The following is a 72,089-nucleotide window of genomic DNA, read 5'->3' as shown; positions in this document are numbered from 1 at the left end:
AAATGATCAATTAGGTCTATAAGATCACAAAAACGAGTGGTGTGAAAATTTTTGACCATTTTGCTGGTCCTCATGTGACGTCATCACTTTTGCTGGGGCTTGAAAATGAAAGTAAAAATTAGAAGCTCAAATATGGCTCAAATGAAAGATATTTAACCAAGGATTCCAAAAATTATCACAACATATACCTGAAAATCAATATTTTAGAAGCTATAAAGGAAAATAGCGTGTAAAATGACGTCATCGATGACGTCATCGAAAATAAAAAAATCGTCTAAATCAAAAATTTTTTGTTTCGTTTGAAAGAGGACCATCTAGTGAACAAAAAATATTACTACAAAAAAATCTGAATTTCTCCTTATAAGCCTCTTTCAGCAAATTTGTAATTCATTAAATTTGCCTGCGAAAGGTTAGCTTCGGGCACGCCCAGGAATCTTTAAAAAGCTTGACAGTCAAGTCAAACGCATTTCACAGAAAAATTTCCTATCAAGTGTAATTCAAGGTTTTCCGTAGTAATATTTTTTGTTCCCAAGCAGGTCCTCTTTCAAATGACACAAAAAATTTTCGATTTTGACAATTTTTTAATTGCCGATGACGTCATCGATGACGTCATTTTTTAGCTATTTTCCTTTATAGCTTCTCAAATATTGATTTTTAGGTATATGTTGTGATAATTTTTGGAATCCTTGGATTAATATCTTTCATTTGGGCCATATTTGAGCTTCTAATTTTCACTTTCATTTTCAAGCTCCAGCAAAAGTGATGACGTCACATGAGGACCAGCAAAATGGTCAAAAATTTTCACACCACTCGTTTTTGTGATCTTATAGACCTAATTGATCGTTTAAAAAAGTTAGTTTGCTTTTAACAAGTCTGTGCACACGAAGAACATTGTAGCTCTCACTAAGAGTTTTAGAAAATATAAAATCGTTCTGTAAATTACACAATACTATTATGCATTATGCAATATGCATTATGTTTTATGCATTTTGTACCTGCCGTAATATTATTAGATATTTTTTCTTGTCATATCTTGTTTTTAGATATTTTCACAATAGAGATGTTTCTTGATTTAAGTTGTTGTATATATGGGAATTACCCAATTGACATATTGTAAAGACAGAAATGGGTACCGACAGAAATGCGTGATTTTCAATAAAATTGAGTCTGCATAATTTGAACCAAAAGGCTGGTGTTTCATCTTTTCTCCGTGATTAAAATGCCGCAAAAATCTCAAGTTCGACAGACCAACAATACATCCATGGACGAATTTGAGATTTTTGGATCCTCAATAAAATCATCAACATCAAATAAATCATCAACAAAAATAAAGTAGGCCTGTTGAAAGCCTTTCATACATACATCTTTAAGAGTAATAACAATTAACGAAAATATTAACATGTATACACCTTTATTTATCTGTACGCAAAAATTCCATTCAAAAACAATTCCAAGTTAAAATCCTTAGTGTATGCGAGACTTTGCTCGATGAAGGGATGGTTAAATTTAAGGTACAATAGAACTACAAAAAAGAAACCCAATTATATAGTCATTCGATTGCACTGAAAAAAAGTTTGAAAAGTACGAAAACGAACTGTATAAATTATTAACAAAAATAAGCTCTACAAAAGTTCTAAAAAACTCGATAGTAGTTATAAAAATAAACCACAAAATGAAATACACCCCTGTCTCACAGCCCCGGTGGAACTCTTTTCCTCATTGGGGATAAAAATTTCAGTGCGAATAGTTTATTTCGAATAGGGAAGGAATCAAAGTTCATTTCCCAGCAGTGGGACTGAAATTTCAGGTTTTTTTCCTACCGGGACGAAATTTTTGTCAAATTTTTCAGTTGGGCGGGGGTCTCTGCGGCTCTGTGAAATAGAGGTGTCGAAATCGCTGGGTAGAAATTCGGAAGTCTTTTACTGCATTATTAAAGCTTTCGTAATGAGAATCTTTACAACAAGTGTCTTTGAAGACGATCCGGTGCTAGATTGTCATGCATGTAGGTGATCAGCTCTGTCTGTTGGATAGTATTCGTGGAGCAAGTAAAAAAAACCATTAAACATAAGAAACCGAGTGGGGACGCGGCTCCACCGTCAAAATCTTGCTACCGTACACGATAAACGATTTTCATGTCTTAGCTTCTACCATTAGTCTTGCATCTCAGGTAAACAGTTCTTTCTTTTCTTGCGTTTGGTTGATCAGTCTCCTGTAGAAAGGAAATTAGAATATATTAGACTTCACAAGCCACATAGCTCAAAGATAAGTAAGTGCTTCTTTCCACCTACGTTTGCTAAATGACTCTGAAGAGATTTTGTACTTGGGAGTGATGAAGACGCAAATATTGAAGGTGCTGGGTAAACAATTCAGAAATTTTCTTACCTTTTGAAGACGACTTGTAGAGATGTAGACAAGTAGATGACGTTTTCCTTCCGGGTTTGCACTTCACTTTTCCTGAAGAAAAAAATACAAAGAGCTTTGATTTCAATATAAATGGCTTGTACCAGAAAAAAGTCCAAAATAGTATTCAAGATTTTTACGCAGAAGCAAACGGGCTACTCCATGAAGGTAGCCCGGTAGTCTGCACAATTTAGGTAGCAGACATGATTACAAATTGTTTCCACACTGACTTGCCAATGTTACTGTTATCTTTCTAAGGTTTTGTAGAAACAAACGGGCCGCTCCGTTAAGGTAGCACAATTTAGGTAGCACATGACTACAAATTGTTTCTGCACTGACTTGACAATGGTACTGTTATCTTTCTAAGGTTTTGTAGAAACAAACAGGCCGCTCCGTTAAGGTAGCGCTGCACAATTTAGGTAGCACATGACTACAAATTGTTTCTGCACTGACTTGCCAATGTTACTGTTATCTTTCTAAGGTTTTGTAGAAACAAATGGGCCGCTCTGTTAAGGTAGCCCGGTAGTCTGCACAATTTAGGTAGCACATGACTACAAATTGTTTCTGCACTAACTTGCCAATGTTACTGTTATCTTTCTAAGGTTTTGTAGAAACAAACAGGCCGCTCCGTTAAGGTAGCCCGGTAGTCTGTACAATTTAGGTAGCACATGACTACAAATTGTTTCTGCACTGACTCGCCAATGTTACTGTTATCTTTCTAAGGTTTTGTAGAAACAAACGGGCCGCTCTGTTAAGGTAGCCCGGTAGTCTGCACAATTTAGGTAGCACATGACTACAAATTGTTTCTGCACTAACTTGCCAATGTTACTGTTATCTTTCTAAGGTTTTGTAGAAACAAACGGGCCGCTCCGTTAAGGTAGCCCGGTAGTCTGTACAATTTAGGTCATATGACTACAAATTGTTTCTGCACTGACTCGCCAATGTTACTGTTATCTTTCTAAGGTTTTGTAGAAACAAACGGGCCGCTCCGTTAAGGTAGCCCGGTGTCTGCACATTTAGGTAGCACATGACTAAAATTGTTTCTGCACTAACTTGCCAATGTTACTGTTATCTTTCTAAGGTTTTGTAGAAACAAACGGGCCGCTCCGTTAAGGTAGCCCGGTAGTCTGCACAATTTAGGTAGCACATGACTACAAATTGTTTCTGCACTGACTTGCCAATGTTACTGTTATCTTTCTAAGGTTTTGTAGAAACAAACGGGCCGCTCCGTTAAGGTAGCCCGGTAGTCGCACATTTAGGTAGCACATGCACTACAAATGTTTCTGCACTGATTGCCAATGTTACTGTTATCTTTCTAAGGTTTTGTAGAAACAAACGGGCCGCTCCGTTAAGGTAGCCCGGTAGTCTGCACAATTTAGGTAGCACATGACTACAAATTGTTTCTGCACTGACTTGCTAATGTTACTGTTATGTTTCTAAGGTTTTGTAGAAACAAACGGGCCGCTCCGTTAAGGAAGGCCGGTAGTCTGCACAATTTAGGTAGCACATGACTACAAATTGTTTCTGCACTAACTTGCCAATGTTACTGTTATCTTTCTAAGGTTTTGTAGAAACAAACAGGCCGCTCCGTTAAGGTAGCCCGGTAGTCTGCACAATTTAGGTAGTACATGACTACAAATTGTAATTGTTGCCACGCATTTATGCTTGCCTATACGAAGTGTCTTATTCAAGAATATTGATATCGTTACGAATCTTGCTAGAATATATCCCTTATGCTCTTGTGATCATTAAGTGAAACAGGCTCAAACCATATTTGTAAGATTGTAGGTAGGTAGGTAGGTAGGTTCAGTAAAGTTAACATATAAAAAAAATACTTATCTTATAATCGCGTCTTGTCTTTGCTCTTCTCCCCTCAAAAAGAATCTCTTCAATATACATACAAAACTTCTCACAAAAAAAAACTTCAAAAAAATGTTAAAACCTTCTTAGTGAAATTTTTCATTCAATAAATTATTCTTTTGATTAAAAACAAAAGAAGTTTTCATGCTTTAGTAATCCTTTTATTTCGCTTTGCGCACTTTCTCTATAGCTCTAGATATTTTATCTGACCGCCCTAGAATATAAGAAATTTTATCTAATTTTAGGATAACGTACACTTATTTCAAAACTCGAAAATCTTAATCTTAATTTAAGAAATGAGATCTTAAAATCAGTTAAGTTTTCTTAATTTAAGATGACTATCTAGCTTGAGAAAATTATTTTTTACAGTGTGCAAGTGAACAATGCACCGTATCTCTTTGCTGCACAAGTGGTTCTTAGGTGATAATGGGTATGTACAGGGTTGTTTTTTTTTCACCTTTGAAAGTCTCTCTAAGAGTCGGAAAAATCATAAAAATTTAAATTAGTCTCTCTAAGGGTCGGAAAATTCAGGATTTTTAGGACGTTTTTTGATTTCCAGCTTTAACGGTGTGACTTTTTTCAAAAATCGAAAAAAAAAAATTCAAAAAGTCTCTCTAAGGGTCGGTTTTTGGAGGTCCCGTCCGCACATACCCCTCATTCGCCAACCCTAGTACCCCCCGGGTGTGATTAGCATTAGACCAAAGTAGTCCACTCCGACTTTCTGGAATGCGGGACATCTGGAATCAACTCTTTCAAGTGGTAAGTCAGCCATTAGTGAATGTTTCGTCTTGACGCTCTCCTTTTTGCAGAAGAAGCATTTCGTTAAAGGGGAAGTTTAAAGTAATTTCTAGGGTACCCATTTTTTGCTGTTATCATCATTATATGACAATATCATGTGCCCCAGGTTACTTTTTATTCGTTCGAAACACTTTTTTCTACGACATATAGCTCCCTCTTTTTTTGCAATAAAAGTGAGTTTTTAAAGAGAACGCGTTTTTTAAAGAGGAATGGAAGGAGCATCTGTTCTGACGTAATTTGCTCCAAAAGACGAGCAGAAATTTTTCTTTTAAACAAAATCTGTACTGATAAAACAGTGTTTTGTAAAGAGATTCTGCTAGACCTGGCTAGACATTTATTCGTTTTTTTCAAGATTTCTTCATGTTTCTTCGATCCTATACTTTCTCATTCTTCCTAGCTACAAGATTAGTAAGTCCTTGACCTTTTGTGATAATTTTAGTTTGATGAAGCAACCATAAATGCTAGATTTGTAGATGCGGAAAAAGCTTCGGCTCTCCAGAGGAAAATGTGTCCACGAATAGTCCTCATCCCGATGGGGGTAATCGCTAATTCCACTTGAATTTTGTGGCTGAAAAATGATTCCATCGAGAAAAAAAAAGACTAACATATTTGACTTTGACTTTACTGTGCGAGATTCAAAGTTCCCCAGAAGATTCTCCTTCCTTTACTTCTCCTAGAATTTAGAAAAATATACATTTAACCCAGTTGCTTTCAGACTTCAATTTCCCACTGGATTAGCTAGCTTTTAGAAAAACCTACTGGTAAAAACAAAGTTCTAGACTTTAGAATAGCTATAGGGCGCACAACGTACGTTAGCATTAACTCACTAGCGTTGACTTGTCATGAAATAGGAATTATTTAACAACATTTTTCTCCTTAAAGAGCGAGGAATGGTCTAAATACAATTTTTATATCTCTTGTCTTTCGTGTTTCATAACTATAACTTTACTTACGGCCTCTTCACATGGAAAGAAGTCCAAAACTTACTAAGCTTACTGGACCTTTCTGAAAACACAAAGATTCTTTCACATACCTAGATATTGTGGCTACCATTGAATTTCCATTAAAAAAAACAAGGTTTTTGGATTCTAGTATGGTTAGACCGTATAAAACATCAAGTAACGAAATATTGAAAAAATCAGGGGTTGAAAAAAGTTTTCATCAGTTATGATACAGCTCTTTTCTACTACAAAGTCGTTTAAAAAAGATTCTTTCTGGAGCAAATGACGTCACACAAAAGAGAGATTAGAAGAAATTTTAAACAAAAAGGGGGTCTTTTAAACACCGGTTTTTGCGTCTAAAAGAGTATGTGTTTATGAAAGATATATTGATGTTTAGACATTGAAGTTGAGATTTTCTAGAATTCTATGATGTTAGGATTGGTTTTCATTGGAAAAACATATACCTTAAAAATCACTTAACTTCCCCCTTAATATCTGTCTCACCTTTGATTTTGTGGCTGTGATTCGAAATTCCCCTCTCAGGATGGACAATGTTGCGTTTCTTCCGATGTGATGATGTTCCCCATGTGTATGTCGGATGATGAATGTGCTGATCGGATGTTCTTTGGACAAGATGATTTCATGCTTTTTCATGCTGATCGGATGTTCTTTGGACAAGATGATTTCATGCTTCGCTTGGGTAGGTAACAGTGCGTTTGAATGTCTGCCTCCTACGCACATAAGTCCTTCCCTCTTTGTTGGCCGAAGATTCGTCAGTCTTTGTGCGGACAAACTTGCTCTAGATTCTTCTTGGGAAATGTTCTGCATAGTTCTCGGCTGGCTCGTTGAAGAATATTGGCGTTCAAAATTGACATACTTGTCTCCGAGTTACCATGTCGTTTGAATTCTACCCATCTCCTTTTCAGTTTCGTGATCCATGCGTGAGCTCGTTCGATTTTGTCCCATTCGGAAAACTCCTCCCATCTGATGACATCTGTCATTTGATCTTCTAATCTTTGGATGCTAGCTGTCGATGCCTCTATCGTGATTTCTTCTGGTAGTGAGACAACTTTTGCCTCCTCTTCGAATCTGATTAGATCAGGATGTCTCAGAAAATCAGGACCATTGACCCACTTGTCGATTGGCTTGTCTTCTGGTTTTTCTGTTATTGGTGTCCCAAGATCCGCAGGATTGAACTTGCCAGGTACGAAATTCCAGTCTTGAACATTTATTTTTTTCTCGGATCTCATTTGTCCTGTTCATCACGTAGGTTGAGAACCTCTTCTCTTCATTCCGTATGTATGACCACAAGAATGATTTGTCGATTGGTAATCTCATCTCATTGTTGATACAGTGTTTTATCCTTGACGCAAGGACTACAGCTTGAAGTTCTAGTCTTGGAATGGTGTTTCCTTTGATTGGCGAGAGTGAACATGTAAAATCTTTGTCCTTGACCACTCTGAAGTAAGCACAAGAGCTGAATGCCTTCAACGATGCATCTGCAAAAACATGAAGTTCCACATCATCCCTTTTAATTGGAAAACCAAACCATCTTGGTACCTTGATATTTCCAAATTCAGGCAATGTAGACAACCATTCTGTATAGGTATCTAGCAAGCTCTCTGGAATAGGGACCCATCCCAACCAACTTTTTCCTTCCACATTGATTGGAGGGTGATCTTTGGTGCAATCAGTAATAGAGCTAGGAATCCTAAAGGGTCGTAAATTGAGCTAAGAAAACTCAAGAGACGTCGTTTTGTTTTTTGATGTTCCTTCATCTTGACTTGAAAAAGAATTCGTCCTTGTATGAATCCCACCATATTCCAAGACTTCTTTCATGAGGTAAATGTTCCAATTCTCAACTGGTGATCTCCGTAGGCATAGCTTCCAGAAATTTTGGTTCATTTGATAGCCATTTTGTCAACCTAAATCAGTTGTGTTAGTTTTTATAAGATGCTTACATAATTGGTTATTCAAAACAATAGAGATGACGTGTTCTTTAGAAAAATATAATAAAAGTTTTTGTTTGAACAGTTAATGACCAATCCAATGAAAAAAATTATTGTAAAATGTTCATCTTGACTCACCTAAACTTCCTTCCTTTCACAACTTCTGAGACAATAAAACAAGTCTCTACTGCATCTTCGGTGTTGTCAAACGAGCTAAGGAAATCGTCCATGTAAAATTCCTCCGTCACTGCTTCGGTTACTCTATTTTTATTCTCCTCTGAAAAAATATCTCTCCACTTTAGGCCGTAGGTTGAGGCATTTTAAGCTTCGGTTCATTGACAGGTCAACACCCTTAGAGGCGGTAAATAATGCTGTCGCAAAAGAACTACAAGGCCCTGGCAAGCTATTGGGATATCGTGCTCTTAACAACAAGTTGAGAGTGCATCATAACGTTCAAGTACCAAGAAATTTAGTTGCAGATGTCGTCTATGACCTTGACCCTGAGGGGGTTGCTGCACGGAATGTCAAGAAGAAGCAGAAGAAACCCAAAATGCCTTTTGTATCAGATGGTCCATGCTGGATATTTTCGTTGGATGGTCATGATATATTAATGGGTTTTCAGAATTCTACCTTTCCCTTCGCCATTTATGGTCTTGACTGTTTCTCTAGGAAATTAATGTTTATTAAGGTGTGGGACTCTAATTCAAGTCCATTAATCATTGCCAAGTTCTACATGTAATATCTTCAGGACACCAAAGTGATACCTAGATTTTTAAGAATTGACTGTGGTCCAGAAACTGGTGACATGGGAACCATTCAAACCTAACTAATGGGCGAACATGGTAATTTTGCTGACCCAGCTGATTCTGTAGTCTTTGGGCCCTCAACCAGCAATCAAATCGAGCGTTAGTGGAACAACTTGGATGTGAAAAGTATTTTGTTGACGCATCAGAAGATTCCCTTATCGAAGTTGGTCGATTGGCAAAACTCGACTTAGCCCCTGTTGATTACCTCTCTGCTGAAAAAAGGAAACTTTTCACCACTAAAAGGATAGGATAAGGATTTCTCTTTATGTTATGCCATAATAATAAGGGGATTGAGGGGGTTCACATTATGTATTATAATTTGCTTTTGGGTTCCGCATGTTTTGGGCTAACTCTGCCTTATGTGCGTGGATTTACAAACTTTTTTATCTTTGAATGTGGAAATACATTTTATAGTGTGAATGCCTGAAGCCTGTTTCTTTCTCTTATATAACACGTAAATCTGACTTTGCCCTGAATCTTTTGGTTGTTCCTGCGAATTCCAAAAAGTTTAGTTTTGCTAGTTTGGGTGTTAAGATTAAGTTAAAGGTTAAAAGAAAAGTAGTATAAAGTTGACTAATCCTCATTGGCATCTTGAAGTTTGAGTTTTAGAAAAGGACCAAAATCTTCTTACTACTTTGCGTACCATATATAATAATTCCTAGAATTATTAATCAATTTTCTTATATTTTAGTGTAAAAATCAGATAAGAAAAATGAGTAGTGAAGAAAAGTGGAAAGGCTATCGCAGACATATTTCTAACAAGCTCACCGGAGGAGGAGACAACAAAAATGTCAAGAAAGTGTCCACACTAATGGTTCAAAAAATGAACCCTGTTCCTGCTGGAAAATTAAAGAAGTATGAACCTGAGAGACCTAGAGATTTCATTGACTTTTCTGCATATTCAAAATTAACTTTAAAGAATGTAAAAGATGCATGTGGAAAATTTTATAATGAACTAGCAGGCTCTTGTGACGTTTTGTATGATATTACAGGACCTTCATGCACTAATGATGAGCAAGTTTCTGGAATGAAAGTATTACGTGTGCGTTTTGTGAATCCTACCAATAATGATCATTTGCTTGAGCCTTCTTCTTCAAAAGCTATTAACCAGTCATCTTCTTCTTCAAAGAGAGTGAATGATAGCACAGATAGCAACAATTCTATTCATGTGAAAAGCAAGAGGAAAAGGGTTTCATCGATTCTGGTCCCAAAAAACCGCATTTACAAGAAAATATGGGGTTGGTGTAATTTAAGATGCACGATATAACGATTTACGATCCATGCATAAAGTATGTTGATTATTCCTAATAATTATCATAAAACTTAAATTATATAACATAATTCTAAAACAATAAAACAATGGCATAATCTTGTCTCGCTTTTGTTTACCACGGTAAATTTATGCAACAAAAAAGAAATAAGTAAGCAATGGAACTACGAATAATTACGACCGTAAAATTATGAAAAAAACTAACTTACATATAATGTTGATAATGGAACCCGGGGGGGGGGTACTTAGGCAAAATGGGTGCCGGGTATGTGCGAGCCATAAGGGTACCTTTTCTCATTCCTCAAAAGTCTCTCAAAGGGGTACAAATTCAAAAATTAGTCTCTGAAAGGGTCCCAAAATCACGAAAATCAAAATTTTCTCTCTCAAAGGGTCACGATTTCCAAAAATTTTGGTGACAATCAAACCAAAATTTAGGAAAAAGTCTCTCAAAGGGTCGATTTTCGATTTTCGGCTCGAACATACCCGTCACCTCGCAAACTTAGTACCCCCCGGGTAATGGAAGCTACCTTGTGAACATAATCTTACAATAGACAGACAGGGAAAGTAGACAATGCACAAGAAATATTTCCTCTCTCAGTTTCAATCAAAATACAATCATAATCGACTATGGGAATTTCCGGCTAGTTCGAAACGCAGGATCAGGTTTCAGGTTACAGGTTAAAATGGAATAATTGCCAGACCAGATATATCATTTCGACTTGAAGTTTGCAGACCAGATAAAAGAAATTCTTATTTATTTTTCTCTTTTATTCTGTGTATGTTAAAAGTTTTTTTTTCTAACATGTATATAGTTTTCTTCTGTATATATTTCTGGTATACCTCTTGTGGGTGAGAAAAATTGACCAGCTAAAAACGCCGTACGGCCCGGCAATCGTTCGTACGGGGACGTCCTGCAGCGTACCTTGCGCGGCCCGTAGCCCGGCGACCGGCGACGGTGGAGTGATGAAAGTTGGCATGCTTCCCCCCTTCGATATGCTTGACGTCTCCAGAAAGTTTCAAGTCGTGAGACTTACCCAGTCCGTAGCTTGGGGAGGGGGTCATTTACTGTCCCGTACGGGTCCTTTACGGTCCCGTAGCGCCCTTCCGTCAACTTTTCAGGACTTGGGACCTATTTTCTCGGAATCTACAACCAAAAAAACATGAAATATCAAAACCTGGATAAAAATTTTAAAGCTGACCTTAACCTGATACGATCCGAGGACCCTTAGAGCGTGAGCCCAACACCTTGTACCACTGGGCTATCTTCACGCCGTGCGATGATGTTAATTCTCAACGATGTCATTCCTTCGCTAGCTTGGCTTGGCCCAGAGCTCAATAGGGACCCCTCAGGGTAATTTTTAGACTTGGCTGAAAGTGTACGTCAGTACCAAGTGGTTCACGAGTTGTAAAAACGTCTCACTGCTATCCATCCCACCGGGGACTTCAAGCTGGTCTGGTACGAGTTCTGACCCCCTCTGTAGAACCTTCCCATGAACTTTAGGATTACGAACTACTTTTTTTGGAATATACACCCAAAAAAACATAAAATATCAAAACCTGGTCAAAACTTGGGACCTTTATCTGAACCGGATCGGATTCGATCAGGGGATCCACAGTGCGTGAACTTCGGATTAGAAACACCGGTCTGTAAAATGAATGCGTTTCAAAATAAAAACAGACATTTTACTTTGTCTGATAATTCAATGACTACTAATAATTTATAGAATAATTTATATATTGTCGAAACAGCAAAGCTCCACTCTACACGTTGAGATATTTTATTTTTGAAATTTCCATCAAAAAGATTTAACCTGTAACCTGAAACCTGAAACTTGAACCTGCGTTTTGAACTAGCCGTGGAATTTCTTTCTTTGAAAAAGCCAATAAAAGAATATATTGCAAAAAATGGGTGCCCTATTATGGGAAAAGATTTTCTTTCGGTAAACAATTCCCCTTATATTAATTCAAGTTATGAAAAGGAGAGAGTACAGAAGGTGAATGCACGTGGCTTTCACTTTTTTTAAATCTATGACTGAATTTAAATTGAAAAGAGAAAATATAATTTGTGTAATCTCACATAAATGATGTTTTAAAAATAATTGAGTGTCAGCGAATGAAAGTTTGTAAATTACAAAAATATTTTATCATGATTAGTATAATTACGCAAGAATTAACATATTTTATGCACGGATCGCGAATCGTGCATCGTTAGATCGTGTATCTTAAATTACACCAACCCGAAAATATGCCAGTATCAATTTCTATTGGAGGCATTTTACAAGCAGGAAAATTAGTTACTCCAACATTGGATAATGAGGTATCTTTGACACTAGAGTCATTCAACATCAAACATAAAATTTGGCTAAAAGGTGAAACTAGCAAATTTCGCATATAAACAGAAAAATTTACAGAGGGAGGTTTTAGAAATGCCTTCAAAGCATACACAACGACAAAAATTTGGGTCATAAAAAGTTCAAAGAGTCAACTTGGAACGTATGCGGCCCACTGTATAATATGATCCTTGAAGAACACAGAAGAAAGCAGGTACAAATGCACACTTCAGCAAAAGCAATAACAGCAAAGTGTATGAAAAAGCCAGGCTTTAGGGAAAATTGGTTTCAGTATCAAACTATCCAATTTGCTCTTCTTAATGGTGAGCGAATTACTGTTGAGCCCTATGTTGAAGGAGACTTTATCAAATACATTAACAATAATGGAGTTTCATGCAAGCGCAAAAGTGGTCAAGAGACATTTTATGATAAAGCTGAAGTCCTTGTGCATTTCTCTTATCAAGAAAGTGATGAAAAACTTTTGTTGGTAGATTTACAAGGAAGTGGTTATAATCTATACTATCCGGAAATCGCCACATCAGCCGACCTTGATAAAGATGACCAATATGAGAGATTTTTCTGTGCTGGTAATTTAAACGAGGTTGCTTTCACCTGTTTTTCTGAGTCACACAAATATAACTTGTTCTGTAGGCTTCTTTGGATTGAAGGAAGTGGAGATTGTGGACGGATCAACGCTTTAGATTATTGAAAGAATGTCATTTGTTGAAATTTATTTTGCTTTATTTGGTCGAAAACTAATTGTATTGAATCTGTTATAAACTTAGTTGCAAACAAAGTTCTTAGAAAACAGGCTCGCCTTTGACGAGTACTGGATCGTCAGATAAAAACTTAACGTGTATTCAAGTTTATTTTTGTTACTTTTTTATTTTATTTTAAAAAAGAAATTTTTATTTGTTATTTATATGCACGCTTTTTTTATAAGAATCGGCTGAGGGTCAAGTATTCTTAAAAGAAATGGCCGAAGTTGAGGGTGAAATAATATTCTTACAATGTATTCTTACTTTTTCAAACTTGACCTTTATACAAGCATAAGACATGACCTATATGATTTGAGAGTTTCTTGTTATTTAGCCAGATTTAGCGCACATTTGAAGCTAAAATTGTATTTCTACCTTAAATAAAGTTTCAATTTAAGTCGAGCAAAAAACCCATTCATTTTTGTTAACAAATAGAAAATGACTATATTATTATTAAAATCTGTGAAACTCACCCTGGAGGTACTCTTAGGGTATTCTTAAGAATTGGCCAATTTTCACCCTGATATTCTTATAGAAGGTATTCTTATAAAAAGTTAAGCGTTTATGTTTTTTAGCTTGTATATAAATGTACCTTTCGGTGTGATAAGCGAGAAATATTTTATTATTTATTTATTTTATTTATTAAAAGAATTACAGTCCAGGCACTAGCCTGGATATCCAGGCTGTAAACTATTTCACAGTCTAGTTTTTGATATTTTATGTTCTGGTTTACAGCCTGGTCTCCCTAGAGCGATTTGCATTCTCTTTAAGAGAATGCAGTCCGCTTGCTTGCGCTCACTTCGCTAAAACCGTAAGGGCCAATCTACACGGCGTTGAGCAATTCTAAAGCAAAAATAGGATAATCCTCCAGTTGCTAGTGAAGATAGGGCTTTCTGTTACATGAAAACATGAAAAAGAAGAAAACAGAGGCAAGTTCATTTTCCAAGAAAACATGGTTGTGATGATAATGCATGCAAACTTTTTTATGGACTTTGGTGTAATCTTTGGATGTTTTAAATAGTTTTAGATCTTGTAAGACTGCTTTTTATTAATTTATGTTTTGCTGCCCCTGGGTTGGCTAGGAAACATGGGTTTTCACTTTCATTCTCTAGGGAGACCAAGCTCTATAATTTAAGAACTTTGTATGTTGAGGTAAATTTTGTTTTTTCTTAAATTTTCAGATATCCAGGCTATCCAGGCACACGAGGGCCTCTTAACCGATCTTGTACAAAAAAATTTTTTAGGTACAGTTTATCATGAGGACTTCCCCGCACCCTCCAATTAAAATCTTCATTCGACTTGGCTTGATTTGCTCTCTCTCCATTTTCGTTAAATCGTCGGTGATGCTCAATTTTACGTACTTCTCGTGCTGTCTTAGTTCAGTCAACTTCTTCATGAAGCGGTACTTTATATAGCTGTCTTTGAATGCGACTTTGATTGGACGCACACCATTTGATTGTTTTCCAACTCGAGAGACGAAGGTTGGTTGAGTTTATTCAAAATGAAATCATTGTGTGTATTGGGGAAATCATTTTGGAGACAATTCTTAATAGGGTAAAAGAAGCAAAGTTCTTTTCTGTTCATGCTGATGAAGCAATGGACGCTTCCAAAAAGGTAATGACATTGCAGATAGGGTCAGCCAGATTCGGTCTCTATTAAAAAAAAAGTGGAAGCTTACAGAAGGACTCCTAAAATTGATGAATTTCATGATGAATGTTAATCCAAGGCTCTTTTGTTGGTTGAGAAATTGGAAATTATTGAGAAGGCTCCCCGTGTTTGTAGAAAACAAAGAAAACGTTCAAATCCTCCCCATTCATCTCCCTCTGATTATTAAAAAAATAACAATCACCATCCCACTCCTCGATCACTTGAATAGTGAATTAAAAACAAAGTTTTCTGAAGATTCCTACATTGCCTACAAAGGACTTTATGTCATTTCTTCCAAAATAGTTTCTCTTGTCAGTAAGAGGGGAAGAAAGGACCTTATTCGCAGCAATCTAAAATCTTACAAAAACGAAGTTTTTCAATTTTGTCAGTGGGTCCAATTGACCCTAAAGTGACTCTAAATGGGTCCAGGGCACTCAGTTGTGACTCTCGAGTCCAACCCTGACCCTAACTGGTAGTGACCCAATAAGCGACAAATACGTCACTAAAGAACGTCACAATACGTCTGTCATGTGAACACTTGAATACAGAAAGTGTTCCTACAAAAAAAATATAAAACTTAAAAATCAATTAAAAATTTCATTTGTTTGTTTAATTTTACTGTCAATTAATTTATATGTCATTCACACTTTAGTTTTATTTTCTTTTGTTTTATAATTACTCTAGATACTTTTTCTCACTTTAATGACTTTATAATTAGGGAGCAATTTTCTCCTCAGTTTTTTCTCATTTATTGCATTCAATTTTCATTCAATGTTGAGAGCTTTTACAGTAAGGTTGTGAAGAGAACTTTCATATATCAATTTTACTATTTTGCATGTTGGTTGAGTGTTGAGATTTCACTCAGACTTTTCAGTCATTTTCATGTGTTTAACCCAGTTGGTTATACACAAAATCATAAAAATGGATTTGGCCGTCCACAACCCCGACCAAAAAAGTGAGTCCACCCCTGCTGGATTATTTGACTTGGTTCTAGCCATTAAATATCCACTACCAGTTGAAAATTACGTATGCGCAGTATTATGAAATAGAATTGCGAGAAAGGTCCTTACTCCCTGTGGCAAAGGAGAGACTTGGCAAGACAAGTTTCGTCCTTTTTTGATTTTTTATGAGGATGACCTTCCTAGTCCTTAACCATTGATGCCGAACTTCAAAATTGAGAAGATTTTTGGGTAATGAATTCAGAAACATGTCCAAGTAATGTTCAATCTGCGCTTCTTTCTTGTCACTCAAACCCTCCCACAAACTCCTATTCGGCCCTTTCAACAGTCTCTTTTCCTGGCTTTAAAAACGTAAAATGCTGTCTTAAAATCTTGGCCTCACTTGCAATCACTTCTTGTGAATGCGAGCGCTCTTTTTCAGCAATGAGAAGACTTAAGACCCTTACTAGAACAACTATGGGCCGAGATTGCTTTCGTGGAATTCCATCCTTCCATCATTCCAGATTCTCAGGCTATCATCAATAGGTTTTTTGGTAAAGAAGAAACGCAGAATGTATAAAACCAACAATTGATTTTTACCATAGGTGCAGCTTTTCAACCTCTTGCTTTCCAGAAGTGTTTTGATTTGGTTTCAACTGATGTACATAGATTTGAAAAACGAAAAAATAAATAATAAAAAAAACTAGTATTTTTATATATTTTTGTATGGTTTTGTTTTATTATATTTTAGAGGGTCAACTTGATGTTTGATTGTAAATTTTAGTAAAAAAATAGGGGGTTTTCTGTAGTTTTGTATATATAAAATGTATATAGCTATATAATGTTTTCTGTACGCAAATGGTGAATGTTTGTTGTGCTTCTCTTTTTGCGATGTGTTGTATTGTGCTGTCCCACCTGGTCTTTCTATTTCTTTCTTTCTTCTCTCTTCTTGCTCGAGAATCTACAAAAGCAAAATTAAATTTCTTAACTCTTGACTTTCGATATGATATGATATAAACTTTCCTGAGCAATTCAGTGCATCCCAATAAAAGGTAAATCCAGAAGACACATGGTAGGTTAAATGTTTCTCCTAAAACAACTAAGGCTTTATTTTTGGAGAAATCTTTAAGCTACCAATTAGATTTTGTCTGGGAAATTTTTCGTGTCACGCTAGGTTAACGTTTCTTCCGTCTTTTAACTTTATCGTCTGTCTATGTCCGGACTAAGTCCTAGGCATACTGATGAGCCCTGACTATTGGGCAAAACAGACATTTTCCTTTATTTTTATTTTCAGATTAAAAAATAAAGAAGTACATAAAAAATATCAACTAACCAATAAATGTTAATACATCCTTATCGATAAAGTGTAGGGTGGAATAATCCTGGCAAATTCCTGAAAGATACCTACGACTGTAAGTTCTTTCTCTTTTTTTTACTATTTATTGCATTCCTGATGCACAGAATAAGGCACTTGGAGTCTCTTACAGAGGAATCACATTACAAAAAAGGAGACTGTTTTAGGCGTTCTAGAGGGGTCAAAAACCGAAAATTTTCTCGGCCCTCCTTAGACACTATATACAGCAGCTTAGGTTTTGCATGGTACCTTTAAAATCCTAAATCTGCCCCTGGTAAGGTATATCTGAACCACACTCCAGACCAAAAATCTCCACCGCTTATCTCCTTGGCGCATCAAAATATTTTCTTGAAACTTTCTTTAGGAATGTGACAAAGTTCTTGTAACGATTTTGTTTAGTAGTCAGTTAGTCAGTCAAATTATATACATGTCAAAAATGTATAAGCTATAACCAAAGTCTGAGCCAAAATTTTAGTCAAAATAGACCAAATAGGGTAAAATGGCACAAAATAGCATAGAAAAATATGTACAAGATAGAAATATACTTACAAAATATTGTCGGCAAACTATTCCAAAAACAAATAGAAGACTTGACTTGATTGATAACTAGTCAGACGCTATCAAACTTGAAGTTTTGTCAAAGTCAGACATGACATTTTCTTTTACTACTAAAAAGTAATTTTCTCTCTCACAGCTTTCTTGTGTCTTGTCAAAGAGAGAATGTGTCAAAAAAAGGCTTTCAAAATTTTCTATATAAAAAAGGCAATAAAAAACACTAATTACTCCGGCAGGAGAGCCATCATACCAAACAACTCTGACGGAGAGCCAATTCAAAGGCGTTATGCACTTGGGATTTTAACCAAAACAGGTACAGTTTCAGCCCTAGAAACTCCTTATTTGGTTAAGAATCTTCTTAATAGAGCCTGGAAAATCTGCTCTAATGAAAGTCTTTAGCAGATAGTTTTGTTAAGAAGATGAACTCTGTACAAAATCAGACTGTTCCCCTACGAATGTGAATTTTATTTGAATTGTACAATTCAAATGTATTTCAAAGATTATTACTTTGCTTCTCTCATACCATCATGATTTAACTTTTGTTCATTCTCTGAGAAATGAGAATTTATGTCTGAAATTTGTAAAAAATGGTTTAACTGTGATGAATGATTCATGAAAATCCCTAAAAAATAATAGAAATTCGAGTTTTGTCTTCATTTTTTCACTCTTTTCAAATTTCAGTAGTACAATATGTTGTATATTTGTTTTTATTATATTCTTTAGGCAAACTAAAACCTTATCTTAAGTAATACAATAATTCTGTTATTCTTCAATTCTACAACACGATGCAAACAGTGCAATATTCTCGGAAGCTAAAGCATAGTATGCAAATAGCCTCTATGTGCTACATACAGCACAATATTGTCCGGAAGCAAAAGCATAGTATGCAAATAATCTCGACATGTTTTCAACTTGTATCATACGAGTACAATATTATCAGGAGCAAAAACTACAAACGGTAAGTGCACAAAAAAGGAAAGTGGGAACGAAAGTCCCATCATCTCTTACAGACGGAGACAGTAGTAAATATCGGGTTACAGATTTTTGGTAGCACTTGTTGGTACTTGTTGTAAACACTTGAAGAGACAAAATGTTGAATACGCATTAATACTTCTCTGAGAAGTAATTATTTCTTTCCAATAAATTTCAACTGATTTTAAAATACTAGGAAACATTTAAATGCATTGAAACCAGTTCGAATAAAATCCCCTAAAAGACAAAGAGGGTATTCCGCTGTCCTTTGTACATAAAAGTGTTGAAAATCCAATGGGGAATTGATACGGGCTAAATAATTGAGGTCGTCGAATCTAAAACATTTTTGTGCAACTTGGGCAATACATTGAAATGTCACAATCTAATCTGAAATTCAAAATTCACCGAGCAATCATACCCTCAATGATCGAAATCCTTTAAAATATATTGGTTAATTTAATTTCAAACTACCCTGGAAACAAAAATATTACTTTATGGTAATTAATTTTCGCGGCAGCTTATTATCGCGGGACTTATTTTCGCGACTAATTTCGACTGTGAATTTCGCGAATTGGCCAATTTTTTCAGATTTTAACATTTTTCGTTAGTTTGATTACGAGATTTTATGTGTACAGTAGAGTCTCCATAACTCGAACGGCTACTAGGAGTGAAAATTTATTCGAATTACAGAGACATTCGAGTAAAAGAGAGTCGTTTAAAGGGGCAATCCGCCACCACATAACACGGTTTGTTATTGTTTTTCTAAAACTCGATTACATAGGGGAATTTCCAATAGAGGCGGAGTGATCGAGATAAGAATATCACGTGACTTTTGACGGAAAAAATTCAAAACAAACTTATGAGAACTGATAGAAGGCACAGAAAAATTATCTTCCTTTTCCAGAAAAAAGCATTCATTTTGTTTCAGCTGAAAGGCTTCATATAAGATTTTTATAATTACCCCTAGTTAAAACTCATAATATGTCAAATAAATACTATTTGAATGGTTACTTGCATCAAAGAGGCGCAAATAATGTGTATTTCAACAACCAATATGCATGATTTGACAGTAAAAGTCACAAAATCGAGAAAATAATGCCCCCCAATAGTGCCATCCGCGAAAATTAATCCCCGCGAAATCTCAAAATTTCGCGGATGAGCTCAACTGCGAAATTTAATCCCCGCGAAAATTTATCCCATTAAAGTAACTTGTTGCTAAAAGATAAAAGATAACACTACAACAATTCAAATAAGAACTTATGTCACCGTTAAAACATTCAAAAAATATACTCCAAGCCAAGATGCAATATGTTCATCAAATACACGTTCATAGTACAGCACCTGACCCCGAGAATGTAGGTGAAATTTGAATCAGACCTGAAAGATGTAGATTTGCATTTAAAAAAATATTGAATGTTTTCAACGAAATTTTGAACTCCCAAAATCCTTTCCCAGGGGTTAGTTTCATTACTTTTGATAGATGGCTAATTTTTTTGGTCCTTGAAGTTGACTCCCATTTTTGTTATAACCCCGAGAATGTAGGTTTGGTTTTATGGCTTTAAATCTAGTAATAGTAAAATGTTGATATTTTTTCAATCTGATTAATTATAACAGCAAATTTTAGAAATATTTTATACCAAAACAATATTCTAAAGAGCATTTTGTTGTTCTAAAAATTGGATTTTTTCTTTTTTTAACCCCCATAATGTAGGTGAAAAGATTCTGTTGTTGAGAGCGGAATTTCAGTATTCATCCGAAATTATTGTTCTCTAAGTGAAATTCATATGTTAGAAAAATACTCTGACAAAAAATTAACAAAGATATTAATTTTATCGTGCTACAAATGATGAAAAGTAAAAGAAAGGACGAAAAGAAGAGACACGAAAGTTGTATTTATTTTGTAGGTTGAAAATTCTGTGTAAAAATATGTGAATGATGTAACAACACCCCTGCCTCACAGCCCCGGTGGAACTTTTTCCCACATCGGGTCCAAAAATTTATACTAAAGTCCCAATGGGGATGGAAATTCTATTGTTCCAAAATTAGGCAAGTTTTATGATTGGGCTGGGGTCCCAGCGGGTCTGGGACACGTCGTAAAAGCTCACTGATCAACATTAATCATCTCTCAGTTAATACTTTCATGTTATGAAAGTACAACAAACAAGTTTTACATAATTTGACATACTTTTTATGTCGGGTTATGAAGGCCCCCAAATTTTAGGTAAACTAATCCCAAAAGGTAGGTCAAACATTTTCGTCAAAATATCTAACTTAGAACAATAAATACTGAAATGGACTATTTTCCCCATTTCCTTAGTTCTTTAGAAATAAGAAAATACCCTATAATCATAACTTAATTCCAATAGATTTCGATTTAGAGAGGATTTTTTTCAAAAATGTCTCAATTCGGGTAGTATCCAATCAACTTCGATTCAGATTTTCGCCTGAAAAAATCAATTCAAGTTAAAATTTTATGTTTAGAAATAATCAGTAATATGTAACAGCATGCTCTGAAACAACTTTTTATGAAGTTGAACTATCGTTAGGGATACAATGCTAAAAAATGAGAAACCTACATTCTCGGGGTCAGGTGCTGTATCTCTAGTCGGGGAAAACAATCACATATTCAAAAGTGTCTTTAGTTGGGAAAACAACCAAAACAATCACCCAAGTTTAAAAAGTTTAAGGTGGGCACAGGAAAGTTTGATCACTAGACCTTTTTAGAGGAACTTAATAATGTTTTGAATATTGAGATCAAGAACGCATCTAAATTTATTCGAATGTCTTTGACCAATATGAAGACATCAGAATTAAAGAAGCTACCCGACAAAATTAATGACATACTTTTATCTAGTCCTCTTAATTTTCCATTTTCTCAGTGGTACTCTATCGCCTTAGACATTATAGATTGCTGTGTTTATTCACCTCCTCCCCCTAAAAAGTCCTCTGCTTAAAAATGTTTTACATGTAGATTTTTGCAACAAGGGAATATAATTAGTCAACTTGCCATCCATCTTACATGAAAGATCTGTTTTAGAGACAATCTCTTCTATCATCAACACCTTTTCTCCACCAACCATTGTTTATTCCTTAGAGCCAGCTATTGGATCGAAAATCTTCAATTTCAATCAATTTGTGTCAAACTTAGACGTTGAAACTTTTCTTGCTGATCCTTCCTCTCTCCCATGTGACTGTGGTGACTCTGAATTCAAAGATGACCATCATGGTCATATCATTTCTGGTGATTTGAGAATAGTTAGGGACAATAAGCTTAGAAAACTTTTTACGGAAGGTCCAAAATACAGGGAGAAGAAATTCATAAACTGGAATGTTGTAGAAGAAAAACTGTTAACAGCAATTAGGAATTGTGCAAAGGATTGGTGTAACAAGCACAAGAAAAATATTGTGTATCTTAAAGGATGGATTGCTCTAGTTTCTGAGAAAGTGAAGAAGAAAATTGAAAGTTTGAAAAGCAACAATAAAGCTAAACATTGCATTGCTGTTTTAAATTCAAATGGTGGTCGCGAAGCTCTCCTTGAACTTCAGAAACGGTTTGTCATCTGCCCTATTGATAAAGCTGCAAGTAATATAGCCTTTGTTTGTAAGAGATTTTATGCTCAAGTTTTGGTTAAAGAACTCGGATTAGATGGGATTGAGGGTTGTGCCACTTATTAGAAAATCTTTGAGCCAGTTACGGACATTATAGAGAGGGATATTATGCTGGACGGTGAAAAAGAATGCGGCTATTATATTTTGATATTTGATATTTTGAGAGGGATATTAAAACTTTGGATGAAAATTTCTGCATTAAAGTACGAGAGGAAAATAAAAAATTACCACACATCTATTGGATGCCTAAATTACATAAAAATCCAATAAAGTTTAGGTTTATTATAGCTGCCCCTTGCTGTTCCATCAAGCAGCTTTCTAAAGCTATTACAAAAATTCTGAAATTATTCTTTCGTCAGATAGAAAAATATAATGCTAAATCTTTCTTTTATTCAAGTGTCAAAACATTTTGGGTTATTCAAAACAATGCCGATGTTATCAAATGCATTAACAAATTGAACAAGCGAGGTTCTTTTAGATCTATGGCCACATTTGACTTTTCAACCCTTTATACCAAAATTCCACACGAAAGTTTACTTGATGTGTTGAACACTGTCTCTGATTTTTGTTTTCAAGGAGGTGCTAATGATGTGATTTCTGTTTTTGGTACTAGTGCGAGATGGGTGACAAAGAAAAGTAATGCCGATGTAAAATTTTGCTAGCAATTTAACACTATTCTTAGAAAGTCTTCTCTTGTTTTATTTAATCATCATCATCATCATTATCTATAGACCGGAAACCCGTCTATCGCTTCACTGCGGCAATCTCCAAATGTCGAATTCCTTGTTCAGCAGATAGACGGGTCCGATTGAACAAGTGGATTCGTTCTCGCAATATCCGTGCGCAACTTCCCTAAATGAAAAAATCGGGAAAACACTTTTCTTTTGTTATGGTGAGTGTGACACCCCATAAAATTAATTATTTCTGCGCGATCAAAACAAATCAAATCAAAACAAAATGGCCGCTGCTCAAGTTGACTTGCAGAAACAGAAAGAAGAAACAAGTCTTGAGAAACTTTCAAATAAAATTATTCAACAATTGAATACAGAGTATAGAGTCAAGCCAAAACAACTTCAAGCCATCGAAAATGTTATAAATGGGAAGGACACACTGGCAATTTTACCTACCTCCCATGGTAAAAGTTTGATATATCAAATGCTACCATCACTGTTTCGTGAACTGAAAAAAACATCTAATCCAATCATTATTGTCATTTCACCATTGAAAGCCTTAATCAAAAACCAGTTAGATGAAGTGAAGGAACTTAAATCATATTTTCACCTAAAAGGTTGCAGTTTGGATGATCATTCTACTGTCGAGTCGATCAAGAACGGAAAGTTCAACATAATTTTTGGAATTCCTGAGATCTGGTTGTCTACGACCGTAAAAGAATTGTTGTCTTCTAGTTTCTTCAGACAAAACTTGGTGTGTGTTGTTGTTGATGAAGCTCATAAAGTATCCTGGTATGTATTTTTGAATTGTTGTACATTAATCTTTTTTATAAGGTGTATCGCACAGAGACTTTTAAAGGAATAAAAAACAGGAAAAATTCTTTCTTTCAAAGAGTTTCATATGTCATATTCTCTTTTCTTTCGCCAGTGTTGTAATAATAATAAGGAGATTGTGAGTTTTATAGTTTAATTCATCAAATGTAGATTTGGCTAACATAGACTAATAAATTTGTTTTGTTTTTTTTCAGGGGTGTTTCTGGTTCATCGTCATCAACGGAGAAGATTTTTCGTGAGGCATTTGGGCGCATTGGGGAAATAAGATCATTCTGTGCAGAAAAAGTACCCATACTAGCACTTAGTGCCACTATTGATATAGATTTTTCAGACATTGTTAAAGGCTGTTGTGGGTTATCAAAGTATGTAAAATTGATTCATTCTTGCAGCGACCGTCAAAACATTCGGTTGTCACTTGTTTCAATGAAAAATAAATCAGCTCAATGTTTTAATTGGCTTTTTAAATCCATTGTTGAAGATCAAATCAACTGTCCTAAAGTCCTGATATATTGCAAGTCCCAAACTCTTGTGTCTTGGCTTTTTGGGCAGTTTGAGGCAGTTTTAGGTGATGCTATGTACAATAACAATCTTACGAATCCAAAAAACCTTCTAGTTAATATGTTTCACTGTGACAGCCCTGATTCCGTAAAATCTCGATGTTTGGATTCCTTAACAAGTCATGAAATTCAATCACCCAGAGTTGTCATAGCCACGAGTGCTATCGGTTGTGGTATTAATGTTAAGGGATTGAAGTATGTATGTCACTTTGGACTTGCCCATTCTCTGGTTGACTATTGCCAGCAAATTGGCCGTGCTGGTCGAAATAACGAATCTGATTGCCATGCCATCCTGTATTCATATGCTGCATCAAAAAAAGGAGTCAACATAAAAATGAAAGACTATACCGTTCTTGATGGTCAATGCCTTCGTACTAAGTTGTTTTCACCTTTCAGTGAAACAAATCATGTTCCCTCGCTTACTGTTGGGCACAACTGCTGTAGTTTTTGTACAACTTTGTGTGACTGTGGTATCGATCATCAGCCTCTTTTTGATTTTGAAAAAGAAAATAATTTCTGTGAAGACACACCAAAAGTAGCCATACGGGATGTTTCTACTGGAGACAAGGAAGCTATTTCGTCAATGATCTTTAAATACCACCATGATAGATGCACTGAGAATTTGCACTTACCTTCATCATCTGTAACTGGTTTGACTGAATCCATTGTGAATGATATTGTGAATCAACTTGAGTTTATTGATTCACCAGCTTATTTAATGAACAATGTATCCATATTGGAATTTAACTTGGCAGAAAGTATTTTTCAACTCATCTCAAATTTCTTTTCAAGTAAAGATAAATGTGAAACAGAAAGTGAACTTTCTGATATTGATATGGATATTGATACTGTGACAAAAATTGAAACTCCTAGCACTGAAAAATATGTATTTTCAGATTACGAGGACTTATCAGATATCGATGTAGACCTTGATAATTTGTGATTTATTATTTTTTCATATTTTTTCTTTTTTGCAGTCAGTATACATATTATTTACATTTTATAGATATTTTACATAAAAACATATAAGTGAAGAAATTTTTATAACCTTCAACAATTCAAAAGTACTTTTGAAAAAAACATCTTTTCGGCACAGTGAAATATTGTTATCCATGAAAATTTCTTCTCTTAACTTTCCTATTTATAAACACGTTTACACTCAGCCTTTTTTTCTTTGGCCCATTTCAAGAGCTTATCAATGTCTAATAATGATAATGTCCGTTCATTGAACTTTGGAAAAGAATCATAACTGTTGCGTTTTTTTTTATCTTCAGCGAAAATATTCTGCTCGAGAAATTTAGCACTCAAATTCCGAACATCTTCCTCAATTTTGGCTTTGTTTCGAGAGGAACCTTGTCGTTTGATTCCCATCCTATTCTCAAAATTCTGTACAATTGTTCTTAAATTGTTGACTGCTTTCGATACCCTATCAGCATTCTCTTCATTTAAGTTTCCCCTGAGATCTTTCAATAGTTCTTTCAAAAAATTGTTCAGATGTTCTAAATGCAAGTCCATACTGATATTTGAACCTCTTATGCCACGTGTATTTACAAAGCGCTCCCAGATGAGAAAGAATGCAGCAGTAGGTTCCAGTTGAATGCGAAACATTGACTTGATTACTGAATGCGAGTACTTTGTTCGGCCATAACATTTAAAGTACAGTAATGCCACACGATAAAATTCAAACAAACGTTCACCATCTCCCTCTCTAATAGCGTTTAATAATTGATTGCCCGAAGTAGTAAATTGAAGGTGAACAGGGCCTTTTGATACTGGAGCCTGTGGTTGATAGGCTCTTCTTCGATTACATCAGTTTCCATTGGTTCGTCATCACACCTAAATTAAATAGAATTTATTTATTTGATATTTTTATTGAAAATGTGTTCTATATATTTTTGAATTTGATATCTTCATACCAGCTACTTTTTAGCAGTTTTGAGTCTTGAAACTCTACTCTATCTAGAATTTAAAAAGCAATATACCTTTTGTATGCGTGCTTCTTTTCTTCATGGCTATTTCGTCCATTTGAAGTTTTGAACGGTTTCTTGAACTTTTGGTCCTCTGGACATATTGAACAGAAATAAAGTGTCATCTTTTTAATTTCACCAGGCTGATTATCAGGTTCTTTAATTTCTTTTCCAGCTGCCATATTGATATCGTATGTTGCAGTAAATCTGAAAAGGTAACCAGTGCCTTTTATTAGTATTATCTTATTACCTTTATAAATAATGCAGAATGTAGATATTGAATGTTTGTAGGAGCTGAGCTATTGAATATTTTTCTTGCTTTGATCTATTTTTGAAATTTAAGGCATAATTTGGATTGGAATACAATAAATTTCTATTTCCCCTATTTGTATATACAGCATACTACTTTTCCTACTGGGCAAAACACTTACTTATCGAAGATTTCATCTACATTTTGTTCCAACCATTCAAACTTTTCCTTGTCAGTCCCTTTTCTAATATCGTTTGGGATGATATCATCTGTAAAAAAAGTGAATCAAAGCTAAAACAATCAATGGTGAAGTAACAATATAAAAACGTAGAAACAGCATAGTTTTTATACTAAAAATATTTTTTATACTAAAAATATAGTTTTTGTGTTTTTATATAACAAGTTCTATATTATGTGTACATATAGGTTAGTTACTGTATTGTTCAAAACCCTACCATCAATTTTGCTCATTCCAAAGTGAGTCATTGAAGCCGAGACAACCAGCGAGTCTGTTTCGATGTCTGTAAATTCTTTAGAAGCATTAAAATCCTCTTTTGCTCCTTTCTTTGCGTTTGTGGAATGTGTGACGTTCATATTCCACTCGGTCGTACCATGCTGGGCCCCAGAGTCTCGTTTCCGGAAAATAATTTCTTTAACCTGAAAAGTAAGATATGTAATTGATTTTATAAAGATTTTGTATTTGATTTTAGGATTATTTTTGAGTGTTTCTAATATAGTTTGGTAGGTTCTTTGTATTTGGGTTTTTATCTATATTCAATAGTATTTGATTTTGAGGACAACTTTTTTAGTTTTGAAGGTTTTATTAGCTTTATTTACTACTTAGATTTTGTAAATTTCTCCTACATTTTTGTTTTTACCTCGTACAGGGTACGTTTTAAGTGCCAGTCTTCATAGGCAGGTTCGAGTCCTTTTAGCATCTCATAATTATTGTGGCCATCTCTAAATCCTAGCTGCGCATTGAAGATTCTTTCCTCAGTTAACTGATCACCACCAAATGCAATTGCTTGGATTATGTGCTTGATGATCACTCCTAAATCATCTTCCTCGTCTGCCATAGGTACATAAGCATCCTGAATCTTCCGTAAAATTTGTATGATTTCTGAAGTGGAATTTTCCGCATGAAATAGTAATCCAAGTGGTACCTGAGGTAAATTATGAAAGTATTTGTTAACTAACTGTAATATTTTTTAATTTGTTAGAAACATATATGAAAGAAAATTGTGTTTTCAAAAGCCCTATTCTTATATAAGGGTCACAATAAAACTTACAACTCGTGACTTTTGCGACATTTCTTTCGTGAAGGGATGTGGTATATGCCAGCAAACATTTTTTCTGAGGACTCTGAAGGCTGGTAGATATGTCACAATACTTCGTGCAATCAATATTTTGAAGGTTTTTGACAGTACGTCTTGTGTTTGAAGGTTTGGAAATATTGGCATGTTACTGTATTCTACAAGTGTTCTGTTAGCTAAATAATGAAAAAGAAACAAAAAATCAAATCAATTCAAAAGTCGTTTTTGTAAATTAGGTTAAAAAATTTGAACCCTGCTTTTAAGTATTAACTGAATAAATTTTTACCTTGCGAAGAATGTAATCTATGTAGAATTGCCATATAGGGAAACCAGTGCAGACTCGTGTTTCTGTTTTTGATTCCCTGGTGTCTGGCTGTCTTTTCTATGTCTAGATTATCGCCAATGATCTAGTGAGAAATATAAATTACCATGAGAAACTTTTTTAGATTAGGGAATACATTAGGATATATAGATCAGGAAAAATATAACAGGGAATTTCATTCCCCTTTAGATACCAAAGCAAAAGTAATCTTGTACATTTTAAGTACACGTGACTTATAAAAATAAATTACCTTATAAAGAAATGGTAAAGGATTTTTCAACCTCCGTATTTCTGTTGCCTCTTTGAACGAACAATCATTTTCTTTTTGTACACTCTTGATTTTACTGTAGTCGATCTCGATTTCACGTTTCCAACGTAAGGCTTCTGCATTAAAATTCGCTCCAAAGTCTCCATTCCTTGTAAGTTTAGTACTGTAGCTATTCGACACTCCCATTTTATTGAACCAAGAAAATGAATTTTTGCTTGCTCCTGCTGAAACCAATAGCTGGTCGTTTCGTGTTGCAACCGTGTTCTTTTGCTTTGGATGTCTATATTTTAATTAAAATAAACTTTTTTAGAAAATATTCATCAATAACGTTTTATAATCCAAATAGCATATAACCAGCTAAGGACATGAAAAAAGGTCAACAAGTACTAATTAATAAGTAATAGTAATTTGAATTTGACCATTCCGCAGATCGCAATCTCGATATGCTTTATTACAAACTTACGGAAATAACATATTATACATACCTAGCCTTCAGAATAGCACCGTAGCATAACGTGCGAACAGCATGATCCGAAGATGACTCTCCATCCAGCTGACGATATTTCCCCCCCATGGCTCCCTTTAAAGCAGTTGACAAAACAGGACAAAGCGTATCAATTTTCTTGCATGCCTCTACATCATCGAAATTTACGACAGCCTGTACATCGTTTGCATCTAACTCTTTCATTTTCGCAAATTCGTCATAACATGATTTAGATATGTCGTTTAAATCGTTTAGCTGGACTGCAATTCTCTAAGAAGAGAAATTTCAAACTTCTATACTTTAATAAAATAAACTTTCGCGGGGATTAAATTTCAAGGACTTTGACCGCGAATATTCGGAATAAAGAAAGTATATCCATTCATGCAACCAAAAAAGCCCATTCACGCATTCACGCAAACCACTGGGAGCGAGCCTGCTCTCATTAGAGACAGAAAAGAATTTCAAACCTTAATATTCCCTTCAGTTCTTGCTTTCTTCTTATCTGGCTCATCTTCGTTTTCTTCTTCACTGTCTATTGCTTGTATTTTCCTTTTGATTCCGGACCATCCATCTTTAATTTCCTTTGCTTCCGCTAACTTTTTAATTTTTGATTCACAGTTTTTACATATTGTGCTCGAGAGTCCTTGGTCATCTTCGATCATAAGATTAACATTTAAGAGCCTTTGATTTAAGGACGGTTTATTACTACTTTTCTGCTTAAAAAGGTTTGTTCTTGATTCGTGAGTTGTTTTCTTTGTTTTATCATTTTTATATATCTTATAGGGTTTATCACAAAATCTACAATAATTACTATTGTCTACAGGACGCTCAATGTAATGGAAATTTGAAGCCATGATGACATCATAATGCGATTTGTGGTTTCATGTTGTGTGATTGTAATTTTTTTATGAAAACGAAAGTGGATAGAAAAATTTTCCCGCGAAAATGACATCGTCATAGCAGATACGATACTCTAAATTATTTTTGATAGAAAAGATTTGATCTTGCTCCACAATAACTCTTAAAACATCTTATTTGAATTAAAACAAAAATAAAAACTTTTTTCAGTTAATTAACGAGTAATTTCCATAAGAGAACGATCATTATAATAATAATTAGCATTTAAAAAAATGTACTTTGCTAAATAAAAATTTATTACATCGCTTCAAAGAGCAAAACAAAGGTAGCCTCGCCTCGGCTTTAATTTCCCAAGGATTTCCAGTCTAGATCGGGAACATTGTTCAAACTTTCTGAAAAGAAAATCTGTTGTTTACAACGTAATAAACTTTTAAGGCAAGACAACCAGGGTTATGTAAACATTCTTTCAAAACGAAAGTAGAGGACGATGGGAATACAAGATGGCCGAAAGGAAAAGTAGAAGTTCAAGTAAAGATACTTTCAGTTTTTGATCTTCATAAGGTTTGTTTACTCTCAAAAGCGCTTAATATTTTACTAGTTTTCACTTGTCTAATATTTCTTGCGCCTAGATTAGAGCCGAGATTGTTTTTTTCAACAAGAAAACATTTAATAAGCTAAGAATCAGTGGATTATTTTACACATTCTTTTTGAAAACATGATACGAAACAGAATATTGCAATTTTTGCTTTTGAACTTTAATGTCAGCCATTTTGATTTTTGTTTTGATTTTTCTGCAATCTTTAATCTATGCGAATTAAGTTTTCTTATTGTTTTTGAAAATCACTGAAGTGTTAAAAAAAGTGACAGTTAAAAAATTCAAATAAGTCAATTGGACCTGGCTTCTATTTTCCTTGTCTGTTTGAAGATAGGACAATTTTAGCCAGTTATTCCTGGCTAGGTTCAAAGTTGAAATTTTTTTAGGGTCAAAATTTCAAGCCTGTTAAAAAAAAGAAATTGCCATAACTTTTGATTGAAGCAAGCTATACTCAAAGTTTGGCATGCATGTTGCCATTATGAAAATATGGCGCTCAAAGTCTGGTTTATCTAACCTGATAACAGATGTTCATAATTTTCTTACGCGCACGGTAAACCTCTAAAGGCACTTGAAAATTATACATCTGAGGAAAATAGTCCTCCCGCGGAAAATTCTACAACAAGAATCTTGTTGTGCGCCGGAAAAATAAAAACTAATACGGCGCCCTATTCATAAACACAATCGCGCAACTTTGTTGTTATTCCCAGTCCTTTTAGTCCTTACGATTTCGAGATTGCATATTCGTCAGATTGTTTGTTTTCACACATCCCTTTAGAGCTTCAGCGTGGTGTGCAGAAAATATTCACAATCTGATCTCAGGTTAGGTTTATCAGTCTATTCAAAAATGGTGATGTCATCAAATAAGGCATTTTTTAAAACATTTTTTGCCAACTGTTTTATAGAGTAATCTACATACCAAGTTTCAAGTATATAATTATGATAATTTGATAAATATGATAAATATCAAAATCACCTCTTATAATCTATAAATAGTAAGACTTAAAAAAATCTTGAGTATCCATCATCTATTGATTATTAGAGGTGATCAATAACTGATCCATCGATTACTTATCGCTTGGTTATTGATTATGTTTGATAATTGATTTTATCGATTGGATGGTCTATTCCAGACTGTCTTACTTATTCAAACTACAGTAAAAAAGTTTTCGTTGATATAAATCAAGTCAAAACTCAGAACCTTTCAGGAGATTTTGGCATTTTCTTCATTTAGACTAAATTTTAAAGCTAAAAAATACAACCTGGTTTTTTTTCTGGTAGGATAAAATAAAGCTGATTTTTGGTACACAACATCATTAGAATAGCTACATCGCTTCCAAATAAAATTAAAAAACCTGATTTGAATATCATTTTGGGCAATTAAATAGCTCTTTATAGTGAAGTATAACGTCATTGACATCATTTTTGATGAAATATGACGTAATTCACTACAAAAACGGTTTTTCATTATTTTCTATTTAAAAATAATTAATTTAATTAAATTCACTTAAATTGTAATTAAAAATGGTAATTAATTGGGCACACCACTTATTAAATGCTAATTATTTTGAAAAAAAGGTAATTAAATGAAAAGTTTTTTGACCAACTTAAAAAATTTGGCTTTGAAAATAATTAGCGGAACACAAAAGTTTGAAATTTAATTGGAAAATAATTAAAATAATTAAAATGTGATTATCTTTCCGTACTTTAGTTAACGCAATCAAAATGACGAGGGGAATGTTAATTATTTTGGGAATATACTATGCAATTATTTGGTAATTATATACTTAAGTATTTTTTTGATGTTTGGAACTCTTTATAGTAATTATTTTAAAATGCATTATTATTTTATCATTATTTTATTATTATTATATGTTTATGTGATTATTTTCAAAATGAATCATTATTTGGTAATTATTTGGTAATTATATAGTTTGTGAAAAATTTTTTGAAAAATTCTGTGGAAATCTCTGTGTAATTATTTTCGAAATGCATCATTATTTGGTTTGGTAATTATTTGGTAATTATATAGTTTGTGAAAATTTTTTTGAAAAATTCTGTGGAAATCTATGTGTAATTATTTTCGAAATGCATCATTATTTGGTAATTATTTGGTAATTATATAGTTTGTGAAAAATTTTTTGAAAAATTCTGTGGAAATCTCTGTGTAATTATTTTCGAAATGCATCATTATTTGGTAATTATTTGGTAATTATATAGTTTGTGAAGATTTTTTTGAAAAATTCTGTGGAAATCTCTGTCTAATTATTTTCGAATTGCATCATTATTTGGTAATTATTTGGTCATTATATACTTTGACGATAACTACTTTCGAAAAATTCTGGTGGAATTCTCTGTGTAATTAATTTCGAAATGCAATATTTTGGTAATTATTTTATAATTATATAGTTTGTGGGTCATTTTTTGAAAAATTTTGTGGAATTTTTTCTGTGTAATTATTTTCGAAATGCAATATTTTGGTAATTATATAATTTGGTAATTATTTTGTAATTATGTATGATTTGGGCTATTTTTTTGAAAAATTATATATCGACCTGTTAGTGTAATTATTTTCAAAATGCACCATTATTTTAATTATGTAGTTTGTGTATAGTTTTTCTCGTGGAATTCTCTGTGAATTTATTATTTGGTAATTATTTGATGATTCTCAACTTCTTAGTCACATTTTTTTAAAGCAACTTCAATTTTCGGGTCAGGTCTGGAGTTACTAAGGATTTTTCGAAATGGCTAGAGTTTCCGAATAAGTAAGTTCACCAGTTCCCGATCGGGAAATGACCTCAGACCACTCTGGAAATGCCTGTGGGTGGAAAGTAAAAAAGCTTGTCACTCTTGTAGAGGGAAAATAAATAATATTCACGAGGTAGTTAAGAAATCCACCGGGTCATCGTTTCTTGATTCTATTTTCCCCATTCCCAATTCATGATATTTATGACGTAATGTTTTGAACGGAAACACCCCGGTTTTTGCCAGTAGTGGCAAATTTGAACAACTTTTTTCTCGTTAAAAATTTGCCACTCACTACTGGCAAAAACGAGAGAAAAACAAATTTTCCGCCCATAAACTTGATCCACCCATCCGCCCATTCAAAAAACTTTTTCCAGACTTTTTTTGACTTTCTGTGCAAAGGTGTACGATAATTTTTCGAGAAAAGTGATGAAATTTCGAAATTTCCAATCTAGAAACTGTTTCCTTTCTACAAAAGCTTAACTTCAACTTTGACCCGGCCCCTAAGAAAAAACCGACTCTGGGTAAAATTATCCAATTATGAAAAAACCAACCTTCAATCTTCTGGACTGCCTGCTGGACCCCAAAAAAAGGCCCCTTCAAAGGGGAAGCTAAAAGGAGAGGTCTCAAATCCCAAGACAGACTACGGCTATTAATACATTAAAGGAAGAAATTTTGGCGGATGATGGGTCTCAAGAAATAGTTGAAAATCGAGCAAATTTTTTTCTTTTATGTTTTATGTATATAGATTAAATAGGTTCAATTATCTTTGACATATGGTTGTAATATATTCTGAGGGCGTAAGAAAATAATATAATATTGAACAATGTTATAATTTTTGAATTGGCGAGAAATAAAAAATATGATAAATATCAATCTTTGCCAGTCATATCTTCGTCTTCTTCGTATATTGTCTGTAACTGTCCGATATTTTTGAAATAAAAAATCCAATCGTATACCTATTGGTAAAGTGGTATGAATATAAAAGCGTTTTATCGACATTTGAGATTAAGCATTTTTCATAATTCAAATGAAATAAATCATCACAGATGCTTTGTTAGCTACTTTGGTTGGGTATTTCTTTTACTTCCTCCCAAATTAACCAGTTGGGAATAGAAAAAAATCGAATAACTGTTAAGGGGAATAATTGTCTGTGAGTTAAATAGGCTGTATAACTTACTCTGTGGGTTCTCATAACACACGCCTCAGGATTCGATCTGCTCATTACACGTCTTGTAATATACGAGTTATACCTTTCAAAGGCATACATCCACTTTGTGTGAATGGGTCCATTGTGTAAATCTTCGACGATGTGCACCAGCAGATGAAAAGATATCACCTTTTATTAAAAAGAATGAAAATGAAAATAAAAAAAATTAATCCACAGTACTTCTTAACATAGCTCTAATCTAAATCCTAGATTTATTCTTGTGAAATTCAATTTGATCACATTGGAGTATGGATAGATACATTTGATTTGGATACATTCAAACCGTGGGATACCACCAACGAATAAGTAAACAAGATGGGAGAGGGTACGTGCCGCTGTCAGTTCTTGAATCCTTAAAAATCGACGACGAGAGACTGAACCGTCTAAAACCCTTATCTCAAACAATTTTAAAAGCAATACAAATGTACTAAAATACCATTAAAGCCAGTGGAAAATCTCTTTCAAGATAGGCCATGGCTTCGTAAAATCTTAGTTTCAGCTTAGGCAATTCATTGAGGTCAATCTTTTCACTCATAATTTCCACAAGACTTCCGAAAAATCTTTGCAGCGTTAACGATTGTGTTTCTGGTAGTAGACCAAACAAAGCGTCTTGGATAATTCCTTCCTTCACAAGCTGAAAATATAAAAAAACATTCCTCATTTTTGAAAAGTCGAGTCCCACGTAGGGTCCATTTTTCGAACTTCAGCGGAGCACCCCCGTCGGTCGGCAAGGGTAGTACTCTTTTTCAAAATATTAAAAAAAAACTAGCCGGGATACTCGGGACTATACTTTTATCGGGTTAGTTGAGAGCGAAAACGAAAGAGACGATTCACAGAAAGACGGAGATACAGACTACAGCTATTACATTGAAAAGAAATTCTGCTAAAGTAAGGACCCTCAAAAAAATTTCTTACCGTGTGCCAGTCATGCGATTTCAAAAGTGGTTTTTCTTTCTTGAATATAGAATTCACCCGTAATTTCTTTGCTCTCTGAAAAAAGGAGGTAAAACGTTTCTTAGGGAAAAGGTTTACATACAGATAAAAGAGAGAATTTCGATTCTAATTGGGTAATCTGGCCCCTTTACTTCGTCCCTACATTGTCATTGTCATGGCCTCGCGGAAAAGAAATGAACTTACTGCCAGAAGGGAAACTTTTTCATCGGCAATTTTGATTTCTTCAGAGGTAAGTTGAAAGCGTTCTTCTCCGGTTAAATCTACAAGATGAGTTTGAATTATGTTTTACTATGTACTGTATACAGAAGTGCGTATTTCACAGGTCTTTTGGTATCTTTGATTAAAGAAACGGTCTACGACAGAAGATCTAAGAGATCGCGGGTAGATAAAAATGCAAAAACATAACTTACTTTTATGCAGATTGTCATCCTTCAAGAACTTTTCGATGTCTCCTTTTCTCTGCCCTAGAAAGCTTACAATTTTCTTAACGATGTTGGTAAGAGTGTGCATCGGATCCGGCGTGATCTGTTTGACAAAATCGAACCCCTAATAGTGTGGAAACAATTTGTATAAGAATATTTATTATAACAGTTGAAAAGTAGAAAAATTACTACTCCCACTTTGAACAGTAGAAGTATAGTAGGGGGAAATTTGTTCGTTTTTTTGAGGTCGCTCGATTTTTTTAGTCAAAGCACTTGTTATACATTTTTGGAAAGCTAAGGGGTAGGGGAATCAAAATAACTTGGGTGCCAATTTTGTTTCGGACACTTAGGTGTGATTTTCGGACAAATACGACGGTCTCGGGCAAAAATCATAGGGAGAAAAAATAATGAAAATTTCAGCTTGAGAAAACAGAGACCTGTTATATATTTTTGGAAAGCTCTCAAAAAATTAAGATTAGTGATATATTGCGAGTATAGGTGATTTCTTTACCTAACTCGAGATATTAATCCTTAAAAACAGTGTTTTTCAGTGTTTTTCAGCCAGAAACAGCTGTTTTGTCCAGTTTTAGCGCTTTCGGAAGCTCAATATCTCGAGTTAGGTACTGAAATCACATATACTCGCAATATATCACTAATCTTAATTTTTTGAGAGCTTTCCAAAAATATACAACAGGTTTCCGTTTTCTCAAGCTAAAATTTTCACTAATTTTTCACCCTATGATTTTTGCCCGAGACTGTCATATTTGTCCGAAAATCACACCAAAGTGTCCGAAGCAAAATTGGCACCCAAGTTATTTTGATTCCCCTACCCCTTAGCTTTCCAAAAATGTATAACAAGTGCTTTGACTAAAAAAGTCGAGCGATTTTACAAATTTCCCCCTACTATAAGGTAAAATAATTATAATCAAATCGATGTTATTTTCTCTTACTGGCATTTGATTAAATGGAGTTGGCCCATGATATCCGGTCCTTTTGGTATGCTTTACCCTCTCTTTATCATTTCCTTCATTGTACTCGTCTTCGAATTTCTTGTAGTCCATTGTAGAGTAGCATTTCGGACATTCTTCGCATTTATAACGGAATACTAAAATTAAAAGGGGGTTACGGTCGACAACGTGAGGGATTAAGTATTTACATACACGCCCGTTTTTGCTCTGATTGTTAATTCTTTTCGTGTTTAGCGAGTTTTTGTTTTAAAAAAGTTAAATTTTTTGAATTCGCGAAAGTTTTATTATATTTTCAGCCAAAATCTCAATTCACGAAACTAGCTACCCAAGGAAAATTTACCTATAAAAAGTGAAAAAAATGAATGGATTATTAACCTGCGTCATTTCTTAATGGATGGTCAGCTGGCAAGTAATTCCGATACCCAATGTATACCATCTTTCTCGAGTTTTTCAGGTATAAACCTTGAAAAGAATAAAACAACTAACAACTAGCAAGTGCAAAAAGAGCGACTTCAGACTTTCATTTAATAAAAAATGCCTTTTTAATAGTTTCTACGAAACTATTGAAACGATGAAAACAACAAAATGATCATAATATATTAACCTCTGATGTCGCACCATGTGCAACCAGAATAAGCGCCCGATCCAGATAAGTGAAATAATTTGTTGATGCCAGGGTAATCGAGTACATATTTTACTATCGATACTTCTAAATGGAACCAATCACCTCTGAAAAGCAGTGAAATGCAAATCTTGGTCTCTGGCTGTAACTGGAACCTTAGTTCAGCGGGAATTCAGCATATTTTGATCCCCTCCCCACTGGGCTGACTCCCGATGGCGGTCCTAGACCTCATTCCGATGCAAAGGATTCGACCTTTTTTAGCTGAACTAAGAGGCCAAAGCACTAAATTCGGCCGAAATAAGATTACATTCCGTAAAAGACGGGGGTCCTCCAGAGCCGCAAAGAACGCAGCTAATTGACATAATCTGATTTCATGAAAAAAAAATACCTTACCTGTATGCATCGTAGGTTAAGGCATCTTGACAGTCCTCAATATCATTGATCAATATCTGTGAATATATATTGATATTCGGCGTTTCTTTCCCGTCATTCCATGCAGGAATTATGCCACCGAGTAAGAGATTACTACGATCAAACCGGACAGCCCTCGGAAGGTTTTCGATAGCCAAAATAACTGGCCACATTGAATAATTGCATCTGATGCTGTACGGGTTTACACCATCCGTATTCAAAATCAGGTTGACTTTTCTCGGGTTTTCTGTGTTCGGTACCCATCTTTTTGTTTCGTGAACATCGTGAATAACATTTTGCAATCTAGTAAGACAAATCTATGTTCTTATGTTCTTAGATTTTTTATATTCATTGGCATTTCGTCAACCCTCTTCTCAGCTGAAAAATTACGAATCCCTAGACTATGCAAAAAGTCTGTTGATATTTTACGCTCTCTAATTCAATTTTCAAGTGGGATTCAAATTTCATCGAATGCAGGAGCGTACAAAACTCACCAAATTTCAAAAAGCAGTGAAACCTGAAGAAGGAGAAGAAGAAAAAAAGCCTGTTTTAACAAATATTTCCCCTAAAAGGAAATATTTAAAAATTAATAAAAAAACGTACTTTACTTCTGCGTGACTTTGTAGAAGTTTGGAAGTTTCATAATTTGCAAAAAGTCTTCTAATGCGATCCTTCATTGACATGTAGAAAAAAACTCGTCTTGCTGAATTATTGGACGAATACCGACTTTGACCACAGGCAGGACACGACTTTAAAGATATGTATTGGCGTTCGAACGCAACGCAGTCATTTACGCAAAGTTCAATCCGCCTTAGTGGTATCATGTAAGGACCGACAAGGGCAAAGACCTTGTGGAGTGTATCAGGATAGGTATTTCCCTTCGGATAGGTTTTTGCTTTAAGCTTTAACTGTTTTTGAAGTGCGTTTTTACTCAGCGACGGGGTAGATGCAAACCACATAAGTTCATTTGCTAATACGTCCATCAGCGTGAAATCAGCGCCCGGATAAACTGGTTGTTTGAGCACGGAATCTTCTACAGGTAAAAAGATACATGACGGCTCTATAAAAAGAATTATTTAGTATTGAGAATTACACCCCAGAAAATTTCTCTCGACATTCTTTCATCACTCTGTGCAGGGACGTGTCTGTGTCCGTCTGGGACATGCTACAAAACCTTTAACCCCAAGAAGAAGATTCGCCGCCGTGGAATTTTTCGAGATTGCCTTTTGCCGAAAGTTTAAGATTTTTTTATCCGCCCCGCTTATTCCAGACCTCCGTTTATTAAGTACCCGAGGAAAAAAGAATACGAACCGTCATACGTGAGAAATCCATCTTTGTAAGTTTCTTCTAACCAATCCTCATATTCACAGTCGAGGTTAAGCATCTCGAATATATGATGGAGATCGTCAGATACTGGAACATCTTCGTCTGACAAGCTTTGGTCACTTATCTCAGATGGCAACGAATCATCTGAAGAAAGTTCATCATCATCCCTCAAATCAGGTGAATTGAGTAGAGTTTCGTCAATATCCATATTTTCTGAGAAGAACAGATTTTTTAAAAATGAGAAAAATTGAGGGTATATAATTCACACAAACAGCAGAAATTCCTTTTGTAATTTGGAAATCCGTAAAAATTTAGTTCCCGCAGAAAAAAACTGTTCCCTTTAAGTGGTAAATGACCTTTTGCCCTGCTAGACTGTGAAATTTTTCTAAGTCTGAAGTCCAAACAAACCTTGCTCATCATCTTCATCTTCTGAAAAAGGCTCAGAGAGATCTATATCTGTATCTGCATCTGTGTCTGTATCGTCCGTATCGTCTTTTGAACATGACTGCTCGCTATCACTTTGCTCGCTATCACTTTGCTCGCTATCACTTTTTTGGTCCACAATAGCTAAATTTCAGACAAGAAACAAGTTACCTTAAGGGAAGGAATTTTGGCGAAAAATTATTTTAGTGAGTTTGGCGAATTGCCTAAAAAATTCGCCAAATTTGCCAAATTTAAATTTATAAGTCATTCGCCAAAATTAAATTTTTATCACGCAGGTCTCTATTTCTCTTAAAAACCCCTTTTTTCGTCGTTTTTCAGCTAAAATATCCAACAAAAAATAGATCATTTCGCGAAATTTTGATTTTTTATCAATTCGCCAAAATAAATTCCGCCTAATTGCACCAGAATTGGCGAATGTGCTCAATTGCCAAAATTTTTTCTTATAATAAGGTATTGGATCTAAGGTATCTACCGTGAAAATTTTCGCCTTGTTACTCGTGGTTAATGTTTAATTGTACTCCAAAAGCAATAAAAAGAAATCAGAAGAAGTTCATACCATGGTTTTGCCATCGTCCAAATAAGTTTAAATTATAAAACTCTTCAGTGATTGCCTTTCCATTATTAAAACTTTGAGTATTTGGATGGGTCACAGGCAAGAAACAACAAAAATTTATTTATTCATTGATAAATTTTCTCCCTACTCTATGGTAGAGCATCTTCAGATCTAACATAACTCATAAAAAAACCTATCTTATAACATCTAGCATCTTCAGACATTTGATTAAAAAATTATTTTTATTCCCTAGATAAAAAATTAATTAAGTTATTCTTATGAACAATAAAATCATTAATAAAAGACAATAAAATGATTATAAAAGATTTTCCCATATGTTTGATAAAAGTTTAATTTCTTCTTTTTTATTTAGTAAATTAGTTTTGTGTTCCTTAATTGCAACTGCCTCTTTGAATTTTCTCATTTTGAAATTCCTTTCTCTAAAAATCAAACTTTTGATTAAAAGTTTGCAATTTTCCATGAACAAAAACAATAATTGTCGTTTTTCCATTATCAGGCACTACTAACAGATACGTAAATTGGGTGAAAGAAATAAAATCGTCAGCTCCTCCTAAGAATCCAGTAAGTGGTCGATTTTGCTTGTTTATGCCAATAATCCAAACATTGTACCGTGGAATTTCTGTAAAAATTAAAAAAATATACAATTCACTTTCAGAACTATCCCAAACTGATCAAACTTTTGAATGAAGTTGATGAGAAAAACTGGACTGCTGTTGAAATTATCAAGAATGGAGCTTTATTCAATTGTATAAGAAAAGTTAGTCGATTCTTCGAAAAAAGTCAATGATATGGTGTCTTGACAGCTCAAGGTCTAGGAAATCTAGGTGTACCATTTGAGGGAGGAGTGTTTTTCTACATAAGGGGTCAAGACTCCTCTAGAAACTTTGAAATTTGGGATCCTGTCAGACATTTTCAGAGCCTTAAGAAAAGGGTACCCTGACCAGCGGCACGTCCCTGTACCAAACCTTGCCTAAGTGCCAACCCCAGATTATCTCCCACCCTAAGCAGAAGGGAAACCTCTGGGAACCCTGTTTGTTTTTGTTGACCAGTGAGCAACGAAGACACCATTATCAAAATGACTGATATGAATCAGTTTTAAATTTTCAATACAATCTTGTCCTCAGAGGTCTTTATCTTGAGTACAAAAAACCCTGTCCTAAAAAGGATGTTCAACAAGTGGAATTTTTGGATTTTTTTTCCACGGCCTAAAAGAACCAGACTGACAAAGATTAAACGTATTGTACACTTTTTAGCTAAAATTTTATCGAAGATGCCCTGAAGCATGTGTTAAAGCAAATCAGATCAATGCTAAAATGAAAAATATCGTTAACTCAGGTACACTCAATGCTCACTTTTCATATATAAAAATATGATCAAAAACAGCGAGTTAAAATATTTCCACCCTTCCCTAAACAAAAGATCTTTTAATCTCTGTGGGATTTCGCACGAAAGTCGAGGTGTTGGGGGTGTGGTTAAAAAATGACCCTTGTGTGGGACTCATTTTTGCAAATTCATAAAATGAGGGGGTTGTTGTAAATTTGTAATGGGGTGGTGTTATTTATGAGCACATCAATCACATATTAAAACAGAGTAAATTGAATTTTTGAAATAATATTCACACACTTACCTCACTTTCAGCTCTTGAACGGAAAAACTTGAAAGCAGCAGAAGCTCAAGCGGAAGCTCAAACAGAAGCTTCATCAGGTATGCAATTTTCCTTTAAAATATCATCTTGTAGTAGCTATCATACCATAATACCATCATCTGTAAAAAAAAGCAGTTGTTTGCTTGTGTGTTTGTCAAGTCTTGTTTTTTTCTTGGTAATGTTCTGTGATAACCTTTGGGGAAATTTTTCTAATAGTTTTTCTAGGTGCGAGAAAATATTGCATAGTGTCCTCCCCTGGATTCATGGGGGAACGGGTTTTTGGGCAAAGATCCAAGTATGGGGGGGGGGGGAGAGAATTTTTTTTCGAGCCAGGGGGACAAACTTAGGGGGAAGAAAAGCATTTTGCTGATCACCCAAGAGTGATTTTTCTTTTGTATTTAATATCTTCAGATGGTGAAAAAGAATATGATCTAGAGTACGAGTCCAGTATTGGGATGTCAGATAATGAAGATAATGAAGATAATGAAGATATTGAAGACCAAACAAACACAGCAATTAATTCATCAAAAGAAAGTACACAAGAAACACAAGACACATCGATAGAAGAAGAAGAAGAAGAAGAAGACAAATCATTAAACACGAGTAGGAGAAAAGGACGAAAGAAGGGCTCCAAGAAGACTCAAGAAGAAAACGACCTTTCAGTAAGACTGTTATAAATTTTATTTTATAAAAATAGCGAATCAAAATTTTTACACCACGCCAATAACGCCAATGATGTGTACATTTTTGAATTTAAAAGTTTTAACTTGAGAATTTTACTAAATTTAAAAGAAGGGGGGGCTTGTGAAAATTTCAAATAAAAAGCTTATTAAGTTTTGAGATTTTCCCACCCACCGGCTTATTCCACCCCTATCTATTAGGTACCTGAGAGTAAACATTTTCACCTTTTTTTCATTATTTCTAACCTTTTTAAAAAATTTTCTTTTAGTTCAGCTTAAGAGCTGTGTTAAAAACTCTTGGCCAAGGAAGAGTCTGGAGAGAGGCGGTTTCGAAATCCAAGTGGAATACTACAGAAATCCAAGAATGGTCATCATCACATGTAAGTGTGTAACTCTTTGAGTACAAAGTTGGTTGTTTACCAACCGTTACAGAGAACAATTTTTTTCATACGTGTCACTGCTTAGGCAGTCCAAAATTCCAATAAACAAATCAAACTTTGAAATAACCAGGTAAAATATAAATTATTCTTTCTAGTTATCCAAAGACCAATTTTATAAGAGACTATTCCAAGGGTATTATTTCTTATAATTCAGAATTATAATATTTGCTTATTATCCTTAGGTGGTTAATGATATGAAGAATAACATGTCAATTCGTGAAATTGAAGACCGCGTCAACCTGACGATGAACAATCATCGAAACCACCTTTCTGTAAGAACTGATTCAATTCATTATTTGCTTCCCAAAAACTGTTCTACTCTCGTGTACCTGATGGACGGGATAAGCGGGGTGGGTGGAAAAAAAATCAATTAGTGGGGGGATTCTCAGCCATAAAAAACATGATGAAATCGCAATATCCATGATTTATTCTCAACTTTGGTTCTTGGGGTCTGGGACAGGTTTTTCGCAACTGCTACAAATGGGCCTCCAAAGAGTTTGAAAAATACTGAAGTTGAGCCCAGTGTGTTGCTCATGTTCGACTATTGTTTAATTTGTTCTCTACAATAGACCTTGGCGAAAAAAAAACGAGGAACAGAGGTTTCAACCACGTTCAAAAAGACAAAAAGCCTCCCGGCTAATTTCAACTTAAAAACAGGGTGAGTTTTAATGAGGCACGAAACAGATTAAATTTGTTGTTCTGTTGTTGTTCAGAATGTTGGAAAAATATGGTCGGTATAATTAAATTAATTTTTCAAAATTTGGAGTCAGCAAAAGTTTTTGTGGGGTTGGGTATGTTATACTTCAATGAAAATTGTAATCAAAATGGTTTCAGACATTTTGAGGCAAGGCGTCAAAAAACCACATTCCTTTGTTATTCAGACCGAAGTTTAGAAGACAAAATAGGGGGCAGTAGGTTATGACAGTTATGACAAAAACGTCGACTCATTTAATTCCAGGTACAAAGTTTATGTCGTTCACAGGGCTTACGTGAGAGCCAAGAAAGTCGGAAAAGCCTTGGTTCTTGAGTCCACAGGTAACTTAGAAAATACAAAGAATTTAAATTTTTGTCCATACTTTTATATTTGCTGCAACACTGAAGTAAGACTCAAATATTTATTTAAAGAATAGTAGTTTGAATTTTTTGTGAAGTACATAGTTCCAAAAATTACGTATAAAGTATTTTGAGTGTACATACTTTTTGAATGGTCTTTTACGAAACTTCCTTAAATTATGCTTCATATAAAGTTCCAAACATTTTGTGTATATATATTTTGATGAATCAGCATTTCCTATAAGTCTTTAGTACGTAAATTCACAAATATGAATAAATTTGAGAAATTCATCCAACAATTATTTCTTTGTATTTACTTCAATAGATGATATGTACAAACTCTACTTGAATTCACAATACGATACTAAAACGCTGATTGAATTACCAAAACATCAAGAAAATTTGGTGGCTAATTTCCATCAACTGAAGGTATCAGGGATTTTTTCAAGCACTTTGAGCTACTACAGTTTTTGTATAATTATATTGAGTTTCAAATGCGATTTAGCTGGGGGTCTGGGGGTCGCTTTAAGCCCCCCAGTGGGGTTCTGAATTTGGCCCTAGATTGCTTTAAACAAGAAAAAAAAGTGAAAACATTAATGCCGCCTAAGTAAAAATAGAAAGATTTTGGCCCATTTTACGCCGGTCCTTTTAACGCGGCCCTTAATCACGCCACGCACGAGCCCAAAAATAACGCCATTAAGGGCATAGTTTCTAGAGGGGTCAAGACCCCCCCATTAGGTAAGAAGACCCCCCCTTAAGTGGGAACCCCAGCCATTCTAATTCGCGTCGGCATTCGGCTATTGCTGACGCAAATGCCAACGTAAATTTGGGTTTTCTTTGTATAAGAAGTGTGATTTTCTCTCTGTGGGGTCTTGGGTAATTGTTCCCTTTCACCTTTTTATAGCTTGGAAACATATTTTGGATTAAAAAGTGTGACACAAGTCCGGTCACACAGAAAAAACCTACAACGAAACCAACCATCCCAAGAACCTCCCAAGAAAGCAAAAGAAACAAAATCCACTCCAAAGAGAACAGATGGTTCATTGAAAAGGTATTTTTCAACACTTTTTAGCAAGAAACAAAAATTTAATTTTGGCGGGAACTTATTTTGGCGAGTGAGCAAAAAGTTTAATTTTTGCGGGAACTAATTTTGGCAAATTTGGTCTAAATCGGCCAAATCCGCCAAAATTAGTTCCCGCAAAAATAAGTTCCCTTAAGATATTTGTAACTTTACATGCACGTTCAAGTTTTTCGTGCATTGCCAGTACTCTTAAACTTCTATGATAAAATGATAAAAACTTTATTACAATTCTTTTCTCAGAAAATTCAGACATGGTTTTACAGCAGTCAAATATACAGAATGTGACACCAACCTCTCAAAAAGGTATCCTATTTTGAAACTTTTAATTTTGTGGTAAACATCTTTTTGCCTTAAGTAGGGGATTAATTTTTGCGGGAAGTTATTTTTGTGAGGACGGGAATTGTAAATTTTTCGTCATGCAAAAAGAACCAATTGTATTGACGTGTAGCATGCCGTTTATTTTGGCGAATGACATCGTAAATCTGTTCTATTTTGACTTATTTTGAGCAAATTTGATAAATTTAAGGGTTTATTTAGGCAAGAAAACGAAGAATTTAATTTGGCGGGAACTTTTTTGGCGAGTGAGCAAAAAATTTAATTTTGGCGGGAACTAATTTTGGCGAATTTCGTCTAAATCAGCCAAATCCGCCAACATTAGTTCCCGCAAAAATAAGTTCCCTTAAGGTATTTGTAACTTCTATGATAAAATGATAAAAACTTTATTACAATTCTTTTTTCAGAAAAATCAGATATGGTTTTACAGTCCGATACTATACAGAATGTGACACCAACCTCTCAAAAAGGTATCCTATTTTGAAAGTTTTAATTTTGTGGTAAACATCTTTCTACCTTAAGTAGGGGATTAATTTTTGCGGGAAGTTATTTTTGTGAGGACAGGAATTGTAAATTTTTCGTCATGCAAAAAGAACCAATTGTATTGACGTGTAGCATGCCTCGAAAACAAAAAGCAAATTTTCAGCCATTTTCAGTTTTGCCTCTGTTTGATGTGAAATACACAATCATATTATTATTTTTAGGTGCAGATAAACCAAAACCAAAGCCACCGAAAAGAAAAGCTCAACAGAAGGTTGAAAATTTGGATGGAGGTGAGTCCACCCACCAACCCACTTTTTGTCAAAAAAATCTGACATTTTCAGTCGGACTGATTATGTCGGACTTTTTACTGCTTTTTATGGATTTTCTTGGAACCGGCATCCGAAAATCAACCGAACCATTTGTTCCTCCAGCACTTTTTAACTTTATCTTTTAAAGTTTGCGCTAAAAAGAACTAAACATTAAAACGATGAAGATCCAAAAACTAGTGGGGAGCTCAAAAAACATGACTTTTAGCCAACCACGTTTTTCACTTTTCACTTTATGACCTGGCTTGTATAAAAGGTGAAAAACTCATATGATTATTTTACTCGGTTAGGGTTAGCGTTAGGGTAGGGTAGATTTGAGTAAAAAAATTCGGATTTCTGATTGAAAAGAACTTTCCCAGACTCAAAATTCTCAAATTTCCGACAAATTTTATTATTCCCTGACTCGAAATTAAAAATCTCAAATTTCCGATAATTTTTGTTAACGACCGACCGACTCACTTTATAGAGCTGAAAATGACGCAAACACAAGTTATTTGTGATTGCAGCCTAGGGGTTTTTAACAATTTCAATTAAAATTTCCATTTCGCGAAACAAATCTTTTTGAAAAAAACTTTGAAAACTGCTTACTTTTCTTGTCAGCTGCGAAGTCAAAATGGTATTATGGGCCAGCGCCAGAGAAAAACATATTCCAAGAAAACCCAATTGTAGAGGGCCCACGGGTGAGAAGGACAAAGACAAAACAGCTGGAAGATTGATCAGACGTAAGTTTTTTTCTTTTTTGTTTTCTTCACTGTTTGCTGATTATTCATTGTTGTCAGTTGTTTGCTCATCTTCTCTTGATTAACAATCATTTTTCTTTGAGTTTCAAATTTGTATGTAGCAAGACCTTTCAATTGATTGCTTTAATTTATTGTTCCTTAGAATGACAATACCATAGCGTCCACAGGGCTGTATGGCGATGGTGTTTTGAACGACTCGGTCTCGGTTCTGAGATGGAATTCTGGAGATTTTCGAACGACATGTAAATAACGCTGACTCAAATTCAAATAGTATATAAGATTTTTTAATTTGATAAAATATTTTTCTTATTCATAGTAAAGATGACAATTTTAAACAAGAATTATTCCAAACGTTAAAGGTTAAAGGTCGTACTTAGTAACTAAAAATATACCTTTGATTTAGGTCTGTAAAATAGTGGTGGAACTTTCAGTTTTTTTGTTGAAATATAGCCTAGAAGCTTGACGACTCAATGGAGATTTAAAAGAGATCAAGAATGAACTTTTTTGTATATTGTAGCTACAGGCCCTAAAATGTTAGCTTTGATATATATATTAGTGGTTGTATGTCTGCTGTTTTTTACTTTTTAGAAGTCCTCCCTATTTGTAAGCAAGATATCACTTTTCCTGTTCTTGTCTCTTTATTTCGGCAACCACTGCTTGTCGCTTCGTGTTGCTTCTGGGACCTACGTCTCGAAATGGTTGGAAATTTAGCAGGCCCACTCCCTCTTTCATCTTTAGCTTCTTGGACGGCGCCTACAATATCCGTATGGTTAAGATACGAAATTTCTTGACAAGTTGCTTCCTCCACCTTCCATTTTCTCCCAGTCTTCACCAGAGGGGGGTCCTCTTTTATTCCACCGTTGTTCGAAAATCTTAGCATTATGACATATTAATGATATATTATTATTTTCAATTGTCATTGTTTCTTTATTATTTTCAAGCTAGCTAGTAATTTATTTTTGAATTGATTTGTGATTATTAAATGATCATATGAATAATTAATTTCTAAATAATTCAATATTCTGTATATATTACTGTCAATTGGGGTTACTTTCATAAGTGAGGGGTAACTTTCATCACCTGCTGTCCACAACATTTTCTGGTCCGCAATTAAAAAAGTGTGTTTTGAATTGAAAGAGGGTTGTTGCAATAGACAGACTGTACCTTTAAAATTATAAAGGCTGGTGCGTCCAGTCAAAACACAGAGTTGATCTGTAGCATCTCGCTTCACCTTTGTCTCAATATAAATTAAAACAAACTATTGCCAAACAAATCACTGACCAGAGCAGTCAGTTGTTTGGAAGGGATGAAAGTTACACCCTGCTTATGAAAAGTATCAAAAAAGTAAGTTATGAAAGAACCCCGTTGACGGTAACCTTTTGCTATTTCAAAATTATTTTGTAATTTCTCCTCAAATTTAAATTTTAAAATTTTTTTTGGATTTCCATTTTTTGTGATTATTTTCAAATTTTATTAATTATTCAGTCAATTGAAAATAATAAATATATAATTATTTAATAATTACATCAACATGATTTCCAAATTATTTTGTGATTATTTCCCCTCCACATTACAAATGATGATCTAGAATGAAAATAATGAAAAGATAATTAATGAAAGACTAATTATATTTGGACAGTTAAAGTAACCATTTTTTATAAGCGCATTAAATTTTTCATTATCTTGGACGTATAAATCGCTTTCAAATTAATCACTTTTTAAGATAAAATAATTTGAAAATAATTATCAATTAATTATATCGGGATGGTCAAAATATTCAATCTATGCATTATTTTTTTTCTACAAGTGGTTCAAAATAATTGATATTTTAATTATTTTTGATGTACAAATCCTTCTCAAATTAATCACTTTTTAAGATAAAATAATTTGAAAATAATTATCAATTAATTATATGGGGAGGGTCAAAATATTCAATCTATGCATTATTTTTTGTCTACAAGTGGTTCAAAATAATTGATCTTTTAATTATTTTTGATGTACAATTCCTTCTCAAATTAATTACTTTCTAAAATTATTTTTATTTCAATTGTAATTATTGTCAAATTATTTTGGAGTGTGTTTCGAAAATTGATTATTTTAACATTAATTTGTAGTTAAATGGTAATTATTTTGTATTTTTTTTGGGCAACTTCGAGCAGGTTAAGTGTCTGAATATAATTACCTTTACATTAAATTCAACATACTAAACTGAAAAATGTACTAATTATTTTTAAATAGAAAATAATGAAAAACCGTTTTTGTAGTGATTTTTTATAGACTTAATTTTTGATAAAATATGATGTCACAGACGTAAAATGATGACGTCATCACCAAAATTTACTTGACACAAGTTAATTGGAAGAGAGTATGTGTATCCTCCAAGCAAAATATTAAGAATCTTTGATCGAAATAGGCCTAAAAGTTTCAGAAAAGATAAGAAAATAAATTTGGTTCGCATAAAAATCGCAGCCAGGCCTCTGGCCTGCTCAAACTTTCCAAATTTTTCAAATTTTTCCAAATTTTTGTGGTTCGATTATAAGTTTGACAAAGTTCGATAATCCAACTTGTTCATTTAAAACCAGTCTGGTCTATATTTTCTATTGATTGATGGGCCACTTTCCAAAGTTTCATTAACAATGCATGCGAATGCATCAAAACTTGAAAAGATGAATTCTCATAAGTGGTGGAGGTTGACCTAGTAGAGAAAGGGCAGGAAAGGGGGAGGTCAGTGATCTGCTTTACTGCTTCCACTATTTTGAAAAACAACAAAAAGTTGAAAACAACATATATAATAATATTTTCTTACACGGTTCTTACATCTCCTGTCAGGCTTGCATTATGCTTATTGTTGTTAAACAATAATAAAAACCAAAATCTGAGCATGGGTATGCTTATATGAAAGTTATACTTATAGCTATAGAAAAAAAGTATTGGTGTCAACAATAAACAACATCTCGTGCAGTCTGTGCTCTGACTTTCAATCTTTTATCCTCCAAAACCTAGAGTTCAAGTAAGAACTGTGCATTTTTGATATGATTTGCTTATTTCAGCCATAAGTATCCAATTTTTTTCTACCTTCACAAAAATTCATAACCAACTTCCAATCATCTCTGCATGTATCCTCAGGTTTCTCCAAAATCTATTTTACAGACCATCGGCAATATCAGCTTTCGGGCCGGAGGTCCGGTTTTCTTCGAAAACTTACGCGGGGGTCCGGGTTTTCTCAGGGTCCAGGGTCCTGTTTTTCTCGGGGTCCAGGGTCCCGTCCAGGTCCGGGTTATACAGGACGCCGAATGTGCATACCACCGAGGGCTGCTTGACGAGTGCCTTGGTTATGAATTTGGTTAGCAAAATCAAAGATTTTAGAGAGGTTATGTGGTAAAATTTTACGTTTTTGATTAAGAATTAACTTGCAGCATTCTAGTTGATAGAGCTGATCAATATGCAAAAATTTAAGGTCGGTTAACTTACTGACTAGGTCGATGGTTTTATCTGATTTTTTACTAAGTCTGACATCAAGTGAGAGGTGACCCCACGCTGATACCATACAAAGGTGATTGGCAAACTAAAATAAAAGTTTGAAATAAGAGACTTGGAATTGAAATTTGGTTGAGTGAAGAATTCCTATACCCCTAGAGATTTTCAGGTTCAACGATTAGTCGGGTAAGACCAATTCAATTCTTATCGAGTAAAATACAAGATACTTTAACACGTCTTGATTCTATTTCGATTCCTTGGATTCAGTAGTGGTGGCTCCATTTTGATAGACGAATAAAGCAAATTAGATTTAGCAACATTTAGACTGAGTTCATTTGACACAAGCCAGTCACTTATCTTGGAAAGTTCTGTGTTTGCGGATTCAGAGAGTGTAGCCTTGTTCTTATTTTTTAGGAAGAGGCAAGTGTCATCAGCAAGGCTATAATTTCAAGCCATACTGGGCCATTTTTGAACTTTTGGATCCTCACATCCTAAGGTCTTAAGTCTTAAGTCTAGCGTTAAAACTCAGAGTTAAAACTCTACCCTTCGAACCTACGTTAGAGCACTTGCAAATCAATTGTGGTTTCAAAACACTCCAGTGGATTTCATTTTTGTGCCAAGTATTTCGTCACCGATTGTCTGAAAAACTAGAAAATGCTGATTTCTGCTCTGTGGGGGGTCCCAAATTACATGAAAACCTTCTAAATTTGTTTTAAAGCATGATTTGGGCCATTTTGAAGCGTTTTCTGCTCACCAAAATTACTTTTTTGTGAAATATTCCAATTTACGAAAAGTCGAAAACGTGAAAATTTCAGAAAATTTTGACTTTTTTTAAGTTTTAGCCCCTAAAATTGATGAAAGGGGGATTTTGACCCCGAAAAATTGCTTGAACTTAGCAATAAGACCCCCCGCTGAGCAGAATCTGACATTTTCAGTTTCTCAGACAATCAGTGCCATAACATATTGGCACTTTTGGCTAATTTACCATTTTTTGAAAATTGAAGTTCGAGCAAGAATGTCAATTTCGGGATTTCAACTTGATTACACACGGAGCAAGCGTTAGCGAGCGGGGTGCGACTCTTTTGGCAAACGCATGCGTGTAAGCAAAATTTACAAAAATTTACAATATGCGGGCCCTAAAAATTCAGTTTTCGGCACTTTCGTTCGTTTCGTGAAAAACCAAACAGTTCTTTTTATCAATGTATGCATAAAAACTTGAAATTCTTTTACAGGGGCGGATCTAGGATTTTGAGGGTACAATGCAAAAACTACATTTGCTCTATATAATATCTAAGAAGGCCCCATCATGGTTGGGGCCGACGGGCTATAAAATTTTGGAAAATTGACTCTTCAAGATTGGCTAAAACGGAATTGGTCGGAATTAGTATAAAAAGGGTGTCCTTTTTCTCATTAAAACCATTAATTTTCATTGGGGCTTGGCTTCTCCTATATCTTTTAATATTTTTAAGCCTCGAATTGTTCTTATGAAAAAAGCAATAGATAAAATACAGAAATATTTTGCTGCTTAAGACTTTCTTTCATAATCATGGCACAATTGTTATTGCAAGTATGAAGTAATTTTTAAAAAGTCGTTCTTTTCTCAGTATAATAATAATAAGACAAAAAAAAAGAGAAACCATATAAATGTTTAATAAAAAGGAAACAGCAAAAGAGCAAAAAAAAATATGAGAGTTTTATCTATTACTGTACTTTGTATAACAGAAAAATATTTGTATCAGAGTGACAAAGATCTTCTTTTAAATTTGTTTTTTTTATATTTGAAATTATAAAATCTTGTCCATGAATTACATTTTAAAGATATTACATATATACCTACAAATGTATTACACAAAATCCCACCAAATAGAAATTCTTGTTGATACAAAAAAATATTTTGTCTGTTTTGAAATTTATTTTGCAATCTTGAATTCCAAGAGTTCCATACAAAAAAATGTCATTTAACTGTAAATTCCATGTTGTAATTTGATCAATGTCCATAGGCTCAATCACGATGTCTCAGTCCACAGTGGGATTGAATTGTATGCAAAGTTTTACGACTACGCAAATGAAAATAATATAATACACATCCTGAATTTAAAACTACTCCAACCAGTACAGAGTCACGTTTCTAAGCAGTCAGCATGCAAGATGGGGTGGAGAATTCATACAGTGATTGACTGCAACAATCTTGAGGGTCATATTGTTTGTATATGTAATTTTTTTATGAACTTCAGAATTCAGTTTTATAAAAAAACAAAGAATCCATTATTGGCATTAATTTTCAAGTCAGCACATAAATAATGTCTTATGCAACCTCATCCTTGATGAAGCATGACCTTTGATGTGTTTGTACCCTTCGTGTGTATCCTTTTAACATCGAGCTATCAGTAGTTTGATTTTATAAAGATAATGTCCTATGTTCAACTGTCAACAAACTGACAAAGCCAAACCAAAACCAAAACAAAGCCAAGTGAGCAACTATCAAAAGAAAATTTCCTAATGGTCAACGTCCTGGTTGTTGGGGTTTCGATTATGTACTGCTCATCTTCTCCGTAACATTGTTCTTGAAACTGATGGAATTCCAGATAAAAAACCCAACATGATATCTTCTCTATGACTTCTTTTGCTTGTTTATGCTTGTTCAGAACATGCAAGCCAAAGCAACCGGTCGAGCTCACAAGTTCTCACAAGTTTCTGCATGAACTATTTTCAGGCTTTTTCCTTTGAATTACAAAATTCTATCATGATACATAATATAATGTAGACTGCATTTCACTCGTCCTGTCTTCTATATCTTCTTTATCTAGTCACCTGAATAAAGAAAAAAAAATTAATCTGTAAGGTATACACATCATCACAAAACTTTCAACTTTAGCTTATAAAAGGGGAATAATATACAATATGGACTTACTCTTGTTGCTGATGCTTTGTTCATGGTTGTTAGGAGACATCCACAATGAAACTATAAGAAAAATTATGCAGAAATCAGAAAAAAATAACAAAAATAACAATAATGTAAACGTAAGGTCATTGTCATTTTTGATTTAGCAGCACCATCCTTTAATACCGTTTGAATTTCAAATATGCCCATGCTCCAGCTAGCTATTATTATTTTGACAACCATTGTGCCATCTTGTTCCGATTGAAGTGTTGTTTATTTTATAGTCTGCCTCCCAGTCTCCCTTTCAGACTTTTTGCATTTCAGAGAATGCCCAACTCCAGCTAGGTATTATCTTTTCATTTTTGATAACCAATGTAACATCTTGCAAGTGGTGTGTAGTTTATAGTCTGCCTCCCAGCCTCCCTTTCAGACTTTTTGCATTTCAAAGAGTGCCCAACTCCAGCTAGCTATTATTTTGATAACCATTGCACCATCTTCTTCCGATTGTTGAGGTGTCGTTTAAAGTTTATAGTCTGCCTCCCAGCCTCCCTTTCAGACTTTTTGCATTTCAAATAATGCCCAACTCCAGCTAGCTATTATTTTGATAACCATTGCGCCATCTTCTTCCGATTGTTGAGGTGTTGTTTAAAGTTTATAGTCTGCCTCCCAGCCTCCCTTTCAGACTTTCTGCATTTCAAAGAATACCCAACTCCAGCTAGCTTTTATTTTGATAACCATTGCGCCATCTTCTTCCGATTGTTGAGGTGTTGTTTAGTTTATAGTCTGCCTCCCAGCCTCCCTTTCAGACTTTTTGCATTTCAAAGAATGCCCAACTCCAGCTAGCTATTATTTTGATAACTATTGCGCCATCTTGCTGACCAGGTATCTAAGAACTCCCAATCAACTTGCTGACCTCAGCAGCGAGTGATTTGTTGACTTTGCAAAAGTCTGACAACATCGTCTTGATGGATCCCCAAATCATCATAACGTCCGAGTTTGAAGCAACAGTTAAGCGTTGTAACATATGTAGTACAACTTCAGCCCAGGTGGATCTGTCACCTTTCCCGATTCTTTGGGCTTTCAGGGTTCTCATTTTGCCATTAACTTTCATAATCATAGCAGAAATTTCAACGACTTTGTTGCGAGTTGTACCATCAGGAATGATAAAACCACCATGCTCAACTAATTCATCACCAATACATTTTTCAGTATAAACAGCCAGAAGATGATGATTGCGACGTACTGTTTGTAAATCAGGTAAAACATTTGGAGTATTGTCTTTATAATTGCTTTTCTTTTTGGCAATTTCAGTTTTCAAGTAGCAGTAGTCTTGATTCAGATTTTGATCACTGATGTTTTCTTCTTCTGTAACTTGAATTGCATCTGCTTCATCAGATATGTCATCATTTTCATCAGTAAGGAGGCATGTACCTGTTAGATTTTTGAGTTTTGTTTGCATGTTAATGTGGTCTTTATCAAGAGCCACCACAGTGTCCAAAATGAAACCACATTTGATTGCTTCTGCAGCACTTCAGACATTATCAGGGATAAGGCTTTCAGATATTTGGGTTCTATACTATGCGGGGGTTTGTTGTACAGCGAACAGTTGTAACTAATGGTAAATCATTGGCCAGCGTATCTTTATCACAATTGGTTTTAGGATATATCAGCTTTTTCTTCTTGTTGTTACGTGTTTGAATTATTGATGAAGGGTCTTGTATAGAAGAAAAAGGTGAATCAAACGCAACATCATTAGCATCTATACAATCCTCATTTTTGTCATCTTCTATTTCACAATGCTAACTTAAGTCCAGGCCTTTGGCACTAAGTTCTCTTGCATAACTAGGTGCTTCCTTTTGTAAACACTGAACTTCTGAAATTTTGAACTCATTTATGACCTTTCGAATTTGCATTATTAGTTTATGTGGACCAGACTGGTCGTAAAAGTTGCTATCAAATGAACCACCTCTTTGCACTACTTTTATCATGTGATCTTTGTGTAAAATGTCAAAAAGCATCAATCCAAATTCAGTATCCCAGTATTAATAACAAAATGGTACTCTGGATTTGATCTGGTAGATTTTGGTGTACAAGAGATGGGAGATTCTTTCAAAGCAATGTGAGCCATAGATGGTGTTTTTGCTTCCATAACATTAGGGGAAATGGAAGCTAGAAGAGAATATGTGCGACTGCTTTTTCGTATGGGTTTAGGGGGTGGTGATGTTGATTGCCGCTTGCAATGCTTTTTGTTACCATTACTGCTCGTTTTTACATACTTTGAGTACTTCTGTTGTAATTGCTCAAACTTCTGAGTGGTTCAGCAGCACGAGGACAACAGTCTGCTTTTTTTCCACAGACCAACAACTAGTTTGACAATCTCTCTTATGCACAGTTTGTAGTCCCCTGTCCGCGACAAGACATATTTAAGCACGTCGTTGTTTGTCGGTAGCACATCTTTGGAGAAGTGGAATTCAGTCTCCAACTCAATGTCTTCAAATAACTAACTAATTTAACTAACTTAGAATTAACCCAATACTATGGCACAGTGGCCTCTTAATACCCTATAAAACAATAGGGTACTTAACATGATAACAAATTTTGTGTAAATGGCTACACTTCCTTTCATTAGTATTATTAAAATAAACAATAACAACAAAAGTTTAGGAGAATTTATACATTGATCAATACTCAAATCAATCTAGTTTTTGCTATAATGCTTGTTTGATGAGCATTATCAACTTTCCATTACAAAACAAAAGTAGTTGACTATTGTTACAGGTTGTTATGACCAGTCTGATAACACGAGACAAAAATGAGTAAATCTTCTTTTATAAACCTTAATGGTTTGGAATGATAAAGAAAAACCAAACAAATTGTACTACCTGCTTTATTTATTAACCACTAAGATATGACTAAATTACATAAATTCCTACAAGAATTCATGGTAATAAACAATTTATATGCTTTCGAAACATTTTGAAGTCTCATTTGAGTTATGATTTAAATAAATCCCTACCTTAGTGAGAAATTTCCTAGTCCTACTTCAATGGAAAAATTGAAGATCCCAGTGTTTCATAAATTTTACCTAGTTTACGCTATTTTATGGACGCAATTATGACTTTTATTAAAAGCTTCAGATTTTCATTTTTTTGAAATTCCTGAAAGCACCCCTATATGCTGAATGTGTCCTGAAAAATTCAGAAGTGTGGCTCAAACCATTAAAAAAGTTAACTAGTTTTCTATTTTGGCGCTAGATTTAGAATTTTGGCTTTCTCAGCAGTTTTACGCTATTTTTTGGACGCCATTATGAATTTTCTAAATAGGTTCAGATTTCCATTAAAGATTCTTTCAAAATATCTCTATGAGTAGAATGCTTCCTGCAAAGTTCAGAAATTTGGCTCAAACCATTAAAAAGTTATTGTATTTTTATTTTCACACAAAAGCATTATCAACAATACAATAGAGTATACATACATAATTGTCCAGATAGAACTGGCATGCTGTTTGCCAAAAATTTACATTACGACAAAGTAAAAATCTATGGCTCAATGTTTTAAAAACAGAGCTAGTCAGAGCTTCAATTCAGTAGGTATAGAGCTTTCAATATTTGAAAACAGACACTGCATTGGTTTACAAGACTAGAGAAAGATGTTTTTTTTTCGAATCATTAAAAAAAATAAAGTATTTATCAAAAAAGGTTCTCTTTTTTTGGTAATTAATTCCAACAAACAACAATCAATATAACAGTTTTTTGAAAACCATCCTATAGTGTAAACATCATCAACCAACAAAACCCACACCGCCAAAATTGTAAAGTCAATATAATTTATATCAACAATTTCTCGTAAAATGTTTTTTTCCTAACATTCTGATACCAATCATATAACTAAGCCAGACATAAAAGTCATTGTACAACAAAAAAAGTTTATTGGAAATCATCCCACGGTCATGGTGTAGCTAAAGATTTATCAACCAAACAAAACTGACGCCAAGTCAAATCTGTCGATTAAAAATTTCCATGAAAATTATAATCGAAAGTTATCTCGTAAAATGCTTTTTTCAACATTCTGGAGGTGTTCAAAGTTAGAAGTATCATATGTAGAGCCAAGCAATACATGAAAAGTCATTTGCTATCCCATTTGCCATGAGATATATGAGTCAACAAATCAAACAAAAACCAACAAATCATGTCTCTTCACTTTCATGTCACATCGTGTTTATGGGGTAACCAGAAAGTCAATCCAAAAGATGAGCCATCTTCCTTTATTATGGAGTGTACTAAAACTATTGGTAGGTTGTTTGGAAGTAGAAAAACCCACACAATTTGTTTTACTTTAAAGATTTAACTTGAAAACAAACTGCATCTTTCCAGCTACATAACAATGTTAGTCGGTTCTGCTACTAAAATGTAATAGTTTTATTATAACCGAGCTTGAGAATCCGTACAGAACTTGTAACATATATTATGTATATTATGTATATAATTATTTAAGTGGACTTGAATCATGATGCATTACACACACTTCACTGGATGCATTTTCGCTGTGAAATTATCCGCAAAATTCGCTGACCGCGTTTCGATGCGGAGGCTAATAATATATGTTTTGATCAAGTGATTGACGCATTCCATTGCTCAAAAAACAAACCAATCAAAGTCTCCGATTTTCCCGCGGCACATTTCGATTGGCTGATATCAGCGCAACGAGTGGCAACATGGTAGCCAAAGTAGCGACTTTTTCACTCATTTTTTATGGTGGATGGAGGCTTTGTTAAAAATCTTTAAGTTAATTGAATCAATTTACTTTTTAAACTTCAAAAAGCTTCTGAGAAATTTGATCGGCTTGTTTTTTATGTTTTCTTGGATGGAACCTGGGGTTTAGTGACTTTAAATCTCCAAGATCCTTCAAACAGTCTTACTTCTTCCCAAAGATTTCTATTGGAAAATTGTATCAAAAAAGAGCCTCAATAATCTGGCTTATGGTGATAGATACTAGATTTGAAGGTCAAAGCTTTTTTTGTGTTCCTTCAATATCTTTTTTTTCTTGTGTTTACTTCAGGTCTTTCTTTATCTATCTATGTATATATTTAAGTAGTAACAAAACATACATGTTCGTTTTCCCTACATATAAAAACATTTAACAAAAAAATATAAATGAAAACGAGTTAAAATAAAATGTTTGGTTCTTTATTCAAAATTAATTTATAATATAAAATTCCTAAAGAAAAAGCTCATATCAAACCGAGGATAAGTAGTAAAGTTGAGAATTAAGGCTGAGAATGTTGACACAAAGCTTAACATAATCGCTTGGTGCTGAGAATACCAAAATGTGAAAGCGGGGCGGTATTGAAAACGAGGAGTTGAAATTAAGTTGAATCCTCAAGCTGAAAATGTAAATTGGCGGTGATGAGAAGTTCAACAAGTTCAACAAGTTCAAAAAAATAAATACTAAATGAGTTAAACATTTAAAATATTTTTATGGTTTCAGAGAGAAATGCTTCAAAATGAGTGATGTAAGAAAGAGTAAGGTAAACAAAGGCAAAGAATTTAAAATTAGTGAGAATAAAAAACATGGGTGGAGGCTAACCTAAACTTGCAAAAAAATAGGAAGTTTCATCAGCTTCATGCAAAATAAAAAGGTAAGACAAATTAAATAAATAAAAATATATATGTAAATAAATCACTAAAAGTTAGAAATGCTAGGCATTATACTAGAAATTACTCCTTGTGTTAAGTAAGAGTTAATTGGAAAAGGCTTCAAGAACGTAAATTGATGCTGACCTGGGAATTAGTGTTAAACAAGCTTGAACTAGGGCCAAGGCAACCTGGTGTTAGTGATTAAGAAAACATAAGAGGCTGATACACAAGGGAAAAAAACCATATGATCTAGTTTCTGTCAAAATAAGACGAAATTTCGATTTTAAATTCATTTCTATTTTCGTTGGACCATTTCAAGATTATCACATAAGGTTTGGCTCGATACTGGGTTCCACACTGGAGATGCATAGGACGGGATAGGTCTAACATATGTATTGAATGCTTTCGCTTTGATTTTACATGAACAATTCCTCAGGTTCCTTTGAAGAAAAGATCTCTTTTGATTTGCCTTTTTGCATATTGTGTCGATATGAGTGTTCCACTTGAGCTTATTGTTCAGGGTTACTCCAAGTTATTTAGCGTTAGATACTTTCTCAAGCTCTGTTTGATGGATAGAAGATGTGCTTTCTATGGGTTTGGTTTTATTTGTAATTGGGAGATGTTTGCACATTTGAGGATGAAATTCCATATCCCATAGTGTCTCCCATTGCTGAAGTGCTGTGAGGTCATCTTGAAGTGTGATTGGGTCACAAATACTATCAATTATGCGATACAAGTAAGCGTCATCTGCAAATAGGCGAATGTTAGATTTAACGTATGATGGCATGTCGTTGATGTAAATCAAGAATAATAGTCGTCCAAGTACGATGCCTTGGGGTACACCAGACAAAACGTTAGCCGTATCTGAGGATTTCCCGTTTAGTAAAACTTGTTGCGTTCTGTTTGATAGGAATGCTTTTATCCATTTAAGTGTGGTGCCTCGAATACCATAGTGTGATGCCTTTAGACAAAGTTTGAAGGGGTTAACTTTGTCAAATGCCTTGCTAAAGTCCAGTAAGATAGGGTCTATTTGTTTCTTATCATTAAGGTTCCTAGCAAAGTCGTTGACGGTGGTTAAAAGTTGACTCATACATGAACGTTTTTCTCTGAAACCATGTTGGTAGTCACTCAATACTTTATTATCATTAAGGTGTGTCATTGCATTGCTATAAATAATATGTTCCAGGCACTTGCAACAAATCGATGTGAGTGAAACTGGTCGATAATTTTCAGCCTGGTTCTTATCTTTGTTACCCCCTTTGTACACAGGTACAAGAAAATGCATGCGACCAGTCTTTGGGAAGGGTACCTGATTTGAGGGACAGTTCGAATATCATTGTGAGGGGTGAAGAAATCTTAGCTGAAAATTCCTTTAGGAATCTTGATGATATGCTATCCGGTCCTGTTGCTTTCTGTGGATTAAGCCGGTTAAGTAGCGCTTCGACACCACACTTTTGTTTATTTCGATCTCGGACATTGAATTCTCAACAGTTGGCGATCTAATGGGTGGTATATCTTTGTTACGAATAGAGAAAACACTTCAATACTGTTCATTAAGGATATTTGCTTTTTTCCGATCGTCGATGATAAGACTCCCATTCTTCTTTAATGGGGCAACTGTGATATCGTCTTTTTGTTTATATTTGATAAACTTGTAAACGCGCTTGGTGTCAGATGATTCTAGGATGCTTTCATTGATGTACTTGTCATGTGCTTTACGACACTGTTTTTGGCACTCATTGACAACATTTCGAAACCTGGACCAATCTGATTCGAGTCGTGTTTGTTTTGCGCGTTTGTATAGGCGATTCTTTCTGCGGGATAATCTTCTACACTTCCGATTTACCCATGGCTGGCTGAATCTTTGACGTGGAGTTTTGGTTGGTATCTTTCTCATGGTTTCGTTGATGATGTCTTTAAACTCTCCCCATATTGTGTCAATAGCAAAATCTCCATTCTCGTGTTTAGCACAGAATAGTGCACATGTTGTTTTTAGGTCTTCTTTCAGTAATGGAATGTTCGCTCTACTCCATACATGGACCGTTTTTTTTTAATTGAGCGCTGCCAGATAGGATGGCAAATAACATCAATTACACCAATAGCAGTGTGATCACTTATCCCTGGGAAATTCTTCACATCTGACAGGAGTGAAGAGTTATTTGTCAATATTATATCAAGGGTATTGTTTATTCTTGTTGGAAAGTCAATGATTCGGTCAAGGTTACAGTCATAAACCATTTAATTGCTGTTTCGTTGATTTGTTTTGAGTAATTGTGACTGACGATTGAGTTTGTTGACCAGTCAATATCAGGTAGATTCCAGTCGCCCCCAATCCAGATTGGACTTGTCTCGTACTTTGAGGCAATTGATTTAATGTCCTTTGTTTTAAATTTTCGAGGTATGGCAATTTTGTTTCTGGTGCTCTGTAAGCAGAAACTATAACAACTGGTTTTTTAAATGTTTCAATTTTGACTGTTATACACTCAGTGTCTTTGGAATTGAATACTTCTTTAGCAATAAGGGAAAGCTTGGTCATTATAACAACTCCACCCCAACCATCCTCACGATCCCTACGGAAAGCAGTGTAGCCTGGTGGAACAAATTCAGATTCACCGATTGAAGGGTCAACGTGGGTTTCTGAGCCAATGACTATGTCAGGGTTTCTTCTTCGGGGGATGGATGGTGCAACAGACGTTTATACAAAGAAGCTTTTGAAGGTAGGCATTATTTTAAACATTTTTATTTGGATTGAAAGTACTATTAGTTTTTTTCAAGGCTGATGAAAATTGCGAAGGGGAATGAACTGATTAAAATACAGTAGACAGTTTTTTTTTTAATTTTTGAGTTTGTTTTTTCTCTTCATTTTGTAGGACGGCTCGTGTGGTTGCAGCAACATACAAATTTATCAGTATCCAAATTTATGGCTGGATGGCTGGACTCCCTGTCTGGTATGACTGTTCAGCTGCTTCCTAAATACAAATGTAGAAGATGGAAATTTACACCCGTTGTCATGCTGCAATCGTATCAAGAAGACACAAACAGGAGAAACTCATAGGCAGATAAAGCGAGAAAGAAAATTCTTCCTTCTCTATTCTTGTTAACTTTAAATTATCCATACTTTCCAAATAAATCAAGAAGAAATCATTTATTACATTAACACACACAGTTGCCTGTCAAATATTTCTATCAGGGAACACAAAACTTGTGAATACTCCTACGAAAAGACATTTAAAATTCCCGAAGAAAATCCTAAATTTGAGTTTTATTCAAAATGTCCTGATGTCACATGGGCATTGATCAATCCCAGGAATGTCTTTTACGATTTCAATAGACTTATCAAAGTAAATAATGCCCTAAAGCCCCATTTATAAGCGACGGGTACAAAATGCATAAAAACATCAATATATTAATAGCGGTGTTTGTGTGTTTTGTGTGTCACCACTTTCGTTTTCGTTTGTGTTTTAGAATTATGACTTTTAGTCTCTTGCTTCACAAATCTGTTTCTATTGGATTCGCGCCATCTGCAAAAGATTTCGCAAGCAATGTTTTGTTCTCGATAAGTTTGTTTTGATTGACAGATCGGATAGAGCCTGGTTTAGACTTTATTCAGCCTTTGTTTCGAAATTTAAGGCCCATCTACATTTAGGAATTTTAATTTCTGCCCAGCTTTGCCTGGTCCTGTTTTTCTCTTTTCTTTTGTTTGAAATGTTTTTGGATGTATTTATTAATGACATTCGAATTCTTTTCACAACAAAAACAACATTTCAAATGTAAATCAAAACATAAATTTAAAAAGTTTGTCGAACAATAACAGCATTCAAAGTGCGATAAAAGCAAGAGAAGAAAGTAGTCCATCTCTTTAACTATGTACCTTAAAGGAAGAAATTTTGGCGGAAAGAAGATTTGGCGGATTTGACTGAAATCCGCCAAATTAAGTTCCCGCCAAAATTTCTTTTTTCCGCCATCCGCCAAATTAAATTCCCGCCAAATTTAACATTTTGAAAATATGATCTCTTTTAAGGTGTTTTTGCTATTTTTTCGCTGTTTTCACGCCATCTTAAGGTTAAACTTTTAAATTCATGCCAAATTTAGTTTTTTCGTCCATCTGCCAAATTAAATTCCCTCTGAAAAAACTTTTTTGGCCATCCGCCAAATTAAATTCCCGCCAAAATTTCTTCCTTTAAGGTACGTTATTTTACATGTTTAAATTCGAAAAGTTATAACAAGGGTTTAAAAAAACAATTTAGAATCACCTTTCCCGTAATTCGTAAAACTAATGCACGCGCAATAGTTTCATATTCTCCACCGTTTGGTCTCTGGAGGTAAACAAACCCTTCGTTGGTTTTTTGAGCTTTTCCCAAGTTCTGTCAAACAAAATCCCCTCAAATTTTTGTATGTTCAATCTATTCATGATAGTATACCACCCTGAAAATCTTTTGCCAAAAGAAGATCGCTATCAAAATTTAGAAGCTGAAAACCCACTTTCCCTAACCCCTCGCAGGCAAAAACGCGTTTGTTTACCCCCAAAACAATTTTAGACACAACAGTGGAGCGCACATTTTCCCGGGCCATTTCTGAGAAGTTTGAATTACGGGAAAGGTGTATTGACTTATTTATCTTTTTAGGTCAGATAAAAACAAAGTTGCACTATTCTTTGTGGCTTTCCCGCTTTTTCATAAAGAACTGTCATTTTAACATTTCAATCCTCTTTACCGTGACATTTTCTCAAATTGTGGAAAACTGGACGTCGTATTTAATGCGAGCGAAGCGAGAAAAAGACCCCCGGTGGAGGGTCAGAGTCAAACTTTGAAGATATCTTTTTATTCATTTGATCGTTTTTTTAAGCCAGCTTCAACATCCAAAGGACTTTTAGTGCATTCAGCTACAGCTTAACAGGCGTGCGACGCCGGGTACCGGCTAGTAATGCATATTTCATAATGCACAATCCGGGGGGGGGGGGGGCACTGGGTTTGCGGACTGACGGTATGTGCGGGCCAAAAATTGGCTTTTAAAATTGCACCCTTACAGTGCAGCAAAAATCAGTGAAAATCATACCCTTAGAGTGCATTTTCCCCCAAATTTTCGATCCCTTTCGTGCAAAAAATGGTCAAAATTCTAGCATTTTTGGTCAAAATATCTAGATTTTTCAAGAATTTTTCTGAAATTTCTATCCTTACAGTGCATCTCTAGTTTTTCCGACCCTTACAGAGCATTTTAAACATATTGGAAAAGGTACCCTTAGGACCCGCACATACCCGTCGGTCCTTTTGCCCAGCTGCCCCCCCCTCCCGGGTGCACAATGCATAATATTTGAAAAATGTCAATTTTAGAGGCTATAATAAGGAGAATCTGAGAGATAATACTTTCATCAAAACAAATATACCATTTTCTACCAGAAAATAAAAGGTAGAAAGCTGTAAATTTGGATTTTGGATGATGAAGAAAATCCACGATCCATTGAAAATGCTTGTTGCCATTTTGATTTTCATAGTTGTATTTTACAGAACGTAGTAAAGTGTAGAAAAAACACGAAAATATCTCCTCCGTATATTACATTTCTTACTGGAAAACGTAAATTTTATAGCACGATCTTTATTCTGGGTTTTCTCAGAGATCTTTTCGAACAATTCACAGGAAAAAATTAATAGATCACAAGCTTTGTGAAATGTCGTTTCCAGATTTGGGAATAGGTGAGTTTCCCAAACTAATCACAAGGTTGGGATATGCAATTTCACAAACTTTAAATCTGGATGCGGATATTCGGATACCCTGGTTGGGAATTTCAATTTCTGGAGCTTGTGAGTCACAGTTTCACAATCCAAAAATGACAAAACCTAACTAACGATTTATTTTTGTCCAGACCTTTTGTTAGCCTAGATTGACGCTGGGAACCAGCAAAAACGGGTCCAGATGTTACGTTTGCCAAACTTTATTGTGAAACATCATTTCCCATTAAAATATTATGTTTTCCCCCCATATTTGGAATTGTGTTTGAATTAGGGTATGGTCGAAAATGGATCTGGATTTAACTTTTCCCAAACTTTGTATAAAAGCACTTCCCAATGTAGAACTTAGCTTATCCAAACTTGTCCTGAAACTGTTTGAATTAAGGAATGGTCGAGAATGGATCTAGATATTACTTTTCCCAAACTTTGTAAAAAAGCACTTACCAATGCAGAACTTAGCTTAACCAAACTTGCCCTGAAACTGTTTAAATTAGGGAATGGTCGAAAATGGTTCTAGATTTTACTCTTCCCAAACTTTGTAAAAAAGCACTTTCCAATGTAGAACTATTAGCTTGTTCAAAATTGTCCTTAAACTGGATAAATTAGGAAATGGTCGAAAATGGATCTGGGTTCTACTTTAAAGCACGTTTGAAATGCAATGTGAATATAGGTTTCTTGCTTGTTTCTATAATATGCTAAAATACAATCATTTTGAAGAACGATTTTATTAAAATAAAGTAACAAATACAATTTTAATACATGTCCAGAAAATATATCCCAACCATTTACGTTTTTTACGTGTTTACATAGATTTCAAATTTCTAACGACATCCACAGAGAACCTTTAGGAAAAGATGAATCCATGAATAGCTCCTGTAGTTCAGTATCGTTTGATCGCTCAGCAACTGACATGACTTCCATTTCCCATTGTGTTTGTCAGTCAGTTCAACTGGATTTTTTGCAATTTTCAAGCACAGCTTTCTCTGTAAGTCGGTGGTTCACTACGTCATCTTAGTCATCTTGTCGATTTTTACATTGTCTTCAGTCAATAACATTAGCTAGTAATTTGATAATTAGCTAGTAATTTGTATAATTCTCATCAAGGAACTGAATATATCGATACAATCAAATTTCTTTTTCCAACCAAGATATTGCGAGCCAATGATGTCGTTTTGGCGTCTTTCTTTATTTCCATAATAGTAATTTGCTGAATTTTTTACGGTAATATCATCTAATCTAAAGAGCAAAATAAAAATTAATGGTAAAAATGAAACTTATTTCAAATTTATTCTATCAAAAAAAACTCCCCTCCATGCTGTTACCCCGCTCAACTAAAAATATATAAGACAACAGACTAACAAAAATATTGTATTGAAAAAAAATATCAACGAATAATGAACAGAATTTGAAAATCTAGCAATGAAAGCTGATTGGACAAATTCATTTTGAATCTTAAAAGCTGATTGGAGTAGATTTTCATTACGTAATCGAAAATTTCTCTCTTCATACATTTTTCTTATAAAAATCTTATCAAATTAAATTTTGCTATCAAATTTGGTATGGGAAATTTTTTTTTTTAATTTTAAAATCCATAAAATTGAAATCAAAGTAATAAAACTTACCGATAAAGAAGTTTATATTTCTTGTGATGTTTAATTTGTCTTTCCATTGTTTCCTTTGCAATAGAAATGTGTAAATCGCACACAAGTATTTTTCACACCTCTACACCTTTCCCACACATATAAGTATTGAAGAGAAAAATTTGATTTCTTTCGCATTGATTTTGTCCGTTTTTCCATGTTTGCAAATTTCCTTATATGGAAGACTTTTTCATAGTTTTACAGTTGTATTTTTGATAGCGCGAAAATTCGTTTTCTTTCAAAACTTAAAAAAATATCGAGGAATCAAGCAAGAAATAAAGTGCAAGATATACTGCTGGCTATCAAAAGTCAACTTGTAATTTATCAAACAAATCAAGTATTTATATTGTTTTGTAGCTGAAAAAAGTATAGGTTGGTGGGCTAGTCTGTCACTTATACGACTTATACACAACAATTGACATATGCAGCCGGCGGAGAATTTTTTGGAAATATGTGTTCTTATCTTCTAGGAGACCACATGTTATGAACTTCGATTTTCTTATACAAATGATGTGTTCTGATTTCTATAAAACCTTTATCGACTTGTAAGATATTTGATTTTTTCCACGAAAGATGTGTTCTGAAACTTTCTACGGTTACCAGGCAACAAGATCACATAAATTTTATCTATATTATATACCCCCCCTCCCCTGTCTACTTAAAAGATGTGTTCTGAAGCTTTCTAGGGTTACCAAGACAACAAGAACACGTTTGATGACCTTGGTTATACCCGTCTCGTCAGAACACACCATTATTTCTAGCTGATTAATTTTCGAAGATCTTATCAGAACAGATCAAAATCTCTAGCTGAAACATGCTCTCAAAAGGTCACCTCGCCGGCTGATTTCAAACTTAGTGTCTTTTTTCGTATTCATTAGTTCTATTATACTACTACAGTCGACCAGGTCGACTCTCCGTAACTCGAAAGTTTCCTGATGTCTCAAAATGTATCACTCGAACAGTTTTTCTCGTTCCTTTGAGAAAAAATCTTAGGCTGTTTTTCTTCTCTAAAACTTGAACGTCCCATAACTCGAACGACTACGTAGTCGTAGTATACTGGACTCTGCTTGAGCCACAAAGACTGGACTGTTGTACCAAAACTCATTACTTTTTCTACTTTTCATAGCTTGTACCTAGTTTGGAAGGTGGCGAAATCCTATGTTATGGAAGTAACAATCCAGTTGTCGTCTTCATCGGTTCAATTTCAGTAACAAACGTTAAACTGGTCGATCAAGCTCTCCAGGAAAATTATTTGGAATATTTGGATTTTCGCAGTGTATCAATGGACAATAGATCAAAACTGAGAATTTCATCGGTGAAGTCTTGTTTTATCTTTATTTTTTGGGATTTCATTAGTAGGGCGTGTTTGGTTTTAGCAGTTTCTTTTTGTATGATAAAATTTTGGATAGTCGTAATATCCCTCTTTATCGTAGAGATTCTGGTGGAATTCCAATGATCGATATTGAGTCGTTTGAACTGTGACTTTAGTCCACCTTATTCATTTGTTCTTTTGATTATGGATATTACGATTATCACTTCAATTCAATGTACTTATGACAATTTACGAGAAATTTTTCTAAAAAGCTTTATGCTACTTTTGGTCAGCATTTTTTTTAAACCGAGTTTAATTAAGTTAGGATTCTGGTTAGCCAAGTATATATGAAAACTAACAGGTAAACGCTTAAACGTGACGAAAAACAAGTCGCGTGCGAGCTGGAGGTTGACCCTGTTTTTTCCTTCACAGCAAGTCATTTAAGCAAGTTTTCAACTTCACTTGCCCTCGGTCGGTTAAGCACTCACGGTCAGTCTTCACGTAGCAGGTTGAAATCCAGCTGGGCTACGTGTTCGTCGATGGCTGTCTTTAGGTTCCCGAAGGAATACCTCCCGCCAGATCTTAACGCTGTTCATTACTTTTAAGAGTATACTCTTTTGAGTAATGACGTAATGTTTCGGTATCAAAAATACACATTATTTCAATACAGTTTTACTGTATTTTATATATCAAAAACATATTATTTCAAACTCTGACCCTAAACCAAAGCTGCACTTAAAACCAAACCATTTCACACATTCAGATTGCTTGATTTTATTAATGTAACATTAGAATAATTATCTTTGCCTTACATGCTGAGAACAAAACTAATTTTGCACGAGTTCAAACTCTAACCTTATCGGAGTTTTTGATTTTTCTAAAAAAGCGATGCATTGTGGGATTGTTTCGAGTGTATCACAATAGAATTCTCTCGAGGAATTCCTAGGAGATTTCTATTGTAATACACTCGAAACAATCCCACAATGCATCACTTTTTTAGAAAAATCAAAAACTCCGATGAGGTCTATTGCATTTACTAAGTTATTTCTTCATTTTTATCATTTTTCGTCTTTGTATATATGTATATTTTTTTCATTGTAAAAGTTAGATATAATAATTAGATCATAAAACATTTGGGATTCACAAAATCCCAAATTAGGCTATAGGAGAGATACAGAAATGAATCTTTCCGAATCGGGTGTCTAATTAGTGAATCCATGTTATTTTGCATCGTTATTTTCAATATCCCAATCTATGGTAACCACATAACTTAACCTTGTGAAATGAAATTTGAAAAGCTTATTTTTGAAACTTCAAACTTGTGAAAACAATTTCTACATTGCAAAGACTAAATTCACAAATTTGTCATAACAAAGAATAAAACATACCCAGGATTTGAGTAATCCCAAATCAGACCAAAGAAAATGTCTTTGGGGTCGGAAATTGACTTTTGCAAACTTGGTATCAGAATAGTTAGTTTCTATGCTATTTTACATTGTGAATGTCAATATCCCAAAGATATTATGATATATACAATTAACAAACTTGTGAAATGGGTTTTTACAACCTATTTTTCTTAAGCTTGTGAAAATAAATCTTTTTGACTAAAAAATACCAAGGGTTTGAGAAATCCCAAATCAGACTAAAGAAAATGTCTTTGGGGTCGGAAATTGATATTCCCAAACTTGGTATCAGAAGAGTTAGTTCCCATGCCATTTTACCTTGTGATGGTCAATATCCCAAGTTATGACGTATAAAATTAACAAACTTGTGAAATGGAACTTTACAACCTATCTTTTTAAACATTGTGAAAATCAAATTCACGATGACGTTGTGAAAAGAAAACTTCAATGTGAAATAAGAAAACCCAATGTTCACAATATCCCAAACTTTATGTATTTCACAAACTAAATTTTGAAAATCCGATTTTTAAGGGCTGGAAACGACGCTTCACAAACTTGTGATCTGCTAATTTTTTCCTGTGGTTGCTGGTAAAGTTCAACGGGTTTCCCTCTTACAAATCATCAACCATGTGAATTTTGTTAGGTAAGCCAATATAAATTGAAGAGCTTCGTGCAAAAGCTAGACCAAAGAAAATAAACTTCGAATATTTTTACATTCGAATGTTTATGTGTTTACCTTTGTTTGAGAAAGAAGAAGGGGGAAACCTTTCTGATCAATCTGATCAGTTGCATCTTCTTATTAATGCGGATGGAAAGCCCTTTGTTGTTATGATTCAAATGTTTTCTCTTTCGTTCGGATTCGAAAAGTAAATATCATGTCTGAGGAAATGGGGGGGGGGGAATCCCTCTGATTGGAATGTTTACTTAAGAAACTCTACTAAGGTTTTCGCGGTTTTAGCCTCTTCAAAGGAGAGTTTAAAAAAATATAAAATCGTTCTGTAAATTATGCATTATGCAATATGCATTATGTTTTATGCATGATGTACCCGTCGCATTTATAAGCCTAGATTTTCCTTGAAAACAGGTTCGAACATTTTGAAAAATTACCTTTGGCGTCTTTGATCCTGATTTCTAAAAAGAAAAAAACGAGAAAGTGTTTATATGAGGTTATGTTACTCTTAAAGGGACCCCTCGCTTGTTTTGGGATCTTTAGGAAATCAAACTATATTGGTTCAAAAACCCCCAACAACATATTCAAGGAACATAAAACTTACTGCTAGTTCCTGTAGAGATATCGAAAGATTGCTCTGAAAACAGTATGGCGCCTCTGTCTGACTGAAACCAACACAGCCGGGGCTCATTGGGAGTTCTGAAGCCGATACCGATTCTCCATAAACCCACAACTCGACTCCAAGCAAAGGCTTTTTCTTAGGAGAAGAGCGCGGATTCTAGACTGTTCGAACCAGAGCTGGCCTCAACACTCTGTGATTTTCTGGCGCATTTGTGTCGACAACTTGGTGCGACAAGAGCGCAAGAAAATTTGAAGGCCTTCAGAAGCCAGTTGAAATTTCTGAAAGTTGAGTGAACATCAAAATTTATAATTTGTGATTATGGAGCGAAGAAAGAGTTTTGCATTCTAATACTTTGGGAAGTTGCTTTTTATATGATTATGAAGTGAGTGTCTTGTTATCATTTTTAAGCGAGGGGTCCCTTTAAAGCTCTATCCTTCCCTGAAAAAATTTTCTTTACAGAATTTAAAAGCTTCTTTGGTTGTTGAGATATTTGGGATTGTGTATCGAAGGGTAACAATTTTGCGCTGATTAATCATAAATGTCCGGCGTCCAAAATTCCCCGTATGCAACACATGTTACTTTTTGCCACAGGACAGACCGTAGTCTAGCAAGCTAGACGACTAATTTATACATAGTAGAAATAAAGCAAAAAGTAAAGCCTGCTGTCCACTAGGCTATTTTTAGCTATCGCAAAACGATGAACTATAAATAACACTGTCTATCGCGAAAAAAACTTGTGTATCGCGTTATTTTATTTTGCGATAGGGAGTGAAAAAGTTTTCACTCGAGATTTTTATCCAATCGCGAAACAAACGTTTCGCGATAGTTTTTATCAATATTTACATAAGATCAAATTACACGCGAGGGAAGAAAAAATGAGAGAAATTCATTTTGCGATAAGAACATCTTCATATCATGAGAGCATTTTTGACTTTTGGTGTGTGGTCTTGTGTGATTGTATTTTGAGTCAACATGCCAAGAGGGAAAAATAATTTAGAAGAAGATGAAACACTATCTGAAGCCGTCAGAAATTACAAATGTTTGTATGACAAGTCGCGTCCCGACCACAAAAATAAACCATTGAAGGAGAAATGTTGGAGTGAAATCGAAAAATATCTTGGAATGGAAGAAGGTAAGAATATAATCCACCGATTTCCCTGGTTTTTATCAGACGATTTATTTTACTTTATGCCGATATTGTAAAGATTTCCTTTACCCAGACTTTACGTTTCTTCTTCACTTTTGCTGACTTCTGTTGCCTATGTTTTAAAAGCAAGCAAGAAAGAAGCGCCAGCTGTAGCTCTTCCTCCTCTCTCATCTTGAAGTTTTGACGAAATAATTTTTATTTCGCGATTACACTGTTTTATAGTGGACATGTAAAATCTAAAAATAACTTCAGACATGCGATAAGGTTTCGCGATAACATTTCCCGATAACTAAAAATAGCACTAGTGGACAGCAGGCTTAATGAATGGAACAATTTTAGTCGTCTAGAAACCTTTGTGCACTAACTCCAAACAAAAGAAAAGTGTCAATATTGCAATCATAATTTTTTCCTGCTCAAAATAATTCTTGAGAAAAAAAAATGTGTGTGGATTTGTGTATTGAAACTTTTTCATTTGAGTTGATTTCGTTTTGAGAGTTTGTTGTTGCTTGATAAATTGTTTTCTCGCTACGCAGAGCTAGCCCCTGTATCTATAAGGCTGGAACACCGGATTCTTCCAGTCGTTTATACAAACTAAATCCCGTTTTATTATTAGTAGTATTGGTATTATTAGTATTACACGCATTATAAACGACTCCAGTCTAGACAGTCCGGTGCGTCGGCAGGGTCCTCCCAGGTCTTGGGCCGCTTACGGAAAAAAAATTTGCGACGCCGAACCGGGTTCTAGACCGACTTTTTAAACTTACTTTTTCTTTTTCAGATTTTTTTAAAAATTGGATTTTTTAGTGGGGGGAAACC

General features: G+C 34.6%; 3 protein-coding genes and 2 long non-coding RNA genes across 5 annotated transcripts; 3 read left to right on the top strand and 2 right to left on the bottom strand.

Annotated features, from left to right (window-relative positions):
• Window positions 1-24,310: 24,310 nt before the first annotated feature.
• LOC136809271 (recQ-like DNA helicase BLM) lies at window positions 24,311-25,192 on the top strand. Its single transcript, XM_067065790.1, has one exon. It carries the CDS (start codon window positions 24,311-24,313, stop codon window positions 25,190-25,192), a length of 882 nt encoding a protein of 293 aa, XP_066921891.1.
• An 8,609-nt stretch (window positions 25,193-33,801) lies between these two features.
• On the bottom strand, window positions 33,802-38,472 carry LOC136809259 (uncharacterized). The gene is made up of 7 exons (XM_067065775.1): window positions 38,239-38,472; window positions 37,618-37,938; window positions 37,207-37,331; window positions 36,978-37,064; window positions 36,642-36,739; window positions 34,229-34,387; window positions 33,802-34,007 (listed from the first exon to the last, which is right to left on the bottom strand). The coding sequence occupies exons 1-7, from the start codon at window positions 38,457-38,459 to the stop codon at window positions 33,921-33,923; spliced, it is 1,098 nt and encodes a 365-aa protein (XP_066921876.1). The 5' UTR covers window positions 38,460-38,472; the 3' UTR covers window positions 33,802-33,920.
• A 19-nt stretch (window positions 38,473-38,491) lies between these two features.
• Window positions 38,492-46,676, bottom strand: LOC136809257 (uncharacterized). Its single transcript, XR_010846960.1, has 4 exons — window positions 46,609-46,676; window positions 39,370-39,528; window positions 38,947-39,174; window positions 38,492-38,695 (listed from the first exon to the last, which is right to left on the bottom strand). It is a non-coding gene; the product is annotated as an uncharacterized lncRNA (long non-coding RNA).
• LOC136809280 (uncharacterized) lies at window positions 41,949-45,163 on the top strand. Its single transcript, XM_067065797.1, has 8 exons — window positions 41,949-42,286; window positions 42,574-42,684; window positions 42,927-43,016; window positions 43,314-43,402; window positions 43,703-43,779; window positions 44,123-44,226; window positions 44,702-44,848; window positions 45,119-45,163. The coding sequence occupies exons 1-8, from the start codon at window positions 42,080-42,082 to the stop codon at window positions 45,161-45,163; spliced, it is 870 nt and encodes a 289-aa protein (XP_066921898.1). The 5' UTR covers window positions 41,949-42,079.
• Window positions 45,412-46,704, top strand: LOC136809258 (uncharacterized). The gene is made up of 3 exons (XR_010846961.1): window positions 45,412-45,681; window positions 45,916-45,984; window positions 46,621-46,704. It is a non-coding gene; the product is annotated as an uncharacterized lncRNA (long non-coding RNA).
• The last annotated feature ends 25,385 nt before the right edge of the window (window positions 46,705-72,089 follow it).

This window comes from Clytia hemisphaerica, unplaced genomic scaffold (genome assembly GCF_902728285.1).
Source record: "Clytia hemisphaerica strain Z4C2 unplaced genomic scaffold, Clytia hemisphaerica genome assembly, whole genome shotgun sequence".
Taxonomy (NCBI): Eukaryota; Metazoa; Cnidaria; class Hydrozoa; order Leptothecata; family Clytiidae; genus Clytia; species Clytia hemisphaerica.
Note: the sequence above shows the minus strand (reverse complement) of the source record. Positions and strands in the feature narration are given on the sequence as shown.

Excerpts from the sequence above, each read along its gene's own strand:
- LOC136809271 (XM_067065790.1), top strand. The coding sequence starts at position 24,311 with ATGTTTCACTGTGACAGCCCTGATTCCGTAAAATCTCGATGTTTGGAT.
- LOC136809259 (XM_067065775.1), bottom strand. The coding sequence starts at position 38,459 with ATGATACCACTAAGGCGGATTGAACTTTGCGTAAATGACTGCGTTGCG. Across the intron at positions 37,939-38,238 it reads CAAAGTCACGCAGAAGTAAA|ATTGCAAAATGTTATTCACG; the intron begins GTACGTTTTTTT and ends TTGTCTTACTAG. Across the intron at positions 34,008-34,228 it reads GTGTTATGAGAACCCACAGA|GTATACGATTGGATTTTTTA; the intron begins GTAAGTTATACA and ends CTTTACCAATAG.
- LOC136809280 (XM_067065797.1), top strand. The coding sequence starts at position 42,080 with ATGTCAGATAATGAAGATAATGAAGATAATGAAGATATTGAAGACCAA. Across the intron at positions 42,685-42,926 it reads AAGAATGGTCATCATCACAT|GTGGTTAATGATATGAAGAA; the intron begins GTAAGTGTGTAA and ends TATTATCCTTAG. Across the intron at positions 43,403-43,702 it reads AATTTCAACTTAAAAACAGG|GTACAAAGTTTATGTCGTTC; the intron begins GTGAGTTTTAAT and ends ATTTAATTCCAG.